The sequence below is a fragment of the Macrotis lagotis genome, chromosome 3 (assembly GCF_037893015.1).
Source record: "Macrotis lagotis isolate mMagLag1 chromosome 3, bilby.v1.9.chrom.fasta, whole genome shotgun sequence".
Taxonomy (NCBI): domain Eukaryota; kingdom Metazoa; phylum Chordata; class Mammalia; order Peramelemorphia; family Peramelidae; genus Macrotis; species Macrotis lagotis.
This window is the reverse complement of record NC_133660.1, coordinates 47,024,091-47,096,179: the sequence shown is the minus strand read 5'-3', so window position 1 is coordinate 47,096,179 and position 72,089 is coordinate 47,024,091. Positions and strand designations below refer to the sequence as shown.

Here is a 72,089-nt window from a genome sequence, read left to right as displayed (position 1 = left end):
TACATCATTCCCATAGTATGCATTGATCTAAGTTGAATATGATGAGAAAGAACTCATATCCTTAGGGAAAAAAACATATAGTATGAGATATAGCAGAATTATATAATAAAATAACATTAAAAAAATTAAAGGTAATAGTCATTGATCTTTGTACAAATTCCACAATTCTTTCTTATGATACAGATGGCATTCTCCATCCCAGATATCCCCAAATTGTGCCTGATTGTTGCCCTGTTGGTATGAGCAAGTCCATTAAGGCTGATCATCACTCCGATATTGCTGTTAGGATGTACAATGTCCTTCTGACTCTGCTCATCTCACTCAGCATTAGTTCATGCAAATCCTTCCAGGCTTCCCTGAATTTCCATCCCTCCTGGTTTCTAATAGAACAATAGTATTCCATCACATACATATGGCAGTTTGTTTAGCCATTCCCCAAATGATGGACATTCCTCCAGTTTCCATTTCTTTGCCATGACAAACCATTTTGTACAGGTGATATTTTCACCCTTTTTAGAATGGTTGGGTCAAACTACAAATCTTAGAAATAATTAATACTTTCATCAAAAACAATAACAAAGCAATAATTGTAGGATGCTCCCAAAGTGGTTCTTCAGAAAGTTTTTTTTCTCTAAATGATTACATGATTAAAACAAAGAGAACAAAAATAAATTGGGTCTGTGAAAAAAATTAGAAAATAAGCAAATTAAAAATCACCAATTAAATACCATGTCAGATATCTTGAAAATCAGAATGACAAATCAAGTTGAAAGCAAGAAAACTATTGAACTAATGAATCTGAGTTCATTTGATGAAAAAACAATGAAGTAGATAAAATTTATTTAATTTGATTCTGAAAGGAGAATAAAGAAAATTACTAGTATTAAAAATGAAAAGAAAAAAATTTACCACCATTGAGAATGAAACAAAGGAACAATTCAGAGTTATTTTCCTGCATAGTTTGGAAATAAATCTGACAACCTAAATGAAATGTATGAATATGTAAAAAAATAGAAATTATCTTGATTAGTCAAAGAGGAAATAAAATACTTAAATAATCCTATTTTGGTTAAAAAAAAAATGAACAAACCTTTGATGTACTCCCAGAGAATAATTCCTTACAGCTAGGTAGATTCACAGTTGAATTCCATCAAACACTGAAAAACCAATTATAATTCTATATAAACTAATTGAAAAAAATAGTTGAAGTTCTGCCAAGTTCTTCTGTTGCTGTTAATAAACCAGACAGAAAATAGACCTATTTTCCTAATGAATATTTATGAAAAATTTTAAAGCAAATTATTAGCAAAGTGAGGACAGAAAGTTATCACTTGTATAATACACTCTGATCAGGAAGGATTTATACCAACTTTTCAATAGCTACCAGCATAATTGACCATATCAATAGCAATAATTCTATGATTATCTCAATAGAAACTGAAAAACAATTTAAAATGACACAATACTTTTTCCTATTAAAAACACAAGTGTACATAGGAATAAATGAAATTTTCCTCAAAATTATAAGCAGTTATCTATCTAAAACCATTTGCAAACTATATACTAGGGGAATAAGGTAGAAATTTCCCCAAAAAGATAATTGCTGAAGCAAAAAAGTCCATTATCAGTATTCCTATTAATTATTTTATTAGAAATGCTAGCTTTTAGCAGTGAAAGATAAAAGAAATTCAAGGATATAGAATAGGCAATGAGGAAACAAAACTCTTTTTGTAGATGTTCTAGTGGTAAATGTAGATAATCCTAGGCATAATCTAAAACTACTTGAAACAACAACTTTAGCCAAGTTGCAATATATAAAATAAACCCACTTAAATCATAAGTATTTCTAAAACGTATCATCAAAACCCAGCAAGTGATAGAAAGAGAAATTTCATTTAAAACATCTGCAGACATCATAAATTTTCCGAGATTGCCAAGACAGTCTCAGAAACTATATGAAAACAATTGCAAAACATTTTTCATGAAAATAAAAATACATCAAAATAACTGAGAAAATGTCAAATGTTTATGGTAGATGAATAACCTGAAAAACTATGGTGTATAAATAGGATGAAGTATTATTGTTCTGTGTGAAATCATGAGCAGCCAGACTTAAGAAAAACCTAGAAAAACATAACCTCTTGCTGAGTGAAATGAGCAGAAAAAAGAAGAATATTGTATGCATTAACAACAACATTGTGTGATGATCAGCTTTGCCCTCTGGAATATCACATTCTAAGCCCCTTTGGATCTTAGTGCTGATGCTGTCAAGTCTTGAAAAATCCAAACTGTGAATCTTTGCTATTTAAATTGTTTTCTCCTGAATTTGACTGTTTTCATTCCTTAGTGTTTTCATTTTTGGATCCCTTTTAGGAGGTGATCTGTTGATTCATTCAATGACAATTTTATCTTCTGGTTCCAAGATACTGAGACGGTTTTCTTTGATGCTAGCTTGAAAAATGTCAGGTTCTTTTTTTGGGGGGGATCATTGTTTTCAAGTAGTCCAGTAATTCTTAAAACATCTCTCCAAGATCCATTTACAAGGTCAGCTGTTTTCCAAGAAGACAATTTACATTTTTTCATTTTTTTTAATTTTTTTTAATTTTGTCTTAATGATTCTTGATGTTTCATATTATCATTAACTTCCATTTGCCCAAATCTGTTTTTCCAGGAATTATTTTTCTCAATTAGCCTTTACAACTTTTTCCATTTGAACAATTACATTTTATGAAGAGTTGTTTTCTTTGCCCATTTGCTCAACTGTATTTTAAAAGAATTTGTTTTGCTCAGTTAATTTTTGTGGTTCCTTTTACAAGATATTCATTTTTTCTTGTATTTCTTTTGTCAATCATTTGCTTGATTGTTTAAAATCCTTTTGGACTTCTTTTAAGAGTTCTTTTTAGACTGGAGACAATTAATAATTCTCCTCTTCGGTTTCACATATAGTTCTGTCATCCTTTTCTGAGATGCAATTGTGGTTTTTTTAATCTCCAAGGTAGATTTCTATAGTCAGGGCTTTTCTCTTGCTTTTCTTATTCATTATGAACGCTATTCCTAGGCCACAGTGGCACTGTTCCAAGTTGGAGGAGCGAACTACTGACAAACTTTCTGAGTTGGGAATATTGGTGGCTTACTCAATGAGATGGGGCCATCCAAGCCCATTGTGCCAGATGCACAGGAGGTCCGGGGCTTCCATTCTTTGAAAGGGTACCTGTCTTATAGTCCTCCCAACTGGCCTGTAGATCTCTACTGTGACTGAATCTTACCTATTCCACACATGCTCATGATGTTTTACTGTTCTAGGTTCTGCTCCCTCTGCCCACACTTCCCTCTCCAACCTCAGAAGACATATCTTACTGGAATTCTTCTCATATAACTTAAGCTTAAAACTACTCTACTTTGTTATTTTTTGGGTTCTGTTGCTCCAGAATCCATTTTCAGACTTGATTAACATTGGTCCTGAGGAAGATTTGGAGACCCCGCCCCCTAAAAAGCTTTTTAACATAATATTGAACAAAAACACTAAAGAATATAAAATAAATGGAATTTCCCTCTAAATAAGCAGGATCCATCTAAAAAATCAGTAAACATTTTATGTTATTTTCTTTAAGTTTTGTTATATTTTTTCCCCAAGGACATGCAAAGGTAGTTTTCCACATTCATTGATTTGCAAACTTGTAAGTTCCACATTTTTCTACTATCCTGTCTTCCCTCCATAACTCACCATGGCTTCACACAATATGGTATAAATTCCATGTGCACAATTATGTTTTACATATTTCTAATTTATATTCATGTTATAAAGAGGAATTAGATCCAATGGCAAAAAAAAAAAGATAAGAAAGATAAATATAAAAGAAGTATAAAAATTGAAGTTTGCTTTGCTCTGCATTCTGACACCGCAGGGTTTTTTGTTTGTTTGCTTTATTTTCTTGATCTGGATGTCATTTTCTATTATATATCTCTCAGGATGGTCCTTGATCACTGAACTGTAAGAGGATCTATGTCTAACATAGTTGATTCATTTCACAATTTTGACAGTAGTGTGCACAATGTTCTCCTAAGAGCCTCTTCTGGTTTCCCAGCTCTCCTACCTAAGATGGGCTTTACTCCTTTTTAACCCAAATGAGACAGACCTTTTCTCCATGCTATGTTGAGATGAGCTCTTGTTTCACTCCTTTTTTTATTGGGGGGGGGGTCCAAAATTTGTTATGGGAAAAGATCTGGGACCTTTCTAATTTGCTACCATTATCTTGACACTTTTCACATAACATGATGTATAGTCAGAGAGTCCTAGGAAATCATCTAAAAACTATTTGAATCAAATAACAACTTAAGCAAAATTCCAGGATATGAAATAAACCCCTATAAACCATCAGCATTTCTGTATATTATGAACTGTTTAGGAGCAAGACTTGGAAAGAGAAATTTCGTTTAAAGTAACTGTAAAAAACATAAAATACTTGGGCATCTACATGCCAGGACAAACATGGAAACTATATAAAAACAAAACCAAAGCACATCCTACAAATAAAGTCAGATGTAAATAACTGGACAAATATCAATTGTTTATGGGTAGACAGAGACAATATAATAAAAATGATAATTCTACCTAAATTAAATTATTTTTTTCAGTATCAAACCAGTCTACCAAAAAAAAATTATAATATAGAGCTAGAAAAAAATGTTAAAAGAATTCATCCAGAAGAACAACCGTACAAAAATATCAAGGGACTTAATGAAAACAAAAAAACAAAAAAAAAAGGTGATCTGGATGTTTCAGCTCTAAAATTATGTTATAAAGCTGCTGGCATCAAAACTGTCAGGGATAATCTAAAAAAATAAAATAATGAAACAGTGGAATAAATTAGGCACAAGTGAAACATTAGTAAATATATAGAGTAATTTACTGTTTGATAAATCCAAAGATTCAAATTTTAGGTTTAAAAACTCACTTATAATAATAGGTCAAAATGGATATAGGATTTAAATATAAAGGGTGCTAGCATGTAAAAGAGGAATTTATGATCAAACAAGAGCAACAGAATATTATAAAATGGAAAATGTATAATTTTTATTACATTAAATTAAAAAATTGCATAGCTAAAACCAAGATTAACTACACAGTAAGTTGAAAAATAATTTTTAAAGCTAGTGTTTCTGATAAAGCTTGAATTTCTCTTTGTAAAAACAGTTTTCCACAATAATTTTTCCTAAGTTTTGCATTCCACATTTTCCCCTCTCATCTTTCCCTCTCTTCTTCCCCGATAGAGTAATCTAATATAGATTATACATGTAAAAACGTTAAACATATATTCATATAAATTATTTTGTGAAATAAGAATCAGAACCAAAAGGGGGGGAAAATGAGAGTGTATGTAAAACAAATTTTAAGAATTGAAAATACCAAGCTTTGCTCTGTATTCCTTCTCTAGCTATTGATGGTATTTTCCATCACAAGTACTTTAGAATTATCTATTTTTATTTTACTGCTGAAAAGAGCAAGTCCATTATAGTTGATCACTATACATTGTTGCGGCTAATGTGTACAATGTTCTTCTGTTTCTTTTCACTTCACTCCGTCTCAGTTCATGCATGTCTTTCCGTTATTCTGAAGCCTAACCATTCATAATTTCTTACAAAAAACTAGTACTCTTACACATTTATATACTATATTTTGTTCAACTGGAGTTTAATATTCTTGGTCTTACTACAAAGAAGTTGTTGTTTGGCAACCAACTAGCATTTGACCTTTGTGCTTACAGTGACAGCATGGAAATGATACCTTCTGTAATCTCTCAAAAACTTCGATGTTTAAGGGAATAGACATATTTTTCACCTTTAGAAAACAACTACTGAATACAGAATAAAGAATAAATAAATAAAAATGAAAATAAATAAGAAAATACAGTACAAGCACTAAAGTATAATTATTGTTCTTGTGAATGAATAGTACACTCAGGATATTTTCTTTACAAATTTTTAAATTACTTCACTGGTGGTTCTGTCTCTTTGTCTTTTAGGCAGAGATCTGTATCTCCTTCCTTCTGTCTTCCTCTCTCTTTTTTTCCACATTCCAATAGTATATTTTTTCTGGATTTCATTTTTATCAGAATTATTTATATTTGTGCATTTTGAATCCTTAATATATTAAAAGTTTTATGGAAAGAAATGGGCATGTGCCACAATTGATGCTTAGATATTAGTGCTGTGGGATAAAAAAGAATCAACTCAGTTTTTGTTTATTAGGCATATGACTATATGGGGTTTGAAGAACATGGAAAATGAGTTAGCTGCTATGTGCAAAGCACTAAGAAAATAATGAAGCTAGCTGACAATTAAAGAGTATTGTATGACTTGCAAAATGTTAAGTATATTAATACATTTGATCTTTATAAAAGCTCATCTATGATAAATAAGAAAACATGTTCAGAATACTATGTACTTATTTTCTCACACAGTTGATAAATTTCAGAGGCAGAATTAGAATTCAGGTCTTATTCCAAATTCATCGTTCTTTCTCCAATCTCTATCAAGGAAAGAGTAAAAACAATAAAATGTTACTTTCATGGATATATACCTTCATCTCACTAACTGGAAGTAAAGGTTCAATTTTGGCTAATTAAAACAAACTTAAAGTTGAGTCAGGATAACAGTGAAATCTCAGAAGCAAGACTCAAAAGACCAGAAGAGGGTATAGAAAAAAATTGCATTAGATTTGCGAAATGCCATGATAGGAATGTATGAAATTAGAAACAATTCTGGATCCCAAATGTTTTGGTGAAGGCATAATTGAAATGAACTGTCTATAGGATTCAAGGATACATTAGGGAAAAAATCTTGTTTCTGGTCTGCCAGAAACTATTTTTAAAATCTATATAGCCACAAAATATTTTTAAAACCATATGTACACAAACTATACTTTTAAATTTAATTTTTAATATTTTATATAATGTTTTCTTAAATGTAAAAAATCTAATGCAAATTTCTATTCTTTTATCTTTTTTCAAATTCATGGATTAAATAGTTTGTTTTAATAGTTCAGTTTAAAGTTTACCCAAAGGCAATGTTTCAATTTTTTTTATCTTTTCTACAAATTTTCTAATTTTTTTCTAAAATAGCCATAGTTGTAATATAAATTTATAAATTTGCTCTCATAATGTCAATGAGTAAATTTCCTTTGAAGTCATCTCAAGGTTACAGTGATGTATCAGAAGAAGATTTTATGGGGACATCACTTAATAAGTACTGCATCACATACACAACACAAAAAACAACATACACAACACATACCTACACAGAGAAAAGAACAAAAATTAAATTTTTTTTGATTTTTTTGTTTTATAAGACAATAGAATAGGTTACATGTCTTTTTACAAACATTTCAATTGCCTCTAAATTGTTTTGTTTCTTGTGAGAATTTACATTATTTCTTCCTTTAAACATTTAATCACTTTTATCTGAAGAGAGATTGTAATGAATTTATTATATGGGAACCCAGCATAGTATTAATTTTTAATCTTCCTAGTACTTATTTTGCCATTTTTAATGGAAGGTCTATGGTTGGAGGGACCATGAATATAAAGAATTAGTAGAATGATTATTAATACTGATGTAGATTTACTGAAATTTTTCCTTGTGCTGCTTTCTTCCACTGACAAATTTGTTTTTCGCTTAAGGTTTGATTAGGCCTTTAATTAACTTGAACTAGATGTGCAATGACCTCCAATTAAATTTAATTATGTTTCTCCAGGCAGCAAAATAATGACCTTATTCAAATGAGTTTCACAGCTATACAAATTCAAACCTGAGTAGGAGTCAATAATGAAAGCTATCAAATAAAGTGTTACAAACTCTAGTAAAGAGAATCATTGTTTTTTGGGTTATCTGTCTAGATGTATGTTCACTGTAAGTAGAAAATCTCTAAGGTCTGGCCATAATAGATTGCTACAGAATTTTTAAACAAACAAAAGCAATGCACAAGAAACAAAAATAAAAGTGAATTTTATAGTCTTCAAAGGAGTTAAATTGGAAGACATATTCCAAAATTCCTGTCAATGCTCAAATGACCCTTTCTTGAATTACTGTTAAATAAAATTCATGAATGTCATGAAAATCAATCTCATTGTTGTAGTGCTTTAAAATTTTTGCCAAAGCATGTTTTCAATCTTTGCTGTCTCTCTAGTGAGGAATTTCTTCTGAAATGTTTCTTGATCTTTGTAGTAATTACTCCTATATTCCATGAATGATGATTAGTACATGTGACTCAATCCCTTAGATTTGATTCTGAAAAATAGGAATAAAAATTTGGGAAGGTACTTTGCAAAAACCTAAATTTATCTGCTAAGAGAATGGACTGGATATTTGTGTGAAACTGACCTTGAATTGGTTTTACTGAAAATCCGAATCAGAAAGTTCTGAATTTAGAAATGGTTCACATCTCAGGAGTCTTTCTAAATCTCTTTGTCTTATATCACTTCCTAAGATTCCTTCCATCTTGTAGATATAGAATATTGACTGAATTCTAAGTTTTTACACAAAAGAGAAAAGACTAATACTTTCCATTCACATATAGTAAAAAGAACTCATTATGATGTATTTTTTAAAAAGTGTGACTGTATGTGTATAGGTGTGGACTTGTATCTGAGCTTACATATAGTCATCTTAATTCTTCGTTTTCTTGAGGACCTCAAATTGCAAAGAAATATATATACATAATGTATATCTATACTCATTACATAAGCAATTTGAAAATTTTTCTTTGATAGGTACTCTGATATTAAAAGCCATAGAGTTTATTCTACTGACTTCAATATAGAAAAAAATAAAACAGAAAAGAGAAACTGAAGGTATCTAATTGCCATAGAAACGTGTAAGCCAACATTTTCAATGTATTCTTAGATTAATAGGATAAAAGAGGTGCCAGAGGAGTACATCTTCCATACTATGCTAATAGTTCCACAAGATGGACCATTATTCTCCAAAACAGGTTGAATTAGTGAAGTTATTCTCTGGGTGCTTGCTAAAAATTGTAGCTAGGCAAAACTTCCATTGATGCCTACTAAAGAACAGCAATGAAATATATGATAGAGAGGAATGACATTGCAGATGGTAAGACCAAGTGTGCTGAAAATATTAATCACTTCCCTAATGATGTATTCCAAGAGGTTAGTTGAAGTATTTTATAGAGCACTAAGTAAATTTAGGATGATATGAGTTAAAATTCAGCCTCAGACACATACTATGTCAGTTTTGGCAAGTTTTTCAACAGGTATTACCTCAATTTGCAGAACTGTAAAATGGAGATAACAATAGCATTGACCTCACAGAATTGTCATACGAATCAAAGGAGAAAGTATCGTTAAAAGATTTAGTACAGGACTGACACATAGTAAACCCTAAATACTTATTTGTTCCTTCTTTCTCCCTCCTCCACCTATTTCTTATCTTGTTTATATATATATGCATGTACTGTAGACATATATACCCAGGTAAATATGTAATGAATCAATTTCTTTATTTCTCTTGGATTTGTTCTTTCCATTGGTGGAATAATCAGGGAAAATTTTAGGGTATCTGTGACTGAGAATATCATCTATATCCAGAGAGAGGTGGCCCAGTTTTGCTGGATAGTGAATTCTTGCCTTCATTCCAAGTTACCTTGCTCTTTGAAATATCATATTCCAGACACTTTGATAACTTAATGTTGAGGCAGCCAGATCCTATGTAATCCTTACTATGGTTTCTTGGTATTTGCATTGTTTCTTTCTAACTACTTGCAATATCTTCTCTTTATTTTCATTTATCTTCCACAACTCCTTTTCCAATTCATCAATTCTATTTTTGAAGGATTTTTAGAAGTTATTTTTTTTAGGTTTCTCTAGATATACCACCAAATCATCTACAAAATGTAAAGTTTTGTTTCTTCATTAGTGGTTTTAATTCCTTCAATTTCTGTTTCTTCTCTTATTACAAGAGCTTTATTAATTTCCAATTTAAATTCCATCAATTTATTTTTCTTCTCTTATTGCTAACATTTCTAATACAACATTTAATTATAGTGGTGATAATGGGCATTCTTGTATAACTCCTGATATTACTGGGAATGCTTCTAGTTTTTCCCCCATTGCATATAATGCTTATCAATGGTCTCAGATAGTTACAGTTCATCATTTAAAGAAGTAATCCACTTTTTCTTATGCACACTAGTAGGAAAGGGTGCTGAATTTTGTCAAAAGCTTTTTCAGTATCTATTGAGATAATCGAATGATTGCTTTTTAGGTTTGTTATTGATATAGTCAATTATTCTGACAGTTTTCCTAGCATTATAACAATCTGCATGCCTGGGCATAGTGTATTATCCCAAAGATAACATTAGCTTTGCTAATATTTTATTTAAATTTTTTGCAACCATATTCATTAAGGACATTAGTCTAGAATTTTCATTCTGTTTTGACTCCTGCTGGTTAAAGTATCACCACCTTATTGTTCATTGAATGTTTTATTACAATTCTCTTGTCAATCTATCTGACCTTGAGAGTTTTTCTTAGGGAGTTCATTGATGATTTCTTGATTTTCTTTTTCTGAAATAGTCTTTTAACTATTTAATGTCTTCTTCTTTTAACCTGGGTAATTCATAGTATTTTAAATATTCATCCATTTCATTTAGATTATCAAATTTATTGCCATACAATTGGGGAAAATGGTTCCAAATTATTACTTTAATTTCCTCCTCATTGTTGGTGAATTCACCTTTCCATTTCTGAAATTAGTAATTTGATTTTCTTTCTTTTTTTAATTGAATGAACCAATGGATTATCTATTTTATTTTTTTTTCCATAAAATCATCGCTTGGTTTCATTTATATTGCTTTCAATTTCAATTTTTATTAATTTTATCTTTAATTTCAGAATTTCTAATTTGCATTTAGTTGGTGATTTTTAATATTTTCTTTCTCTTTTTTAATTCATACTTAGTTCATTGATCTCTTTCTCTATATTCTTCATGTACGCATTTAGACATATGATGTATTTTCTAATAAACTGTTCTGGCTCTATTTCATAAGTTTTGGTATGTTGTCTCAATGTCTTTGTCTGGATAAATTCATCAGTTCTTTCTATGATTTGTTGTTTCATCCATTCATTCTTAAAATTAGTTTATTTTGCTTCAGAAATCACTTATGTCTATTTTTTCCATGGCTTTTTATTGCATGTAATTGTTTTTGCATCATGGTCTAAAATGATGAATTCAATATTTCTGCCTTTCTGCATTTGATTATGAGGTTTCTTGACCTATTAAATCATCAATTTTTGTGTAGGTATCATGTGCTGCAGAAAAAAAAATATATATATATATATTATTTTCAATCCCCATTCAATTTTCTCTAGAGGTCTATCATATCTAAACTTTGTAACATTCTACACACCTCCTTAACTTCCTTCATGTTTATTTTATGATTAGATTTATCTAATTATGAAAGAGGAAAGTTCAGGTTCCCCATCAGTAGAATTTTGGCTGTCTATGTCTTCTTTGTATCTCATTCAACTTCTTCTCTAAAAAAGAGATGTTGTACTAATTGGTGGATACATATTTAGTGCTAAAATTACTTCATTGTTTATAGTATCCTTTAGGAGGATAGTTTTCTTCCTTATTTTTTTTAACAAGATCTATTTGTGCAACTACTTTGTCTGAGATAAGGTTTGCTATCCCTGACTTTTTTTTCACTTTAGCCAAAAGCATAATATATTCTGCTCTGTTCTTTGACCTTCATTCTATATGTATTTCTCTGTTTTAAATGTGTTTCTTGTAAGCAACATATTGTGAAATTTGGTTTTTAATCCACTTTGCTATCTGCTTCTGTTTTTTGGGAAAGTTCATCCCATTCACATTCAAAGTTTTAATTACTAACTCTTTATTGCCCTTCACTCCTGTCCATTTGTATTTTCCCCTTTTATCTTATCCCTTATTTTGCTTCTGAATACTTCCCCTTCAATATGTTTATGCCATTCTAAGTCCCTTCCTTTTATGTCCCCTTTCCCTTTTCCCTTTCTTGCTTCTCTGCCTTCCATCAGTATCTCCTTCCTTTGCTTTCACCTCTTAATACTTGAAAGATAAGACAAATTCCTAAACACTACTGAGTTGTGTTAATTTTGCTTTGAGCCAAATTGAATTAGCATATGATTCAGGTGGTTCTCTTCTTCCTTCTTCCTCTCTACTACAATAGATCCTTTGCATATCTTCATATGATGTAATCTTTTCCATTCAATTTCTACCTTGTACCATCTCTTTACTGTCCCCCCTATTTAAAGAAATCTAAATTTTTAAAATCATTCCAATAAAGTCATGGACATATCATAAATGTACACCCCTTTTGTCTAGGAACATTCAATCTAGTAAAGTTACAGTTATTGAGATTTATGAGAATCTTCCACCCAGGTGGGGATGTAATCAGTTTAATTTTATTCCTTAACTGTTTTTTTTTTCTTTTTCCCTGCATATATTTTCTTTTTGACATCTTGGCCAAGACTCCCGATTAGCTTGTTTTTTCCAAAAGTGTCTACCAAATAATGAATCCCTATCTCAGAGTCTTAATTCCTTACACTTGTCAAAATTCTATACCTTTCCTTGAGTCTTTGGTTGGAAGACAAAATTTTCTGTTTATCTACCCTTTTTTTTATCAGAAATTTTGAAAGTTTCTCATTTCATTAAACATAAATCTATTCCCCTAAAGGAGAGGCTTAGTTTTCCTGGATAATGAATCTCAGTTGTATATCAACCTCCCTTGCTCTCTTCAATATCATATTATATGTGCTTTGATCCCTTAATGTTAATGCAGTGAGATCCTGTGTAATCCTGATTGTGGCTCCTTGGTATTTGAATTGTTTCTTTCTGAGCCCTTGCAGGATCAGAAAGTTCTTCAGAAAGTTGTCCTTGATCTGAAAGTTCTGGGGTTTGGCCACAGTATTCCTGGTGTTTTCATTTTGGGATCCCTTTCAGGAGGGTATCAATGTATTCTTTCAATGATTATTTTACCCTCTGATTAAAAGTTATCAGGGCAGTCCTCCTTAACTATATCCTGATGCATGGAATCCAGTTTTTTTTTTCCTTCAGGGTTCTCAGTTAGTACTAGGATTCTCTCCTGGATCTCTTTTCAAGGCCAGTTGTTTTTCCAATAAATTATTTCACATCATTTTCTAGTGTTTAGTTGCTTTTTTTTCAAATTTTATTAAACAGATTCTTGCCAGGTCATGAAATCATTAGTTTCAATAGATTTCATTTTTAGAGAACAATTTTCTTCATTTATCTTTTAAATATCCTATTCAAATTGGTCAATTCCATAAGTGTCCTTTTCAAGAGACAACACATTGATAATGAGGTTGACAATCACATTGCCAGAGCTAGCTCAGTATTTGGGAGGCTGTGAAAGAAAGTATGGGAAATAAGATGTATGACACTAACTACCAAACTGAAAAGTCTACAAGAGTCATTGTGCTGACCTCATTGCTATATGCCTGTGAAACCTGGACCAGTGTCATATCAGGAAACTGAACTGCTTCCATTTAAATTGTCTTAGCATGACTCTGAATATCACCTGGCAGGAAAAGATAACAGGCACCTGAAGTCCTTTTTCAAGCTAAACTATCTAACAGGGGCAGCTAGGTTGCACAGTGGATAGAGCACCAACCCTAGAGTCAGGAGTACCTGAGTTCAAATCCGGCCTCAGACACCTAACAGTTACCTAGCTGTGTGGCCCTGGGCAAGCCAACCCCATTTGCCTTGCAAAAACCTAAAAAAACTGTCTAACAATCCAACATTACCACAGACAGTGCAACTATAGTAGGCTGGGCATGTTGTTATAATGCCAGATCTATTTTATAGAGAACTCATACAGGGCAAGGGCTCCCAAGGAGGTGAGTAAAAGCAATACCACTGTACCCTAAAGGTCTCATTGAAGAAGCTTAGAATTGATTGTACAGTATGTAAGACAGTGGCACAGGACCACCCAGGATAGCATGCTCTCATCAGTGAGCATGCTGCACTCTATGAGGAAGGCAGAATTGAAGCAGCTCAGATGAAACCTGTCATCTGTAAGTCTACATTACCCACCCAGGTGCTCACATGGACTATTTGTGCCCAACCTTTGGTAGAACATGCTGAACTCATATTGATTTGATCAGTCACAGTTGGACACACTGTAATTTGTCTTAAAAAAAGTGAGGTAATTTTGGTCTTCTTCAATAACAAAGGACGAGAACTATTAGCTAGACCTAATCATAAGCAACTGACATTTTCTCCAATTATTTAGATGTGACTTTATTTTTATCAAAAGTGCTCCATAATTGTGGTTCATAGTTTCTGGGTTTATCTTGGGAGGTAGATGCTCAAGCATTTAATATTTTCTGCTGTTATTTTAAATGGAATTTGTCTTTCTATCTCTTGCTCTTGGACTTTGCCATTAATATATAGAAATGCTGATGATTTATATGGATTTATTTTATATCCTGATGCTTTGCTGAATTTTCTAATTGTTTCAAAAAGATTTTAAGGTGAGTTTTTCAGGTTATCTAAGTATACTATCATCTGCAAAGAGTGAAAGTTTTGTTTTCTCTTTGCCAATTATATTTCCTCAAATTTCCTTTTCTTCTCCTATTGCTAAAGCTAAGTTATTTCACATTAAAGAGCCATGGAAAATTTTTTACAATGATGTAGAAGGGGGAAGTGAGGGGGAATGAGTGAGCCTTCATTCTCATTGGGAGGGACTCAGACAAGAAATAGCATGCACACTCAATACAGTATAAAAACCTGTCTTACCCTAAAAGGGGACAGACAGTGGAAAGGGAGGAGAGGTGAGGTGATAGAAGAGAGAGATCGTCAGAGAGGGTAGTCAAATACAATGTGCTTTTGAGAAGAGAGAGGGTGAAAGGGGAAAGAGTAAATGGGGGTGGGGAAAATAGAATAGAGGAAAATACAGCTAGCAACAGCAGCCTTAGAAAAATGTTGAAACAATTGTCCTGATGGATGTATGATAAGAAAAAATAATTTATGGTGTCTGAAAATAGATTGAAGCACATTTTGTAATCTGTTTTTCTTTTTTTTCCTTGAAAATGAAAAGAAATCATTGATTGTTGTAGATAGTGTTTAAGATGACTGACTGATCATTCTACATAAAAGAGTATAAATAACATTTTATATATATATATATATATATATATATATATATATATATATATATCTTTCCTTGTTCTGTTCACTTTCCTATGCATTAACCCATAAAGATTTATTTTAATTTGTTTCTTTTGCCATTTTTTAACATTTTAACATTTTAATTGTTTTCTAATTATATAGAATTTCTCATTATATAGAATTATATAGAATGTAGCCATCATTTTTTGCAAGATTCTGCATTCTACAATTTTCCCCCCCACCCTCCTTTCCTCCTCCCTCCCCAACAGAAGGCTTTCTGATAGTCTCTTCACTGATTCCATGCCATACATTGATGTAAATTGAATGTTATAAGGATTTTATAAACCCCCTCCCCCACCCAAGAAGATAAATCCTCAAGAAAAGAGAGGGAGAAAAAATGTACTCCAGTCTGTGTTCAGATTTCAATATTTCTGTCTCTGGGGTGATTGGCTTTCTTTATCACAAGTCCACCAGTTGCTTCAATATTTTTCCCACAGTTGTTATTGTTAGCTGTACCTCCACTCTATTTCTCCCCACTCTCATTTATTCAGTTCTCTCTCTCTCTTCTTTTGTCCTGGCCCCATCCAAAAGTGTGCTGGATCTGAGTACTCTCCCCATTGATCTTCCCTCTCTTCTATTGCGTGTTCCCCTCCCCCCCCATTCCCTCTTATCCCATCTCTTTCTTCTTATTTTTCTCTGGGGTAAGATTGATTTCCTCACCCTATTAAGTGTGTATGTTATTTCCTCACTGAGCCATTTCTGATGAAAATGAAGGTTCACTCATTCCCCCTTGCTTTCCCCCTTTCCACTCCATTGAAGAAGCTTTTTCTTGACTCTTATGTAAAATTTCTTAGCTTCTCCTTCATCTCTTTTTCCTTCCTCCCAATACTTTCCTTCATCACCCATTGACTCCATATTTTACTATATTATATGATTATATTTCACTCCTTCCTATGTCCTGTCTGTATATTCTACTTCTAACAACTCTTATGAATGATAAAGTTCATATGAGTTATCAATATCTTCTTCCTATGCAGGAATACAAACAGTTCAATGTCATTAGTTTTCTCAGTTAGTCCTTCTCTTCCATTCCATGATGCACCAGAGTCCTGGGCTTGGAGATCAAACTTTCTCTTCAGCTCTGGTCATCTCAATAGGAATGTTTGAAAGTCTCTTGTTTCATTGAAAGTCCATCTTTTCCCCTGAAAAAGGATGTTCAATTTAGCTGGGCAATTGATTCTCAGCCTTCCAGAATGTTATATTCTAATCCCTATGAGCCCTTAATGCAGATGCTGCCATATCTTGTGTAATCCTGAATAAGGAGCCTCAGGAGATGAATTGTTTGTTTCTGGAAGCTTTTAGAATTTTCTCTTTGATTTGGGAGTTTGGGAATTTGACTATAATATTCCTGGAAGTTTTTTCTTTTGGGATCTCTTTCAGGGGGTAACCAGTGAGTTCTCTCCATTTCTATTTTACCCTCTGCTTCTAGGATCTCAGGGAAATTTTGCTGTATAATTTCTTGAAAAATGAAGTCTAGGCTCTTCTCCTGGCCATGGCTTTCAGATAGTCCAATAATTTTAAATTATTTCTTTTGGATCTGTTTTTTCAAGGTCGGTTGTTTTTCCAATGAGATATTTCACATTTTCTTCTAAATTTTGGGTTTTTTTGGAAGTTTTATTTCTTCTTGATTTCTTGCAAAGTCATCAGCTTCCTTTAGGTCCATTCTGCTTTAGAAGGAGTTATTTTCTTCAGAGAGCTTTTTTATCTCCTTTTCCAGCTAGCCAATTCTGCCTTTTTTATGGCATTCTTCTCTTCATTTGCCTTTTGTTTTGATTTTTCCATCAGGCCTAAATTTTAACATATTATTTTCATCAGTATTTTTTTATATCTTTCACTAAGCTTTTGATTTGGTTTTCATGATTTTTCTGCATCGTACTCATTTCTCCTCCCAATTTTTCCTCCATCTCCCTTAATTGCTTTTAAAGTCTTTTTTGAGCTCATCTATAGTCTGAACCCATTTTCTATTTCTCTTGGATGTTTTGGAAGCTTCTATTTTGTCATCATCTGAGTGTGTGTTTTGATCTTCCATAGGACTAGAGTAATTCTCTATGATCAGACCCAAGACAGCACTTTCAAGGCTTCAGGGTTTTGGGGGGGGACATCCCACTGGGACCTTTATTTCTCCAAGCTCTTATGTTCTCTTGCCTGTGCTTTGATATGTAGATCCCCCCCATACTCCCCTCTGCCCTGGGACTATAAGGAGGGATCCAGTTAACTTAGTATGGAAGCCCAAACTGCAACCTGGAGCTGAGCATAGGAAAAAAGCAGTAGGTAAACCCCAGGTAGAGCAGAGATATCTTTGCAGACTTCCCTTACTGTCTCTGGGGGTGCTGGCTGCTTTCTCCAGATTCTTGCTGCAGGTTCTTTGGACAGTGCTCCTCACTCCATACTCATTCTGATGTAGCGGAGTTTTCTTCCTGCCCCTTCAAGCTGCTGCCAGTGATCTCTGGACTGGGCTGGACTGCACTGCACTGCAGCTACAGCTTTTTTCCACAACGCCCCCCCCCCCCCCATCCTGATGAAACATACCTTTCTTGTGGAACTTTTAAGTTATATTGGACTGGGAAAATGTATCACCCAGTCTTTCTTTGGGTTCTGCCCCTCTAAATTTTGGCTACAGTCATCGTTTTGGGGTTTGTTTTTTTTTTTTTGGAGTTTGGAGGGAAGGAGTTCCCGGGAAATGCTGCCTTCAGGCTGCCATAATGGCTTCACCCCCTCTCTATTTTTTTTTTGTGAGGAGGTTATGTCTACTTTTAATTCATGATTATTGGAGTAATATGCTTCTTAGATACACATTTTAACTTGCTTTCTCAATGGGGGAGTGGAGTGGGAGGTCAGAGAGAATTTGAAACAAGGTTTTGCAAACAAAAGTTGAAACTCGCTTTTGCATATAACTGCATAATATTATATTAATTATATTAATAAAAATTCATAATATTAATAATAATATACAATAATAATAAAAATAAAGTAATTGTATTGGACATAAACTACTTGGGACTCTGTCTCCCAAGACAAACCCAGAAACTGTATAAACACAATTACAAAAAACTTTTCACAGAAATAAAGTCAGATCTAAACAATTCAAAAAAACATTAATTGTTCATGATTAGGAAGAGATAATATAATAAGCATGAAAATTCTACCTAAATTAAAGTACTTACTCAGTTCCATACCAAAACAGTAACAAAATTCTTCTGGAGCAACTAAAGATCAAGAATATCAAGGGAGCGATGAAACAAAAATTGAAGGAAAGTGGTCTAGCTGAAGCAGGTCTAAAACTATACTATTAAGCCCTAGTCATCAGACTGCCTGGTACTTATTAAGTAATAAATACTGAGGGGCGGCTAGGTGGTGCAGAGAATAGAGCACTGGTCCTGGAGTCAGTAGTATCTAAGTTCAAATCTGACCTCAGATACTTAATAATTGCCTACCTGTATGAACTTCAGCAAACCACTTAACTCTATTGACTTGCAAAAAAAAAAAACTAAAAAAAAGAGGAAAAAAATAGAGTATTGAATCAGTGGATTAAAAAGAACATTTACAATAGAAACAGCAGTAAACAACTATCATAATCTACTGCTTGGTAAATACCAAAACATTAAGAACTCACAAAAACTTGGGGCAGCTAGGTGGCATAGTAGATAGAGCACTGGCCTTGGAGTCAGGAGTACTTGAGTTCAAATCCAGCCTCAGACACTTAATAATTACCTAGCCATGTGGCCTTGGGCAAGCCACTTAACCCCATTGCCTTGAAAAATCAAAAAAAAAATTCACAAAACTGGGAAAATTTCAAAACAGTATAGAAAACATTGGGCATACCCTATATTAAAATAAGATCAAACTGCATACAGGATTTTGACATAAAGCGTGATACTTCAATCAATTAACATATTTAAAATGCTCTTATCCCTCAGATCTATGGAAGGGGAGAAATTTATGATCAATATGAAATAGAGTACATTATAAATTGCAAAATGATTGATTTTGACTATACTAAATAACTGTAATACATAGGTTTTGCACTAATTAACCCAATGTAGGCAAGATTCAAAGGAAAATAGAAAACTTAAAAATAATTTCCATAAGTAGGGGTTCTGATGAAGGTTTCCTTTCTAAAATATATGGAGAACTGAATTAAATTTATAAGGTTTCAAATCATTCCCTAATTGATAACTGGTCAAAGGTTATTAACAGACCATTTTCAAATGAAGAAATTAAACCTATATATAATCATATGAAAAAATATTCCAAATCTTTATTGATTAGAGAAATGCACATTAAAACAATGATGACTATCAGCTTGACTAAGACATAAAGGGAAAATGATCAATGTTGGAGATGATATGGGAAGATTGGAATATTGATCCACTTTTGATGGCATTGTGAACTAACCCAACCATTCTGAATACCCAAAGAGTAATACCAATACCATTATTAGGCCTATATTCAAAAGAAATTATAAAATTATAGAAATTATAAAAATAGGAAAAGGTCCACATGTTCAAAAATATTTATATTAGTTCTTTTTATTTTGGCAAAGAATTGGAAATTGAAGGAATGCCCATCATTTGGGGAATACCTGAATAAATTCTTGTAAATTGATGAGATGGAGTATTATTGTTCTAAAACAAACAATGAATGAGTCAGACTTTAGAGAAAATGAAAAGAATTACATGAACTGCTGCTCAGCTAAGGTACAAGAAACAAGAAAACATTGTTCACAGAAGCATTATGAATTGAACACCTTTGATGGATGCAACTCCTCTATGCAGTAGAGATATCTAGGACAACCTGGGATACCTGTAATGTACAAAGCTATCCAAATCCAGATGGGAGAATAAAAAAAATCAACAGCAAAAAGCCACAGAATCTGAAGGGATATTGTGTTCTCTTTTTTAAAAGATTCTTATTTTTTTTTCCTTTCTATTTCAATGGTTTTCTCTCTTTTCCCCTCATTCTTATTCCTCATAAAGAAAATGACTAAAATGTGGGCTTGTTGTTCATAAGTGAGCATGTATAACTTTCTGCAGGTTGTTACTCACTGAGGAGGAATGGGGGTGTGAGGATGGTGAAAAATGTGTAACTTATGAATATTCATGTAGATGAATGTTGAAAAGCCTTCATGATATATAGTTAGAAAAATAAAAATAAAATACCAAAAGTGAAATTTTCCAAATATGTACCCTTCAGTTGAAACAATATATTTAAAAAAGTTTCAAAAGAAACTGTAGTAAATGACTCTAGCAATATTCTGTTTGACAAACCCAAAGACATCAGCTTCTGGGATAAGAATTCACTATTTGATAAAGTTGTTAAGAAAACTAGAAAATATTATAGGAAAAACTAGGCTTAGACCCACATCCCACACCTTATACCAAAATACGATCAAAATGGGTACAGGATTTAGACATAAAGGGCAACACCATTGCTAAATTAATAGACGAGAAAAATTGTGTCAAGCCTGGGGGGGGGGGGAGCCCAGATGGCGGCAGGAGAAGACTCTCTTAGGTATTATCTCCAAAATATTTTTTTAAAAGCCTTAAAATTTTCACTCTAACTAAATTTTTGAGACAGAACCCACAGAGAGATCCAGTGAGGCAATTTTCCAGTCCAAGGTAATCTGAAAAATTCTGTTCCACAGGGTTGGAGGGGCAGCCAGAGGGAAGGAACTTCAGCCCCTGGAAACAGCCCCAGTGCACCTAGGAACAGTGACTCCCACAGCAGAAGCAGTTTCCTGACCTGCACTCCAGGGAGCACCAAGCACAAATTGGAAGATTAGCAGGGAAATCTCTGGCAGAGTAAGCAAGAAGCCCACACCCTCAGCAGGACTGTGGCACCTCAGTCGCAACACTCAGTTGGCCATGGCAGCTCAGATCCAGGAAATGGAAGCAAGCCTTTGTGGTCACCCAGCAGGAGCTTCCAAGCAGCTGAGCCCTGAGTACTCAGCCTACAAAGGTTAGGGAGTGGAGGGCGACTGCTGAGGTCTGTCCTCTGCCCCGGAACAGGACCCTGGGGCTCTGACCACATTGTGGACCTCTACCCCTGGGACAGGAAGATTAGGACTCTAGGCTCCCCATAGAGCAACCCCCTCCACAGCACTGAGGCAGAGGGGTGAGCTTGTGGTCATTCACTGACCAGGAGAGAAGTAAGAGGTTCTTGTGGGGGTGTCCCAATAATATTCAAAGAGCCAAAACCAGACACAGACTGGGGGAATGAGTAAACAGGAAAAAAGGAATATGATTGTAGACAACTGGCCTATGGAGAACCAAAATACTCCATCTGAAGATGAGAAAGTCCAAGCTTCTGCATCTAAAGACTCCAAGAAATACAGAAGTTGGGCTCAGGCTATAACAGAACTCAAAAAAGATTTTGAAAATCAAGTATGGGAGAATGAAGAAAAATTGGGAAAAGAAATGAGAGAGATGAAGGAAAAGCATGAACATGAAGTTAGCAGTTCAGTCAAGGAGTTCCAAAACAATGCTGAAGAAAATATCATATTTAAAACCAGTTTAGGGCAAATGGATAAACAGTTCAAAAAGTTAATAAGGAGAAGAATGATTTTAAAAAGCAAACTTTGACATATAGAAAAGGAGATAAGAAAGCTCTCTGAGGAAAACAAATCCTTCAGATGTAAAATGGAGCTAAAGGAAGTTGATGACTTTGTGAGAAATCAAGACACAATAGTTCAACACCAAAAGAAGAAAAAAATAGAAGAAAATATCTTATTGGAAAATCAGGCAAATGATCTGGAAAACAGATTCAGGAAAGATAAATTTAAAAGTTTTGGGGATACCTGAAAGTCATAATCAGGAAAAGACCCTCGACCTCATTTTAAAGAATTCCTCCAGGAAAATTTCCCTGACATCTTAGAAACAGAGGGTAAAATAGAAGTTGAGAGAATCTACTGATCTCCCCCAGAAAGAAATCCAAAAATAACAACCCCCAGGATTATTATAGCCAAGTTCCAGAATTCGCAAGTCAAAAAGAAAATATCACAAGCAGCCAGAAGGACACAACTCAAATATCATGGAGCTGCAGTCAGGATCACACAGGACTTAGTAGCAACTGCATTAAGGGCTCATAGGGCTTGGAATATAGTATTCCAGAAGGCAAAGAGCTTGGAATGCAACTGAGAATCAACTACCCAGAAAAACTGAACATCCTTTTCCAGGGGAAAAGATGGACTTTCAATGAAATGGGAATTCCAAATGTACCTGTTGAAGCAACCCAAGCTGAACAGAAAGTTTTATTTTCAAGTACAGGTCTCAGGTGAAGCATAGAAAGTGGAGGAGAAGGGTAAATTATGAGGGACTTAATGATGATGATCTGCATGCATTCCTGCATGGATAGATGATACTTATAATACTAATATGAACCTTCTCATTTAATAGAATTGGTAGTAAGAGTTTTTTGTAGATGAAACACAGGACAGAGCTGAATTTGAAGATATAATATATTGTAAAAATGGAGTCAATGGCTAAAAGGGAAATATACTGGGAGTTAGAGGAAAGGAGAGGTAGAATAGACTAAGATATTTCAAATAAAAGATATTCATGGAGATTTTGCAATGTTATGGAAGGGGGGAAGTGAGGGGGTATGAGGGAACCTTCACTTCCATCAGAGAGGAAACAGCATACACATGCAATAGGGTATAGACATCTAGAGGAAAAAGGAAGAAATGGGACAGGGGGAAGGGGGGGATGTGGGTGTTAGAGGAGAGGGTAGATCATAGGAGATGGTAGTCAGATATTACACATTTTCTTTTTTACTTTTTGCAAAATGCTAGGATTGAGTAGTCTGTCCACCAAGACCATGGGGCCAGGGGTTACTGAGTCTCTGGAGTGGATTGTGATTTGCAGCCACTTGGCCCCAGGACCAGTGCTCTGTCTGCTGTGCCACTCAGCTGCACCACAGCACATTTTTTGAAGAGGAACAGAGTGAAAAGAGAGAGAAAATATATGGTAGTGGGGAGGAATGAATGGTGGGAATTGCTATCAGCAACAGAAACTGTGGTAAAATATGGAAGTAGCTACTATGAATGACTTATGATGAAGAATGTTTTACATCCAAGACAGAGCTGATGCTATCAGAACACAAAAATGAAACACTTTTTTCTTTTACTTTATTTCTTATGAGGTTTCATATTTTTGTGGGGGGAGGGGTTTTTATATTTACTTTTAAAGTAATACAAAATAAATACATGACACTAGACTCAAAGTTGAAAAATAAAATAAATACCCCATTTAGGAAAGGGGACAAATTTATGACCAATCAAGAATTGGAGCATGTTACAAACTGCAAAATGAATGATTTTGACTATATTAAATTAAAAATGTTTTGCACTAATGTAATCAATGCTGCCAAAATTTGAGGGAGAGCAGAAAGTTAGGGGACAAGCTTCACAACTAGGAGTACTGATAAACATCTCATTTCTAAAATATATAGAGAATTGCACCAAATTTATAAGGTCCCAAGTCATTTCCCAATTGATAAATGGTCAAAGGATATGAACAGACAGTTTTCAAATGAAGAAATTAAAGCTAAATATATAATCAAATGGGGAAAAATGCTCCAAATCATTACTGTATACTATGGAATATTATTGTTCCATAAGAAACCATTAATGGTTGGTCTCTAGAAAATAAAGGAAGATTACAGGATCTGATGCTGAGTAAAGGGAGGACGAGAGAACAATGTACACAGTAACAACATTGTGCGATTATCAACCTTGACGGAAGCAGCTCCTCTCAGCAGTTCAGAGAGCTAGGACTATCATATTGGACCAGTTATGGGCAATGCTGTCCCCATCCAGAGGAAGAAAAACAAAACAAAACAAAAAAACCTTCAGAATCTGCTTAATACTTTATAGAAATTATCTCTTATGTATCTCTTTCCCTTAATCCTAATTCCTCATGTCAAAAATGACAATTCTATAAAACATGTATATTAAAAATATGTATTTACAAAGTTAACCTTACTATCCACTGCTGAGGGGAGTGGGGTGGGAAGGCAGGATGGAAGGAAAATTTTTAACTTATAAATATATACATATTATATATATATATATATATATATATATATATGTATGTATGTATATATATGTATGTATACATATGGATGAATATTGAAAAACCTTTCATACCATGTATTTGGGAAAATATCAATAAAAAAGAGAAAGGGGGTAAAAATTTGATGCTTTCTCAAAAAAAGATGCAATTAAAAGCTACTGACGTTTGGAGTCTGGGATTAAAAGGCTACAGCAATTGTAATACATTTCATCTGCTTTTGTCTTTAAATTCATTGAAAAGTCTATGTATACCTTTACTTTCATTCTCTTATTGATTCTCCACAGTGTGAATTCCAATCTCATAATTCAGCTATATCTGATGTTCTATACAGTGTTTCTAACAGTCTCTTAATTATCAGATCTAATAACCTTTTCTCAATTCACATCTTTCTTGACCTCCCTCTAATCTTTGAAAGTGTCAATCATTATTTTTGTTTATGATCTCTTTTCTTTGTTTTTCTTGATTCCATTCTCTATTATTTCTCTGCTTGTCTATCTTACTGCTTATCTTCATCCATGCCATATCAGTTAACCACTGCTAGCTCATGTCCTCTTTTTTCTTCCTCTCTTGACTTTTCCCTTAGTGCTTTTTCATCTTTTCATCAGTTCCCAAAGATTCAACTTTCATCTCTATGATTATGATTCACAATCTTTATATATAAAACTAACTGCTGATCTCCTTGTACAAGAATCTCTTTATTTTGAATGTTCATCTATTTTTGGTCATATATGACACTTCAAGAAAATGTTTAGGATTTTCTTAACAATGATACTGGAGTGATTTCCCATTTCCTTCTCCAACTCAATTTTTAGTAACCTAAAATAATCAATATTTAACTCTTTACCTTTCCTCCCAAATCCTTCTCTTTTCTAGTTTCTTGTTCTCCTTCTTTTTGAGGATACTACCATCTTCTCATTTACCTAAGATCTCAGTCTAGATGCCATCCTTTACTCCTCTTTTTCTCTTGCCCCTCCTGCATGTCCTATCTGTTTCTGAATACTTTCATATTTGCTTTTCTGTTATCACTCATGTATGCTTCCTTCTCTCCTCTAATACCGTCACCATTTTAGTGAGGTTCGTCATCAAATCACTCCCAGAATATTGCAATAGCTTCCTAGTTGGTTTCACTGTTAAAGGTCTTTCAAGATTTCAATTCAGCCATTTTCTACTCAGCTTCCAAAATAATATTTTTAAATTCAATCTGTATTGCTACCCTCATTAAACTATGATACCTCTTTAACACCAACCACACATCTCCTTGAAATTCAATATTATGTATAACTCCTTTCCCTTCCCCACACACATTTTTAAAGTTTTCCTTTACATTTCCCCATCCCATTTCTACTCTTCCCTGATATATTCTTCATTCAAATAATTGGTATCCTTGCTATTACTCAAAAAACTAATTTCATTTTTTTACTCTATGCATTTTTGTTGAAGGTTCCATGTGACTAAAATGTTCTTTCTCCACATCTGCACCAATTACTTTCCTTTTTTCCTTTATATCCCAGCTAATTTTTTAAGGAAAGTCTTCCCCTATCAACTTCAGTAACAATTCCTTCTCTCAGTTGATTGCAAATAGTTTATTATTTATTTAGCTTGGTTGTATATCATTGTTTGCATGTTGTCTCTCTTTTTCTGTGAGCACCTTGAGATAAAGGATTGGTTTTTGCCTGTCTTTGTATCCTCAGTGTGTATTTCAGCACTCAATACATAGTGAGTGCCTTATAAATGACAGACATGAACAGATATGACAACGTGGAACTTCCCTCCCATCATTGTTGTGGTAAAGTTCTTAGTGTAGAGATGAATTGTGGCATCATATAATATAGAGTTTAATTTTCTGTTAGAAAATTAGGGATAGAGTTCCAGCCAAGATGGCAGAGAGAAGACAGGCACAGTTCTAAAGTGTCCTGATCTCTTCCCCATTTATCACATGAAACAAACCTCTTAAAAGAAATCTGACCCACAAAACTCAGAAAGAAAAGCAAGGAGAAAGAACATCTACATCAGGATTTGTCTCCCACAGCAGCTTTGACCGAATTCGGACAGGTGAGTCTGGGCTCAGAGGGAGGATCAGCCCCGGATCAGCCAGTTTAACAGCTGAATTAGAACCAGGAGTTTGAGGGCCAGAGAGCCGGACCTACTGGATCAGCGGTGGGGCTGGACCACGGGCTTGGGTCCGCAGGGAAGCAGAGTCACTGGTGTTGGTGCTGTTCCCCTGGAGCCTGGGGACCAGGCTGGAAGGAGAGTTCTGGTGCAGGAGAGCTGTGGGACACCATCCCTGGGCTCCTTGGATCTGAGAAACTCTGATTCCATGCCTCCATTGCACAGAGGCCTCTTCCCAAACCAATACAAACTACTTCTCCCTCAGGCCAAGGTATGTGAGCAGAACAAGCCCAGCTGAGGAATGACCTCAGGCAAGGGTAAAGCCCACCATTGATTGAAGGCAAAAGAATTCAATAGTTCCAACTCTTCCCCCTTCAAGCAAAGGGAGAAGGCCTCTCAACCAAGGTCACAGACACTCCAGAGAAAGCAACCAGCACCTGCCAGAGAAACTGCACTCAGTCAACCCTTTAGCGGTCCCAAGCCCAGGTGAACCAGGCCCCCCCCCAACTCAAGGTCTTAGCATAATGAAGAAGAGTCAGTGGAAAGGTGGATCCATAGAAAAATTCCTGGAAGAGAAAGACCCCAACTCAGAGAGACCTGGAACCTCTGAGGAGAATACAATATGGTCTCCAGCACAGAAAGACTTCCTTGAAGAAATAAGGAAGGAGCTTAAAAATTTGGGAGAGACAATTAATACCTTGCAACAAGAAAACAAAACCTTAGAAAGTACAATTGGACAAATTCCAAAGGAGAATAAATCTCTCAGATCATCAATTGGACAATTACAAAATGAGAATAAATCTCTCAGATCATCAATTGAAACAATACAAAATGAGAATAATTCTCTGAGACCCTCAAATGAGCAAATGAAAAAAGAAATTAATTCTCTCAAAACCTCAATTGGTCAAATGGAAAGATCTTTCAAAAGTAGAATTAACCAATTGGAAAAGGAGTTGGAAAAGGTTAATGAAGAAAACTCCTCCCCCAAAAAAAGAATGGAGTCTACAGAAACTAATGACTCCATGAGACAGCAAAAGTCAATTAAACAAAATCAAAAAATAGAAAAAAATAGAATCAAATGCAAAATAGCTCATCAGCAAAACCACTGACCTTGAGAATAGATTGAGAATGGGCAACCTGAAAATTATAGGACTTCCTGAAAAGATTGAAGAGAAAAAAAGCCTGGACTTAATATTACAGGAACTAATGATGGAAAACTGCCCTGATATCATGGAATCAGAGGACAAAGCAGTTATTGAAAGAGTACATCGATCCCCACCAGAAAAAGATCCTAAAATGAAAACACCAAGGAATGTTGTGGCCGAACTCCAGAACTATCAGATGAAAGAGAAAATCCTGCAAGCAGCCAGAAAGAAACAATTTAAATATCAAGGAGCCACAGTAAGGATCATGCAGGACCTGGCTGCATCAACTTTAAGGGATCAAAGGGCCTGGAATGAGATATTTCGAAGAGCATGGGAGCTTGAAATGCAGCCAAGAATCTACTTTCCTGCAAAGCTGAGCCTTTTCTTCCAGGAAAAAAAGATGAACATTTAACAAAATGGAAAAATACCAAAAATTTCTGATGAAAAGACCAGAGCTAAACAGAAAATTTGGACATCAAGCAGGAGGTTCAAGAGACGCATGAAAAGGTAAAAAAAAAGAATAAGGAGGGGGTGGTAAAAGGAAAAAAGATGCGATCCAGTAAGTTGAAACAGGCTATATCCCAGCATGGGGGGAAAAAAGATTCGCATAAATCTTGAGAAATGTAACTCTAACAGAGAGAATACACCTAGCCAGAAATGATGGACATTCATGACCTATACATGAGACTACTATCCAATGGGATGTAACTGGCTTTAACCCCACTTGGGAGAAAGACTCTAATAACTCTCAGGAATTTTGACTCTGTTTGATAGAATATACTTAACTAGAAGGGACAGACACTCAGATTTTTCTATGAGTTAAATAGAATGACCTAAAAATGACACCACCTCCCTAAAAAGGGGGACAGGAAAGAGACGGGAGGAGGGAGGGGATTGAATGGGGTAAATCTCATTACACTAAGAGGTACAAAAAACCTATGGTAATAGTGGGGAAGAAGGGAGCAGAGGAGAAACACCTGAATCTTCTTCTCATCAGACTTGGCTTAAAGTCAACCTACCCATACTCAGTTAACTTATAAAACATCTAACATTTCAAGTATTAAAAGGGGAAAAGGGGAGGGGAGAAAATAAGGGTAAATAACAAAAGGAAGGGAAGGGAAAAGGGAAAAAGAGAAAGGGGAAAGAAGGGGGTAGTATTCATAAACAAAAGACTGGGGAGTATGGATAAAAGGGGGGAATGGGGGAAAAAATACAAACAGAGGGAAGATAGCATGGAGGGCAATAAAGAATTAGTAATCATAACCTTGAATGTGAATGGGATGAACTCTCCCTTAAAATTTGAGCAAATAGCAGAGTGGATGAAGAACCGGAATCGTACAATATGCTGCTTACAAGAAACTCATTTGAAGCAGAGAGATACATATAGAGTAAAGGTAAAAGGTTGGAGCAAAATATATTTTGCTTCAGTTGAAGTAAAAAAAGCAGGGATAGCAATCCTTATCTCAGACAAAGCAGCAGCAAAAATAGATAGCATTAAAAGAGATAAGGAAAGAAACTTTATCCTCCTAAAAGGTACCATAGACAATAAAGTCATTTCAATATTGGATATATATGCACCCAGTGGAACAGCACCCAAATTCTTAGAGGAGAAGCTGAAAGAACTACAGGAAGACATAGACAGCAAAACCCTACTAGTGGGAGACTTCAACCTCCTGCTATCAGATCTAGATTAGTCGAATCATAAAACAAATAAGAGGGGCAGCTAGGTGGTGCAGTGGATAAAGCACTGGCCTTGGAGTCAGGAGTACCTGGGTTCAAATCCGGTCTCAGACACTTAGTAATTACCTAGTTGTGTGGCCTTGGGCAAGCCACTTAACCCCATTTGCCTTGCAAAAAAAACTAAAAATAAATAAGAAAAACAAGAAAGAAATTAGGGAGGTAAATAGACTGTTAGAAAAATTAGATATGGTAGACTTACGGAGTAAACTGAATGGGAATAGAAAGGAATAAAACTTTTTCTCTGCAGTACATGGAACTTATACAAAAATTGACTATGTACTAGGACATAAAAATCTAATCATCAACTGCAGAAAAGCAGAAATAATGAATACATCTTTCTCAGATCACAATGCAATAAAAGTCATATGCAATACTGGGCCAAGGAGATATAGACCCAGAATAAATTGGAAACTGAATAACCTCATTTTAAAAAATGAGTGGACCAAAAAACAAATTATAGAAAGAATTAACCCTTTTATCCTAGATAATGATAATGATGAAACAACATACCAGAACCTATGGGATTCATTCAAAGCAACTCTCAGGGGATATATTATAGCTCTAAATGCTTATATGAATTAATTGGAGAAAGAGGAAATCAATGAACTAAAAATACAACTAAAAAAATTAGAGAAAGAACAAATCAAAAATCCCCAATTAAATACCAAATTAGAAATTCTAAAAATTAAAGGAGAAATTAATAAAAGTGAAAGCAAAAAAAGCTACTGAATTAATAAATAAAACCAAAATTTGGTATTATGAAAAAAACAATAAAATTGATAAACCTCTGGTCAATTTGATTTAAAAAAAAAGAAGAAAACCAAATTGCTAGTATCATAAATGAAAAAGGTGAACTCACCACCAATGAGGAGGAAATTAAAGTAATAATTTGAAATTATTTTGCCCAACTCTATGCCAGTAAATTTGATAATGTAAGTGAAATGGGCAAAAATTTACAAAAATATAAGTTGCCCAGGTTAAATGAAGAAGAGATTAAATACCTAAACAAGCCTATCTCAGAAAAAGAAATTCAATAAGCCATTATTGAACTCCCTAAAAAAAATCTCCAGGGCCTGATGGATTCACAAGTGAATTCTACCAAACATTTAAGGAACAATTGGTTCCAATCCTGTATAAACTCTTTGGGAAAACAGGGAAAGATGGAACTCTGCCTAACTCTTTCTATGGAAACCAATATGGTACTGTTACATAAACCAGGAAGAGTTAAAACAGAGAAATAAAATTATAGACCTATTTCCCTGATGAATATAGATGCAAAAGTACTAAATAAAATCTTAGCAAAATGATTACAAGTCATCACCAGGATAATACATTTTGATCAAGTAGGATTTATTCCAGGAATTCACTGTTGGTTCAATATTAGGAAAACTGTTAGTATACTCAATTATATCAACAACAAACCTATCAGAAATCATATGATCATATCAATAGATGCTGAATAAGCTTTTGACAAAATACAGCATACATTCCTATGAAAAACACCAGAGAGTGTAGGAATAAATGGACTGTTCCTTAAAATAATTAGCAGTATCTATCTGAAATCATCAACAAGCATTATATTCAATGGGGAGAGGCTAGAGGCATTCCCAATAAGATCAGGGGTGAAACATGGATGCCCATTATCACCACTACTATTCAATATTGCATTAGAAATGTTAGCATCAGCAATTAGAGAAGAAATAGAAATTGAAGGAATTAGAATTGGGAAGGAAGAGACAAAACTCTCACTCTTTGCAGATAACATGGTGGTCTACCTAGAGAATCCCAAGAAATCATCTAAAAAACTACTGGAAACAATTAGCAATTTTAGCAAAGTTGCAGGTTATAAAAAAAAACCCTCAACTTTTCTATATATGTCTAGCAAGAAACAGCAGGAAGAACTAGAAAGAGAAATCCCATTCAAAGTAACCTCAGAAAATATAAAATATTTGGGAGTCTATTTGCCAAGACAGACTCAGAATCTTTTTTTGAAAACAATTATAAAACACTTCTCACATAAATTAAATCAGCTTTAAATAACTGGGCAAATATCAATTGCTCGTGGATAGGTAGAGCTAATATAATAAAAATGACAATTCTACCAAAACTAAACTATCTGTTTAGTGCCCTACCAATCAAAATTCCAAAACATTACTTTAAAGAGTAAGAAAAAATTGTAAGTAAATTCATAGGGAGAAATAAAAAGTCCAGAATTGCCAGGAGCTTAATGAAAAAAAGTGCAAAAGAATGTGGCTTAGCCCTACCTGATCTAAAATTTTATCATAAAACAACAGTCATTAAAACTGTTTGGTATTGGCTAAGAAATAGAGTGGTGGACCAGTGGAATAGACTAGGTGTAAAAGCAGGAGATGATTATAGTAATCTGCTGTTTGATAAACCCAAAGAGTCTGGCCATTGGGATAAAAACTCCCTCTTTAATAAAAATTGCTGGGACAATTGGAAGTTAGTATGGAAAAAAACTTAGATTAGACCAACACCTCACACCCTTTACCAAGATAAGGTCCAAATGGTTACAGGACATAGACATAAAAAACAATGCTATAAGCAAATTAGAAGATCAAGGACTAGTCTACCTGTTAGATCAATGTAAAGGGGAGCAGTTTGTGACTAAGGAAGAGTTGTAGAACATCACCAAAAAACAACTAGATGATTTCAATTACATTAAATTAAAAAGCTTTTGCACAGATAAAACCAATGTAACCAAGATCAAAAGAAAGGTAGTAAATTGGGAAACAATCTTTACAACTAATGATTTTGACAAAGGACTCATTTCTAAAATAGACAGAGAACTGAGTCATATCTTTAAAACAAAAAGCCATTCCCCAATTGACAAATGTTCAAGGGATATGCAAAGGCAATTTACAGATGAGGAGATCAAAGTAATCCATAGCGATATGAAAAAATGCTCTAAATCATTATTAGAGAAATGCAAATTAAAGTTTCTCTGAGGTACGACTTCACACCTCTCAGATTGGCCAGTATGACCAGGAAGGATAATGATCATTGTTGGAAGGGATGTGGGAAATCTGGGATACTATTTCACTGTTGGTGGAGCTGTGAACTCATCCAACCCTTCTGGAGAGCTATTTGGAACTATGCCCAAAGGGCAACAAAAATGTGCATACCCTTTGACCCAGCAATACCACTACTGGGTCTATACCCTGGAGAGATAAGGGAAAAAGGGTAAAATATTACTTGTACAAAAATATTTGTAGCAGCCCTGTTTGTGGTGGCAAAGAATTGGAAATCAAGTAAATGTCCTTCAATTGGGGAATGGCTTAGCAAACTGTGGTATATGTATGTCATGGAACACTATTGTTCTATTAGAAACCGGAAGGAACAGGATTTCAGGGAAACCTGGAGGGATTTGCATGAACTGATGCTGACTGAGATGAGCAGAACCAGGAAAACACTGTACACGCTAACAGCAACATGGGAGGGATGTTCAACCTTGAAGGACTTGCTCATTCCATCAGTGCAACAATCGGGAACAATTTTGGGCTGTCTGCAAAAGACAGTACCATCTGTATCCAGATAAGTAGCTGTGGAGTTTGAAGTGCAAGGACTATTCCCTTTAATTTAGAAAAAAACAGATATCTTATTGTCTGATCTTGTTGCCTGTTAGACTTCTCTTCTCTTTAAGGATATGATTTCTCTCTCATCACACCCAATTTGGATCAAGGTACAACATGGAAACAAAGTAAAGACTGACAGAGTGCTTTCTGTGGGGGGGTGGAGGGAGGGAAGCAAGATTGGGGGGGAAATTGTAAAACTCAAATAATATCTTTAATAAAAATAAACTAAAAAAAGAAAAGTTAGGACAAATAAAAATAAAAACAAAAAAGAAAATTAGGGATAAAAAGCAATTATCAAATGATTTCTATCTATATAAGTAAGGAATTTTTTGGATAGCTTTAGAAAGATGAAAAAATTGCTTTCTAGTTAGTAGTCAGTTTTTTGCCTATTCTGATTTCCACTTTATTCATGCAAATGTTAATAAATTCTGCATAAAATTTCACTCAAGTCCTATGAAGAGTGGTGTTTTATTTTAGCAAGAACTAAAATACATTATACAAATTTGGTTTGCTTATTGTGGCAAGCAAAGTTTAATCTCTTTTGCTATATACTATATATAGAGAGAGAGCTATATATATGTATCTATATGTATGTGTGTATTTGAATAGATATATTCATATATAACTGAAGATTTTTATTCAGCATAGGTAGTAATTCATTCTTCAAGGATAAAAGAAAAACTCATCACTATGTTTGTGTTATCCTTTGCATATAAAGATATAAAATAACCTACTTTTTAAAACTGCTTCTTCCCACCAATTAGTCATCCATTTTAAAGCATTCTTTGTTAATTAAAATTACAAGTTATCTTAATTTGTCTAAATTACTTATTTAATGCTTGTGTTTCCTTTGATTTCCCATTTTATTTGATCATACACTCATGTTTCAAAGTCATCAAGTGATTTTTCTGCTGAGGGAGACCATTATTGAAAGAACAATGCACTAAATTGCATCATTTGTTTTAAAACTGAGGTAGTCATATTGACAGTAGTCCTTATCATTGAACTGAAAATTTTAGCCTGTACCACCAAGAACCTTTCAATTCGGGTTACTAAAATCCAATGAGTATCAGTTTTCATTCAATCTCTACCCAACTCTGAATAATACCCCAGGTTATTGAAATACTTTCCAAATAAGACTGAAATTTGGGATAATATTTCATTGTCAATCACTTAAAAACTATCTTATGTCACTTTCTATGTACTAAATGACCTTTCCATTAATCTGTCTCTTGATAGTCTTATGCATTATTCATTCATTTCCTTGTATCCTTCTTCCTATTATTTCAAAACTTCTTAGGCCTTGTTTTCTCAATTAAAGTAATTATAAAATGATGAGTTAGAATGGTAAAAAGAACCTCTCCAAGACTGTTTCCTGATTTTAATTCTATGAATTTATGATTTGATTCATGTATATATTTGAATTTCTAGGTATTGATTTAAATTATTAAGTCATTGCTATCTAAAAATAGAAAACATCAACATCATGGTGGTTAGGGTTGGGGGAGAATGTTCTTTGGCAGAAAGAAATAGAAATATTTCCTGCATAAATCCCAACTCTTTTTACTAATTTTATTATTAATAAGAAACTGTGTAAGTTCTAGATATCAAACATGTATCTTATTTACAATTAAACTCTAAATCACAAATGACCTTATCATAAAATATTAGTGTTGATACCACCAAATAAATTATGTTCATCATTTTAGACCTAAAATATAAAACTGAAATCCAGTGTTTTCTTAGTAATGCCAATGCCATTAGTTATGACAGAGACTGATTCCCCTATTCTTGTAATAACTATTCTATTGAAATATATTTCAAAATACACTGTGAGAATATTCATCTATTTACTTGTCTAAATTTTTTTTGTTTATCTATTTGATTCAGGTAGTAATGAATGGAATTGAGAACGAAAAATACCAAACAACAGCAACCAATTATACATAAAAATTTTTATTATAGAAGCAATTGGTTTATTATGATCTTAGTCACAGAAAATAATGCTTCAATATACTTTGTTGATTCCTCTTAAAGTTTGCATTTCACATTTAATTTAATCCTGAAAGACTTATGCATTATACCAAATGTGTAATTATCGGAATGTAAGCTTTTTCATGCATGAGTTATTTAAAGTGCTATAGGTTGTCTTCACTACAAAGACATGGATAGATGAACCAATTTATTTTTACTGCTTATATTTTCATGTATCTTTATATGATTAAGCAATTCTATAGTTATTTATTTTTTCTTTAAATTTAGTATACATTGCTTACTAAATAAAAAAAGCCTGGGTGATTAATTTTCCAAGTTCCCATAAGCAGTTTTCAGTTTTTGACAGAAAAATAAACATTGAAATTCCTATTATAGTAAAAGTATTTATTTTATACATAAAATGTGCATAAAAATCAAACTGTTAAATTCATTGTCCCACTGAAGCTGTTAAGTTGTTCTGAGTAATTCCTTAAAGAATCATGAAATACAGGGTGGCTAGGTGGCACAGTGGATAGAGCACCAGCCCTGGAGTCAGGAGTACCTGAGTTCAAATCTAGCCTCAGACACTTAATAATTACATAGCTGTGTGGTCTTGGGCAAGCCACTTAACCCCATTGCCTAAAAAACAAAAACAGAAACATGAAATAAAACTTTTAAACACTTCACATGCACTTTTTAATCACCACTATTCATAAGAATCATATGGTTCCTTACATTTATGTTTATGATACCAAATTGACTCTTGGCAGTTAATGAAATGAATTTGCAAGATCCTAAAACACATTGAAATCAGGGGTAGGTGGGCAAAGAGATACTCTAGGGAGACACACATTCACATGGGATTTTAGGGAGAATCATAGCTTTTTTTAAAAAATAAAAAGCATAGAAATGTACAAAAGGATACATAGGAATTTTGGCCAGGAAATAAAAACTGCAGAATTTTGAAAGAGAACAGGAAAAATAAAAATGACAATTCTACACCCTGGATTTGATCATTTCATTAATTAAAGAAGAATAAATATATTCAAGAAAAGATACATAAAATGTTGAAAAGATTTTTTTAAAAAATCATTTTCACATAAAAGAAATGCTTTCTTTATTTGATCATTTATTTGATCATTTAATCATTATTACATTAAAATGTTCCTTGAAAAAATATGAGTCAAGTTTGGAGTGATAATTTTGCTTGTGCATATAACTGCATTCCTTATTGATTCATTACTCCTATAGAATCAAGACATTTCTTGTCAAAAGCCAGCACCAGCATGGTTTACTAACCAGTTAAAAATATGACATATAAATTATGTATGTTTGTCAGTTCTGATGCATACTCCTTCTAGTCATATTTGCAAGGGAATTATATTTACTGAAAACAGCTTGCAGGTAATTCAGAGAGACTTGAACACAAGATATAATAAGTATATCAATCTATATCAGAGTCCAAAGCCCACATTTTAGGCTGTTAATAATACTAATTTTTCTAGGTATTGAAACTATTTTATACATGTTATCTTATTTAATTCTGGACAAGAAAGATGTGATTATTTCCCCTATTTTACAGATCAGGAAATTGTCAAATGACATGTGAAGGGTGGTATCCAAATCTGGATGTGAAATACCTTAGCTACCTGGGCAAGACCTTTCTCTCTGTTTCCATAGCCACTAAAAAAATGAAGATAATAGCACCAACCTCCCACAATTGTACTTAATATCTACTAAGATAATATTTAAAAAGAATTTTTCATATAGTGCAAGGGTTGAGAACCTTGTCTCTCCCAAAGCCTATTTAGATATTCATAACATCATTCATGGCATATATTTGGTCAAATATTAAATTAATTCACCCCTAAAAAGTTGCAGTTACTTTGGCAACACCACAACAATGCATCGTGTAGGCCAGAGCTTCCTGCCCCCGATATAGTGCCTTTCATATTGATTATTAAATTTTTTTAGAACTTTCAGTCAAGATGGCTGAGAAAAACAAGGACTCCTGAATTTCCTCAGAATGGACATTAATCAAGGCTCCTAAACAGATTTAGGAGTGACAGAGCACATCAAAGATCAAAGTGAAACATCTTACAGAAGGTCTGGCATGGAGGAGCATGGACATGCCCATGGTAGAGAGCAGACAGCCAGGGCTACATTTCCAACAGTGCAGAGTGGTTGAATTTCCCAGCAAGATCCTTGTTGTTCATGTAGAAACAGCCCAAACAAACAGGTGTTCCCACCTCACCCAATGAGGGAATGAGCAGCTGACTTCATCACTCTGAGAGAGCTTCTGGCTTTTCTAGTCTGGGCAGCCTAGTCCAGTTGACTGTGGACAACCCAGAAATAGCTCCAGGTGTTTCCACTGTGAGGAATGGGTAGTTGACATCCCCAGCACAGATGAGAGAGAGGAATAGTGAGTTTTTCAAATGTTCATTCCCCTAATGCTTATTATGAAAATAATCTTCTTTTGGCACACATTTTTTTGAAAAATATGTTCTTTTACAGTGAGATATCGTATAGTAGAGATTACTCTCATGCCTTATCTGTTTTTATTGGCTATATCCTTAGTCCAGTAAGCAGCCTTCAGAGTTCCTAACTTCAACAGCCTAGGGCAATTAGGAAGACTCTAGAGCTTTCCACACCATAGATCAGCAAGCAAGCCAATCCACCATTAAAAGAAAATTTGGAGAGGTAATTCAAAATGAACAAAGACCAGAAAAAATCAGGATCCATTGAAAGTTTCCCAGGAGATAAAACTGGGAAAATCTGAAGTTCAGAAAATGAGAGCAGAAGGGATATTATATGTAAAACTATGGAGGAGAATATGAATTGGTCTCCAGCCCCAAAAGACTTTTTAAAAGAAGGAAGAAAACTATATACTCTTAAAAGGTGGCATAGGAAATCAAGTAATTTCTATACTAAAGATATATTCACTCAGTGGTATAGCATCCAAATTCGTGGAAGTTAAAAGAGCTACAGGAAGACATAGACTACAAAACTCTACTAATGGGAGACCTCAACCTACTCCTCTCAGATTTAGGTAAATATAAACATAAAATAAAGAAGAAGGAAATTAAGGAGGTAAACAGATTTTTAGAAAACCTAGATCTGACAGACTTATGAAGGAAATTAAATGAGGATAGAAAGGAATATACTTTATTTCTGTAGTACTTGGTACTCACACAAAAATTGACCATGTACTAGGGCATAAAACCTAATGCTCTACTGCAGAAATGCAGAAATAGTGAATACATCTTTCTTAGGTCATAATGCACCAAAAATAATATGCAATATTGGACCAGGGAGATATAGACCCCAAACTAATTGGAAACTAAATAGCCTCATTTTAAAAATGAAAGGATCAAGCAACAAATTAAAGAAAGAGTTAATTATTTCATCCTAGATAATGACAATAATGAAACAACATACCAAACCCTATGGGATTTGCTTAAGGCAGGTGTCAGAAGATATAATTTATCTATAAATGCTTACATGAATAAATTAGAGAAAGAGGAAATAAGTGAACTAAATATGCAAATTAAAAAATTGGAGAAAGGACAAATTGAAAACTGTCAAGTAAATGCCAAATTAGAAATTCTAAAAATTAAATGAAAAATTTTTAAAATAGAAAGTGAGAAAACTATTGAATTAATAAATAAAACCCAGAATTGATTTTATGCAAAAACAATAAAATTGATAAATCTCTGGTCAATTTGATTTAAAAAATGAAAGAAAAAAACCAAATTGCTAGTATCATAAATGAAAAATGTGAACTCAACACTAATGAGGAGGAAATTAAAGTAATAATTTGTAAACATTTCCCCCACTCTATGCCAATAAATTTGACAATCTAAGTGAAATGGAAGAATTTTTACAAAATTATAAGTTGCCCAGGTTGAGTGAAGAGGTAATTAAATGCCTAAACAACTCTAGCTCAGAAAAAGAAATACAAGCCATTATTGAACTCCCTAAGAAAAAATCTCCAGAGTCATATGGATTCACAAGTGAATTCTATCAAATATTTAAGGAACAATTGGTTCCAATTCTATTCCAATTCTTTTTGGCAAAATAGGTGAAGATGGAACTCTATCCAACTCTTTCTATAACACCAATATGGTGATGATACCTAAAGCAGGAAGAGTTAAAACAGAGAAAGAAAATTATAGACCTATCTCTCAGGTGAATATAGAAGCAAAAAGCTTAAATAAAATCTTAGCATAATGACTTCAACAGGTAGGAGTATATGACCAACTAGTATTTATCTCAGGGATGCAGGATTGGTTCAATATTAGGAAAACTGTTAGTATAATTAATTATATCAATAACAAACCTACCAGAAATCATATAATTATATCAATAGATGCAGAAAAAGCTTTTGATAAAATATAGCACCCATTCCTACTAAAAGTACTAGAGAGTGTAGGAACAAATATTTTGTTCCTTAGAATAATAAGCAGTATCTATCTGAAAATATCAATAAGCATTATATGCAATGGGGATAGTCTAGAGGCATTCCCAATAAGATCAGAGGTGAAACGAGGAAGTCCATTATCACCACTACTAATCAATATCATATTAGAAATATTAGCTTCAGCAATAACAGAAGTAAAAGAAACTGGATGAATTGGAATTGGAAGGAAGAGGCAAAACTCTCAGTTTTTACAGATGACATGATGGTATTCCTAGATAATCCCCAAAAGGCATCTTAAAAGCTCCTCTGTACCTAGAAGAAGACTCTGTGGCCCTGACCACATTCAGATCCTGATCACAGTCTAGGCCCCCCATAGAACAGCAGGGCCCATTCCACTTCAGTTTTGTGGAAGAGGGGTGCACTTGTGATCATTCACAGACCAGGAAGGAAGACAGAGTTTCACACATGGAGATCCTAGTTGGGGGGTGTCCCAATAATACTCTGAAGCTCATGAAGCACACCAAAACTAAGCATAGGCTAGGGAAATGAGTAAGCAGAGAAAAAAGAGGAACACCATTGAGAAATACTTTGTCTATGATCCCAAGAAGGATAAAAATACTCAATCTCTCTCAGATCAGCCAATATGATCAGAAAGGACAATGATCAATGTTGTAAGGGATGCAGGAAATCTGGGACACTGATACATTTTTGGTGGAGCTGTAAATTCATGCAACTTTTCTATAGAGCCATTTGGAATTATGTTCAAAGGGAACAAAAATGTGCATACGATTTGATCCAGCAATACCACTACTGGGTCTATAGCCTGAAAAGATTAAGAAAAAGGGTAAAAACATCACTTTAAAAAATATTCCTAGTGGCTCTGTTCATGGTGGTATAGAACTGGAAATTAAGTAAATGTCCTTCAATTTTGGAAAATGGCTTAACTGTGGTATATACATGTCATGGAGCACTATCGTTCTATCAGAAAACAAGAGGGATGGGAATTCAGGGAAGCCTGGAAGGATTTGTATGAACTGATGCTGAGTGGGATGAGCTAAACTAGAAAAACATTGTACACCCTAACAGCAACACAGGGGGTGATGAACAACCTTGATGGACTTGCTCATTCCATCAGGGCAACCATAAGGGACTATTTTGGGGTATCTGCGATAGAGAAAAACATTTGTATCCAGAGAAAGATTCATATAGTTTGAACAAAGACCAAAGATTATTACCTTAATTTAGGGGGGGAAAAAAGCTGTGATCTTATTATGTAATTCTTCTGTCTCTTATCCTTTATTTTTCTTCCTTAAGGATATAATTTCTCTCTCATAACATTCAACTTAGATCACTATCTAACCTGACTGATCACCGTTGGGGGAAGGGGGGTAGGAAGGGAAGGTGGAAGGAAATTTTGTAACTTAAAAATATACATATGTATTCAGATGAATGTTGAAAAACTTTCATAGTGTGTATTTTTAAATATAGAATATCAATAAAAAAATTAGCAGCATTATTGTGAGTTGATCAATTTTGGTGGATACAGCACTTCACAAATTCAGAGAGCTAGAACAACCCTGGAAAACCTGTTATGGACAATGTCATCCATATCTTCTCCTATCTGTCTCTGACCTTGATTTGTGGGCCTGGTCAGTTGGAAGGGAGCAACTGGGCCTGAATTATCCTTGAACAATGTGGGCTGGACCCTTGGGCTATTTAGTTAATTTTATTATTCATTCAGCACTAAGAGAGATCTGCTGCCCACATCTGAGTCTAGGGGTGGGGGAGGGGGAAGTTATTTCTGTGTTTGCTCTGGGAAGAGTCCCTTTTTTCTCACAGGGATGTGGGAGGGGGTTCAACCGGAAATACAGGAACTCCACAGAAAATATGGGTTCTGTGTCCTAGCCAGCGGAGCTGACCAGATTGATGTCTAGTTGCTGGACTGGAGCTCTCCCACCCACTGTGCTGATCTCCTGCCTGCTCACAAATCCAAAACTGCTGAGGCTTTTCTGAACTTAGTCCTGGGTCTTACCCCTATGCCCCTGGTCTAACTTTCTGCTCTCTGTCCCTGACTCACCCATGTTCCTCTGAGACAGACCTTGTTGGTAGATGTTCTTCTCTTTGCTCTTTCTGGATTTCATGAATTTGAATTCTTTTAAGAATCTAGATTCATATGAATTCTGAGGAAAAGGCAGGAGACCCTAGCTCAGTGTTTGGCTTCTCTCTGCCTTTTTGGCCAGAAGAATCTTTTGTCACTTTTTTAAAAAAATTGGTAAGTTCTGTTTTGTAAAAGAAGAATAAAAAAACAATTAAGTGCATGCCTTGAGCTCTTCCATGGCCCATTCATATTTTTCTTGGAGGCTTTGGTGTAGAAGCCCTGGCTTCACTGTCTTATCTTCATTATCTTTTGATTTTCCTTGCCTCCATAGTGACTTTCAGCCTATTATTTGAGGTTTAACTCTCTGGTTGAGGGCACATGTCTCAAGTTTTGAGGGTTTTGCAGGTGTTTTAAGAGATATTTTTAGAGATCTTTAAGGTTTCAGTTCTTCTAAAAGGGTATATTCTAAGAAAAGGTTTTTAGGTCTCTCTCTGTGTGCTTTATTTTGTGAGTGGCCATGAGCACTCTCTTTTGCCCTGGAATTGTAAGGATAGAGCCTACTCTACTATGGTCATAATTCTGGTTTGCTCCTCCTCAATCTGGAATTGTCACCCAGGACTGTGACCTAGATGTAAGCTAAGGACAAGGAAATAGTCATTCCTCAGTACTAGCAAAGAAACCCTTAAAATCTCCTAACCCCCTTACCATTTGTGGACTAATGGTTCTGGAAGCAGTTGCTGCCACTGCTAATATAATGGTGTCCAAGGCCTCTTCCTGGATTGCTGGGGCCTAATCTGTGCTGGAGATTTTTATACTGGACTGACCTTCTCTCTCCCCTCGATGCAATTGAAATTTTTTGCTGACCTTCTAAATTGTCTTGGGCTGGAAAATTATTTCACTCCATATTTTTATGAGTTCTCCTTCTCTGCCACTTATTTAGAGTCATGATTTAAAGGTATTTGGAAGGGTTTGGTGGAGAATTCTACACTCCACTACACCACCACTCACCTGCCTTTATCTACATTCCACCCTTTTATTTACATTTTAAAAATCATTTATGCTAATAACAACACAATCCAAAGTATATACAGAATTCAATGAAGCAGATAGATGAGAACTCATAGATATGTTGATTTGAAAGTCATTTGTATAGAAATGTGAGAATGAAAGAGGGGATATTGGAATATTTTAATATGCGTATTCATTGTAAATATTTTTTAGCTGCAATATAAATGTTATTATATCTAATGTAAAGGACATGAAATGTATGAGACATCTATGTGGCTCAATGAATGGATGAATGTCAATAGAAACAAGAAATTTTGATCTATATCTAAATATGAAATTACATGACATCAAAAAATTAAAATGTAAATATTATACTTTCCTACTCTTGTAACCTTATCCCCCCCTTTTCAGTAAATATTTATTTTTCCTGTAACTAAATGACCATTTTCTGTCTAGTGAGGTCAAGAAGTTTGACCGTTAAATAAATTTATCATATTAGTCCTAAGCATAGACATAGTTTTAGTTAAAAAGTCATTTTTCCTTTTTTTTGTTTATTTTATATTACAATAATCTTGTTTTAAGAGTAAACATAAACTCCCCTTCCTCCCAAGAAGATGAGAAACCTCAAGAAGAGTGAGAGAGAAAAAAATTATACTCGTCTGTGTTCAGATTCCAAGGGCTGTCTCTTGGGTGAGTTGCCTTCTTTATCATAAGTACACCAGAGAAGTTGCTTCAATATTTTTCCCACAGATGTTATTACTAGTTGCATTTCCCTCCACTCTATTCTTTCCCACTCCCATTTATTCTATTCTCCCTCCCCTTTCATCCTATCCCTGTCCAAAAGTGTGTTGTATCTGAGTACCCTCTCCCACAATCTTCCCTCTCTTCTATCACCTATCCCCCCCTTCCCTCCCCCCATTCCTCCTTATCCCATTCCTTCTCATTTTTTTCTAGGGTAAGATAGATTTCTAAACCCTATTAAGTATGTATTCCAATCTGAGCCATTTCTGATGAAAATGAAGGCTCAGTCATTCCCCCTCGCCTTCCCCCCTTTTCACTTCATTGAAAAAACTTTTTCTTGACTCTTATGTGAAATATCTTAGCCCCTTCTTCCTCTCCTTTATCTTGCTCCTAGTACATTCCTTTATCACGTATTGACTACATCTTTTTACATTATATTCCACTCCTTCCTGTGCCCAGTGTATATATGCTCCAACAGCTCTTATAAATGAGAAAGTTCGCTTCTGCCACTGCCGCCTCCGGGCTCGCCAGCGCCCGGCTCTCCAGCTGCCGGCCGTGGCCGCAGCGCAAACGGCCGGGGCTCCCGGGGCAGCTCATTGGCTGGGGATGCGCCTAGTTACAGCCGCTGCCAACTTCTCCCCGTACCCACGGACCTTAGGTTATGGGCAGATCAGAAAGCCAGATGGATATAACTGAAATGAGCCGCCCCAAGCCGAAGGGGAAGCAACGATGGAGCGCCTTGGAGCTGAGCCTTTCGATCCTTGTGCTTCTGCTGACCATAATAGCCATCACCATGATAGTTCTTTATGCATCCTATGATGGTGGTATTTGCAAGTCAGCAGACTGCATAAAATCATAAAATCATAAAATCGGCCGATTGAGAACATGGATGATACCGTCAACCCTTGTACAGACTTTTTCAAATATGCCTGCGGAGGCTGGTTAAAGCGGAACATCATTCCAGAGACCAGCTCACGTTACAGTAACTGACATTTTAAGAGATGAGTTAGAAGTCGTTCAAGATATAGTAGCAATTCAGAAAGCCAAAACATTGTACAGATCCTGCTTAAATGAAACTGCAATTGATAACAGAGGTGGTGAACCTTTGCTAAAACTCTTACCAGAGATCCATGACTGGCCCAGTAGCCATGGACAACTGGGAAACCGTATATGGTACCTCTTGGATGGCTGAAAAAGCCATTGCCAAGTTGAACTCAAAATTTCGGAAGAAAGTCTTGATTATTTTTTTTATTGGCACAGATGCTAAGCACTCCCTGAATCATACTGTTCACCTTGATCAGCCTCCACTGGCTTGCCATCGCGGGACTACTATGAATGCACTGGCATATATATAAAGAGGCTTGCACAGACTATGTGAACTTCGTGATCGCTACGGCTAAAATGATCTGCCAAATAGAGGACTGACCATCAATGAGACCCAGATTGCCCTGGAAATGAATCGAGTCGTGGAGTTGGAAAAAGAGATTGCCAGTGCTACAACTAAACCTGAAGACCGGAATGACCCGAACCTCCTCTATAATAAAATGACCTTATTTCAGGTTCAAAACAACTTTACCTTAGAGATCAATGGACGGCCATTCAACTGGGCAAATTACACAAATGAAATCATGTCAACTGTGAAAATTAGTGTTACAAATGAGGAAGATGTGATTGTGTATGCTCCCGAATATTTAATCAAACTTAAATTCATTCTTACCAAATATTCTCCCAGAGATCTTCAAAATTTAATGTCCTGGCAGTTCATTATGGATCTCTTAAGCAGCCTCAGCCAAACCTAGAAATGCTTTCCGGAAGGCTCTTCATGGTACAACAGCTGAAACAGCCACTTGGCGATGTTGTGTTAATTATGTCAATGGGAATATGGAAAATGCCATCAGACAGCTTTATGTGCAAGAAACTTTTGCTGGCAACAGTAAACACATGGTGGATGATCTGATTGCCCAGATTCGGCAAGTTTTCATTAAGATTTTAGATGAACTCAGTTGGATGGATGCTGAGACTAAAAAAAAAAAGCAGAAGAAAAGACCTGGCAATTAAGAAAAGGATTGGCTACCCTGATGACATCATTGTAAATGAAGATAAACTGAATAAAGAGTACAGTGAGCTGGGTTATAAAGAGGAAGAATACTTTGAGAATATCCAAAAAAACCTGATGTTTGGCCAAAATAAACAGCTGAAGAAGCTTTGAGAAAAGGTGGACAAGGAAGAGTGGATAAGTGGGGCAGCAGTGGTCAATGCTTTTTATTCCTCAGGCAGAAACCAAATTGTTTCCCCAGCTGGCATCCTGCAGCCTCCATTCTTCAGTGCAAAGCAGCCCACTTCCTTGAATTTTGGTGGCATCAGCATGGTTATAGGACATGAAATTACCCATGGCTTTGATGACAATGGTAGAAATTCCAACAAGGATGGAGATCTTGTTGATTGGTGGACTCAAGAATCTGCCAAAAATTTCAAAGAACAGTCTCAGTGTATGGTGTACCAGTATGGAAACTTCTCATGGGACTTACCAGATGGCCAACATCTCAATGGACTCAACACTTTGGGTGAAAACGTTGCTGACAATGGAGGTATTGGGTAAGCATACAGGTCATATCAGAATTTTGTGAAAAAGAATGGGAAAGAGAAGCTGCTTCCAGGCCTTGACCTTGATCACAATCAGCTGTTCTTCTTGAACTTTGCTCAGGTATGGTGTCGTACATACAGGCCAGAATGCACAGTCAACCCCATCAAAAGCGATGTTCACAGTCCAGGCAATTTCAGGATCATAGGAACTTTGCAGAACTCTCCAGAGTTTTCAGAAGCCTTCAGATGGCGCAAGAATGATTTTATGAATCCATCAAAGAAGTATCGGGTCTGGTGATTCTAGAAAGAATTAATGAAGGCTGAAGACAGACTTCCCAATACAACTGAAATCTGGAACTTTCTATGGGAGGGAAAAAAAAACCTGGGCACCAAACTCACTGAAATTACAAGAGGGCAATAAACTGGGGGGGGGGGGATGCTTCAAGATTTTAATTTCAAGTTAAGGAAGATGACCGTGCAGCCAAAACTGTGTGGGAGCTGCTCATCAAAGAATGAAGGCAGAGGACTCAGGTTACTAGCCACTAAACCAATCCCAACTGTGTACATAATGGTTTTCTCTGGAACAGTGCTTTCCAGTTAATGTCTATTTTCCATTTGGTCAACAGAATGTATATTCCCACTTGGGAGCAGGCTTAATCACCTATGAATGTAGATGGGTATTTTTAATCAAAGGGAGCAATAAAATGTCAAAGAATATGGAAGGATAACAGCTTCTCATGTGGACACAATAGTTGGAATACTTGGAATGAATATAAAGTATTGAATTTTTCCTGGTTCATCAATGCCCTCTCCCTTTCAAAGAATTCTTAGGAGAATGGGAATATGGAAATTGAAGTATTTTTGAAAAGGGGTCATTATTCTGTAACTGTTATTTTTTTATTCCAAAGCAACTAATTTGCCATAATCATATTCAATTAAGAAAGGAAACTATAGAAAAGGTCTCTTTTTTTGATTCCCCCACTGAGAGATACTGAGAATCCCCAAGCTCTCCTGTAATTTTTTAAACAATTTCTTGTTCTCTCTAGACTTGCTCTTTTTAAAAGATTTGTAATAATGTATAAATCATAATTTTTATATTTAATTATTAACTATGTGTATGGAAAAAGTTACTGCTATATCTATATATACCTATATAGAGGGAGATAGATGTGATGATCTCTGATCCACAATTGGGGATTGGCATTTCAGGTTGATATGAAACATTCTTTACATTAAGGAACCACTTGCAAACCAACATCTGTAAAGTATTGTACAGATTTAAATTTGAGAATTTTTTAAATGATAATTCATATTTACAAAAAAGCTTTAAGCCAGAACTTTTGTGTAAGATTCTCTTTCTGACAAGTTTCCCCAAGTCCTGACTGATGTATGTATTGTAGAGGCAATCAGATTTTCAACAATCAATAGAAGATTCCTCTGATCAGTACTGCAATGGGTAAACCTGCCTCTCTGTGATTCCATTTGGGGATGAAATTCACCTGGGTCATTAGGGAGGTAAATCTAGACCTCCATTGGATCCCACTAAGCAGTGGCAAAGTAATAGACACATGCTGTTCTTAAGGATTGCCCATTATCCATTTCCTAGCATCAGTAGGCTCTGGTATTGATGAGGGTATCAATGGCAGGAAAAGGGAAGAGGACAGTTCCCAAGACCTTAATTGAATGATCATCCTGCATTAGAATCTCAGCTTGAAGGCTGATTGAATTCAAATCTTTCATGTTCCAAAAGAGAAAACTGAAGACCCAGAAAAGTGAAATCCAGGCTTCGATCTTAGGACTTCTGAGTCCCATGCCAGCAGGCCAGTCAAATGATGTGAAAACTAATTAAAACCATTGCAAGCTGACTAACCCAATGGTGATAATTAGCAGAGGCAGCCAATGACATTAACAGAAAGTTCTTAAGGGAACAGTCTCCCCTCCTACATTTTTCCACGGGCTGGAAAACTATTTCTGGGATTTCTTGATTAAGAAATAACCTCCTGCATATGGCCCTGATTTCCATGTTATGTTTATTTTATCTTTCAATGTCACCTGATGAAAATGTTGTTTTTATAATAAACAGAATTTGTGAGGCTGATTCTCACCAAAAAAAAAAAAGAAAATAAATGAGAAAGTTCATATGAGTGATCAGTATCTTCTTCCCTTGTAGGAATACAAACAATTCAATTAGATTGTTCCTCATAGTTAGTCCCCTTGTCCACCAGAGTCCTCTTCTTGGAGATCAAACTTTCTGTTCAGCTCTAGTTGTTTCAGTAGAAAAGTTTGAAAGTCCCCTGTTTCATTGAAAGTCCATTTTTCCCCTGAAAGAGGATGTTCAGTTTTGCTCTGCAGTTGATTCTATGTTGTAAACCAAAATCTTTTGCCTCCCAGAATATCATAATCCAACCCCAACTCTGTAGAGTTCTGTTCCAGGAGAGCGGAGTGATTTCTACAATCTTTCCCAACCCCCTTATTGTCTGTGGGTTGTGTTCCAGAGGTGCAGGCTGGCTCCTGCAATTCCCAGGGCAGGTTCTCCCAGCAGGACTGCTCTGAAGCCAGGGCTCCTCACTCCACACTCACTTTGGTGCAGCAGAGTTATCTCACTGCCCCTACAAGCTGTTCCAGGTGATGCCTAGGCTGTGCACTGGGAAATTTTATCACTCAGTCTTTCTGTGAGTTATGCCCTTCTAAATTTTGACTAGAGTCATAATTTAATGGCTTTTGGAGTTTTTTAGGGAAGGAGTTTCAGGGAAATGCTGCCTTCAACCTGCCATCTTGGCTGGCAGTCTGCCAGTTAAAAAGTCACTTGCATTTTCCATTAAAAGAAATTGCACTTTGAAAATAACAATATATCAGCTCTCTTTCAGTTCCTATCTGCCTTCCTTATCATCTATCTGTGGTATCAACTATTATATCTCTATATTTATATTTTATATCTACATATATGCATGTATGTACATGTTTGCGAAAGCACACATATACATACATTCAAAATGTGTGTACTTATTTTGATGTACAATCTTGAAAATGTAAACAAGCTTACATCACAAATAAATATGCAGTATAATAGGTTATTGTATTTTAATTGAGATAATGTTTACAACCTTAGATAATTGTAATAGGTATTACATCCTAATACTCAATTAAACAGCTGTCTATGTTACCCAGTCTTTCCTACTTGTCCTAATTATAAGCAAAATACAATGAATTAAAGTACTTAAACTGGACACATAATACCTTTTATCAATCTATTCCCAGGGAAAGTGAAAATTAACCATTTCTAGAATTTATGCCATGTGTTAACATATTTTAAAAAGTATATATATATATATATATAGAGAGAGAGAGAGAGAGAGATTCATATATATTCATTATGTATAAATTTGTAATTCATAATATTGTATATATATTTATTCACAAATATATCTTGTATCTTGTAAAATCTGCAGCACTGATGATTTTTTTACATATCATATAGTATTATTTATCATATAGTTTTAAGTACAAAAACAATTGCTTAAAAGACATCCAACCATTCTTTTCTTAAGTATTGCATTGATGTTTTCTGATTGCAACATGAATTTATAATTTTTGTGAGCTAATATTTATTTTGCATTTTGGACATTAATTAAAATTTTCTTATTTGGTAATAGAGTTCGAATGAAATTCAGAGACTCAAAGTATTTTTTGTTCATTCTATAAATAATCTTAAATACCCCACCAAAAATAATCTTTGAATAGCATATGAAGAGTTAGGGATGGGATAGAAAATATTAAAGAGGGTTTTGAGATCTGAATTGAAGTAGCAGTTGATAGGATAAAAGCAAATTTGAGGGAAGACCAAATATTTTACAAGAAATTGAAGTTTAAAGATGAACTAAAATTCAGTGGTTATTTTTTATCTTTTAAGGTTTCCATGGACTGAAGGGGGAGGAAAGCATTGATTGGCAACCAGCGAGAAAGGAAGTCTGCCATGATAATTTTCCATTCAAAATGACTAATTTTAAAATAACACTTTTTGTTTACAAAGATTGCTTAGGACAATTCTATGAGGTAGATAAAATTATTATTCTCATTCATTAAACTGAAGGACAGATAAGGTCTATTATTTGCCCAAGATTATACTGCCCCAAAATATCAAAACAAATATTTAAATTTCAATCTCTGATATTCAGCAGAATAATATTCATACAGACAATATTCATTGCACTTTCATTATGACACATAAAGGATTTTTTTGCTAATTATGTGACCAGCTGGGTATGGATGCATTCATAATCACTGGTAAGTGTTAAAGATACAAACACAAACTACAAGTAATTTAATTGCAAAGATTCCATGGACTACCTTAAAATTGAGGGTCCATCATGATTTATTATAGTTAAAAATTTATGAGAAATCTGTAATCTAAATTAAGATAAGGGCATTTCTTTAAAACTTATTCCAGGGGCAGCTAGGTAGCCTAGTGGATAAAGCACCGGCCCTGGAGTCAGGAGTACCTGAGTTCAAATCCGGTCTCAGACATTTAATAATTACCTAGCTGTGTGGCCTTGGGCAAGCCATTTAACCTTTTTTTTAGGGTTTTTTTTTTTTTGCAAGGCAAATGGGGTTAAGTGGCTTGCCCAAGGCCACACAGCTAGGTAATTATTAAGTGTCTGAGACCGGATTTGAACTCAGGTACTCCTGACTCCAAGGCCGGTGCTTTATCCACTATGCCACCTAGCCACCCCTAAGCCATTTAACCTTACAAAAACCTAAAAAAAAAACTTTATTCCATATAACATTTTTTCTTAAATTGAATAGGAAAATTAGTAATTTGATGTTTTCTTAATCATTCAAACCATAGTTTGAATAAATGATTGTTTTTACTGTCTCAGGGATGAAAACATTTAAATGACAACAGTAATCCATATTTAGAGAAGAATCTCATCATATGGGTTGAGCTCAATAACCTGAGACAATAAAATGCACTATATGCCACTTATCTAAATTTTAGCAAACAATATCTAGAAGGAGCTAAAATTTAGTCTGTCCTAGATGGAAAGGTTAGTATCTCACAAATTTGGCATTTGGATGGTAATCAAAGATATTGAATAATCATGATATGAATATCATATATTATCTTAAAATATGTAAATACATTTGAATTGGTTGAAATAAAGATCTAGAGGAAATGTGAAACAAAAAAATAATACCTGAAAAACAAGTATAATTTTAAAAGTTGAACATTACTGCCTGGTGTCTGAAGCTATTTTGAGAAACAAAGTCATATGACCATTTCAAAAGACTATCCAAATTCAGAAAGGGAACAATGGAGTTTAAAAGCAGATGAAAGTTTACTATGTACAATTTTTATAAGTTGTTTTATGTTAAGCTTAGATCAATGCATTTTAACTTGGATGCTATGGGAATGATGTAAAGACTAACAAACGGCCTTTTTTGGGGGGGTGGAGGGAGGGAAGCAAGATTGGGGGGAAAATTTTTAAAAAGTAAAAATAAATAAAACTTTTCTAAAATTAAAAAAGTAATTGAAAAAAAATTCTTATTTATTATGTCATTTTTACCTTTTTTTCCTTCCCATTTGGATTTAATTCTTCTTTCACAACAAAATTAATAAGAATCTATGTTTGTTCAGCATAGTTATACATGTAAAGTTTATATCAGATTACTTTACAAGGGAAGGGAGGAAGGGAAAAAATTTAAAACTCAAACCTTTGCCAAAAAATAATTGTTGAAAAGCTGCCATTGCATGTTGTTGGAAAAGCGAATAACTAAAAAATAAATAAGATAAGCTACTTCAGGAAGACAATTAGGTTTTATTTGCTTGATTTGGTTTTTATTGCCTTTTCTTTGCATTCCTAGCATTTGACAATGTTTAAAAGGTAGTAAATGATTAAGAATTGCTTGCTTGATATTATAATCACATATAATAATATTTTTATAATTATATAATGTGACCTATGTTACATATGACTTGCAGATTAATACATTCATTTCTCTCTATCTTCAGTACTAACACAATATTAATTGCAACATGAAGAATATGTGGGTGAAATGAAAATTATTTTTTCCTTAAACCTGCCACTTGTCTTTTTCTCCCTACTTATTGACATAATGTAAGCATATTGAAAAAAATTAAAATTTACAAGGAATAATAAATAGAATTATCAATAGTAAAATTCTAGTAATAACTGTGACTTAAATTTTATATTGTGGAAAATAAAATGCAATAAATTTTGACAGACATAGAGATTTTAAAGAGTAGAAGAATCAGAGTGTCTTGATAAACTATGCTTTCTAAAATCAATGTTGAACCATAGATTTATATTTAGTTTTTTTCTAGGTTTTTTTGCAAGGCAATGTAGTTAAGTGGCTTGCCCAAGGTCACACAGCTAGATAATTATTAAGTGTCTGAAGTCAGATTTGAACTCAGGTATTCCTGATTCCAGGGCTGGTGCTCTATCCACTGTGCTACCTAGCTGCCCCCTATATTTTTTTTAAAAATTCATTTTTAAATAATCATGGAGTTTGCATGCTTAGATAGGTTGTTTGTAGTTTTGTTGTTGATATATTGTTATTGTTTTTTCAAATAGATCCAACAGTAGTAGGGAGGAGGATTGTGTCCTATATTACTAATATGAGTAAACAGACTGATGAAAGGCAAAAAAAAAATGAATATGAGCTTCAGTAACATTAAGACAAATATAGTTTCCAAAAATAGACTAGGCATCTGGTCTAGTACAAACCAAACCGAAGAAATAATAAATACACTGGAACACTGTGAAAGAACTTTAGACATTTTTAAAGCATATACCATGATTGTAGGCACTATGAAAGAAATTTTTCATCACAGACAGCTTTGCTATATAAGGAATTGAAATGGCACTGAAGTAAACACAATTGGATTGAATGCTGAGATGTAATGAACACAAAGTCTTTAATATAAATAACATCATTTTGAATGTGTGAGAGAGAGGTTTATAGCATTTTCTTCTGGTTATTCAATCACGTTCAAACCTTTAAGCCACCATGTGGCATTTTCTTGGCAAAGCTAATGGAATGGTCTGCCATTTCTTTTCTCCAGCTCATTTTATAGTAGAAGAAATTGAGGCAAACATATTTAAGAAAACTGCCATGATTTTCATAGCTAATTACTACCTAGACTGAATTTGACCTCCCAAAATTTAGTGATTAGTCTTCCTGAATACGGGCCCAGCACTTTAATCACTATTTCCTTTCTGAACAGTGTTTAAAGATGGTGTTAGCACATTGAGAGGAAAAAGATAAGTATGCTATCTTGCTTCTAGTTTTTTTCTTACAAGAAAGATTTTTTAAGGATCTCATAAAGAACTGTAACCCAATATAAATATGAATATAACTAAGGAAGCATTTTTTTGTTATTTTTTGTCTTTCTTGTTCTTTGTGAGTTCAAGTAGCTAGTTTGAGACAAAACACATACCAGGTCATTGATTGCTTACGATTAATGAGTAACAAATCATGCATGACAAATCACACAAATGCTACATGACTACAGGAAAATATATGCCAAAATTATAAGTAAAATAAAAATCTAAAAATCAGCAAACTATAAATCAGTGAACTTGACTTGGATTGCTGAAAATATTCTAAAATTTATTATTAAACAATTATTAGCTTTTCATGGTTTATCCCGGAGTCAGTCATACCAAGCTCATTTACTAAAGTATTAGAATTATAATGTAAATATAATTAAGATGCATTTGGCAAAAAACAAAAACTAACAGCTTTTAGTCATCTGCTCTCCTCAATGAGGTATTGTTGTAGGAAGTATGAATGTGATCTGATTGTCTGCAATTGGAGATTAGCTACAATAAAATATAATATTAAGACAAATATAATGGATGACTAAAGAAAGATTTGAAACCATAAACATAGCTATTGCTCTTGTTAACTTATTGGAAAAATAAAAGGAGAATAATCTTACAGGTGCCCTAAAACTTCTGGAAGAAATTCAAAATATAAAATGAATTTGATGTTTATTGATTATTGTTATGGTCATGTTATTTATTTATCTGCCAAGATTTGAAATAGAAAGCATTTATTGGTGTCTATGAAAAAAATGACATTATTTGAGGAAAATATATTCACCTGGGAAGTATATTATATAATATAACGTAAAATAATGTATATTATATTATATTATATATGATATATATTATTTATATATATTTTGTCAACTACTTATATTTTAGCTTTAGTAATTATTTATCAAACATGTATCAGATTAGTCTTTGAAAAATAATTGAGTATTGACAGAAGATTTTTCAGAGCTATCACTGAACTTTTCCCCTAAAAAACCACCTCAGTCCATGGTAAAAAAGTAATGAGACAAATTAAAATATAGTAAAACTTGTTTCATTGTGGTTCATGTATATAACAGTTAATTGCCTGAAGATGATCACAAGCAGGTTTGGTTTACATGTCTTCCATGCATAACTGTGGTTCTGGAGGTCTATGGGTTTTTTTGGTACTCTAGACCTTAAAGAACTGATTTCAAAATAAGAAATTAAACCATGAAAAATTCATTTGCTTCAGTAAAAAAAGTGTTTTTTATTGAACACTGCATTCAACTATAGAATCAAGATGAGTTTCAAAATCAGAGTTATAGATTAGATTTTATCAAGTAAGTCCAATTTTTCATCACTGATAATGATGGACTTCAGATTTCAAGATGTTATTCTAATATATTCCAGAAATCTAAAAAGTTTGTTGGAGCTCATTCTCTTTTTTCTGGCATAACTCAAAAATTAATTATTCAGTTTAGGTGTAGAGAAAGGACAATAACATTTCAGCAATATATGGAAGACTATCTCTATACATACCCAGTCTCCTCTCTTTGAACCACTTCCAATAAGAGGGATGTTCAAACACTGTCACTCCATATTTTCACCTTCACTTGTAAAACTTTTTCCTTAGCAGCCTCATTTATAAATGTAATTTTCCCCCAATTTACCTCTCCCTTTCCCCTATCTGATGCATCCCTTTTTTACTTCATTTTTAAGCTCATCTCAACATATTCTTCTTATATTTATGTCATCTTACTATATAAGGATTTCTATTCAGAATCCATCTCTCTTAATAATGATAATTTTCTTACAAATGACATGTATCATCTTTCCTATCATGAACAGGACTGTAAAGCATTTAACTTCATTGAATCTTGTATTATTAGTCTTTTATTATTTCTCTGGAGTCTTGTGGTTGTATATTAAATTTTCTATTAAGTTTTCAAGGATGCTTGAAAGTCCTCAATTTTATTAAATTTCCATTTTCACTGAAAAATTATACTCAGTATTTCTGGTTATGGGATTCTTGATAGTAATCCTAGGTCCTTTGCCTACCAGAATAACATATTCCATGTCCTATACTCCTTTTAAAAAGAAGCTGTTACATTTTACAGTATCTTGTCTGAGCCTCCACAGTATAGGAATTATTTCTTTCTGACTGCTTGCAATATTTTCTCCTTGGTCTGGGAGCTCTGGAATACATCTATAATATTCATGGTAGTTTGTAACTCTTCCAATAAGTGATCAGTGGAATTGTTCAGTTTAGATATTATCCTGTGGTTGTAAGATGTCAGGTTTGTTTTCATTTATCATTTCTTAAAATATGACTTCTACATTATTTTTGATCATAGATTTCAAGTAGTTCAATAATTTCTAAATAGTGTCTCCTGCTTCTATTTTCTAGGGCAGATTTATTTTTCTCCAATGATATATTTTGCATTCTCTTCTTTTCCCCCTATTTTTGATGTTATTTTTGTTTCTTGATTTCACATGAAGTCATAAGATTAACAGTTATCCATGTCTAACTATTAAGGAATTATTTTTTAATTATTGTTTGCTAATTTTTCCAGTCTATTTCTTGATTTTAATTATATTAAAGTTGGTTTCTGCGTATCTGGGGTAGGGGAAGTATTGTTCTAAACCTTATGCTTTCTCATACTATTATTTTTAGAGATAGTTCTGAGGGTCTGTGTTTTTGATAAGGCAATGTGATTGATGGAGAAGTATACTATCTCTTTTCTTGATATGACTTATTGTCTTTGCCCAAGAAGGACAAAAGGAGCCATATTCCTTTGAAACTGTAAGCAATAACATGAAAGCAATAACTGAAAATGGAACCTAGAACTGCTTGTGGGTAAGATCAGATTGCTGTTCATCAACATCAGATATTGATCATCAGCAAAAAGTTCTCCTGTTCTCCATTTCTGACAGGTAGACACCTACCTTACCACTTCTGGACTGAGAGTTTCCAAGTCTGCTGCTTTCACAGTCATCTCTAAAGGCCACTTCTGATGCTTTGAGTAATTTGGGTTGGTCTCTACCACAGAATCACTTATTTCTCCTAAGTTGTCTCAAACAGGAATAATTTCTCATTCTGAACTTTTTGCTGACACCCTAAACAATTTTAATTAGTCTCTAAATAGAACCTAAAACTATAGAACCTACAAAAAACAGAGACAAGTTCTCAACTGAAGATATCCTGGAGGAACTTCAGTAAATGTCTGTCTTACATTAGAAAAAAGAATATAAGGGGCAGCTACATGGCACAGTTTATAGAGAACCAGCCCTGGAGTCAGGAGGACCTGCATTCAAATGCGGCCTCAGATATTTAATAATTACCTAGCTGTGTGACCTTGGGCAAGCCATTTAACCCTATTTCCTTCCCAAAAAAGGAAATAAAGTTCAGCATATGTTGTAGAGCTGAAAAGCTATTTAAAAGGAAACTATTAATCACAGTGCAACTCAGGTCCAGGATTAGTAAGCCAGCAGTGCAGCAGGCTAGCAGTATCAATGACAGTAAGGAAAACAAAGTTGAAGTCTTCTGGAATGCCATAGTCTTGTGCCTGGACAGGTTTGGCCTAACCTAACACTAACAACTGTTAACACCAGAAATGCCATAAGCAACACCAGAATTAAGTGATAAGACTTAACCAGGCCTAGGTTCCCAGCAAAAAGTATACCCCCAGTGACCCAGAAGCATAGCTAAATAATCAATATGAACAAAATAATACAAAAAAGCAATAACCATATTATTCTGACAGAATGATAAAAAACATTAACTCAGAAGAGAAAATCAGTGACAATCTGTCTACAATTGAACCCTCAAAAGTTTCAAAATGACCTCTTGGAAGAGCTCAAAAGAGTTTTCAAAACTGAAGAAGAGAGGAAGGAGAAAAATTGAGAAAAGAGAATTAAAAAGGGAATTATGAAAAACTGACTGAAGAAAGTCAAATGGAAAAAGAAATTAATTCCTGTAAAAATAAAAATTGCCAACAGGAAAAGGAATGAAACATATAAAAATAAAATTGACCAACTATAAAAGGAATGAAACTCATCATAGTAAAATTTACTAAATGGAAAAGGAAACATAAAAGCTAACTGAAGAAAAAATAGCCTAATGTTGGTGTACCTGAGAGCCACAATCAGAAAAAAGTTCCTAGAAAGTATATTTTTGGAAAATGTCATGAAAATATGACTTAATTCCCTAGAATACAAAAACAAAGAGGCTGTGGGGCAGAGCCAAGATGGCTGCAGAAGAACAGCCTCTCTTAGGAGCTTTAAAATACTTCAAAAACTAAATTTTGGGGAGACAGAATCCACAGAAAGATCCAATGAGGCAATTCTCTAGACCTTGTTAACCTGGAAAATAGTGGGAAGGCTTCCTCCATAGGGTTGGAGGGGGCAGCAGCATTTGTTAACAAAGGAGCTTCAGACTTCTTGGAACAGCCCCATTGGGCTTGAGTCCCTGGGAGCCCTGACTCCTGACCACTGAAGCACAATTTCCTAAACTGCCAACCCAGGGAGCATCAAGTAGAAATTGGAAGATCAGCAGGGAGGCCTCAGCCAGAGTGAGCATGAAGCCCAGGCCATCATTGGCCTCCTCACTGTGACCATGGCCCTCAGCACTGTCCAGCTCCCAGGAAACAGAAGCAGGCTTGTGGAACTGTCCAGTCCAGCAGGGAGTCTATCAGCAGCTGCTTCCAGAGTGCTCAGCCCATGGAATGTAAGGGAGTGGAGGGAGACTGTCAAGGTCTGTCCTCTGTCCCTGGGATGGCATTCTGGGGCTTTGACCATATTCAGACCCTAGTCACACTCTAGGGCCCCCATTGAGCAGGGAACTTCCTCAAAACCCTGGGACAGCGGAGTGATCTTGTGGTCATTCACAGACCAGGAGATCAATCATAGCCTCCCATAAGACCTTGAAGAAACTGAGGCCCTTGCAGTGTCTCAATAATACTCAGTAGCTCAGAAAACACCCCCAAATCAGGCATAGGCTAGGGAAATGAGTAAACAGAAAAAAACAATAAACAATTACTTCGGTCCAATGGAGGACCAAAACACACACTCTGATAATGAGAAAGTCCAAGATTTCACATCTAAAGACACCAAGAAATAAAGAAGTTGGGCTCAGACTATGAGAGAGCTCAAAAATAACTTTAAAAAAGTAAGGGAGACAGAAGAAAAACTGGGAAGAGAAATGATAGAAATTCAGGAAAAAAAGACAAGGAAGTCAGCTGCTTAGTCAAGGAGATCCAAAAAAAAATGCTGAAGAAAATAACATATTTAAAACCAGTTCAGGGCAAATAGATAAAATAGTGCAAAAAGTTAATAAGGAGATGAATGATTTAAAAAGCAGAAGTGGACAGATGGAAAAGGAGATAAGAAATTTCTCTGGGGAAAAGAATGCTTCAAATGTGCAATGGAGCTAAAGGAAGGTGACGACTTTGGGAGAAATCAAGAAACAATAATTTAACACCAAAAGAAGGAAAAACTAGAAGAAAATGTGAAATATCTCATTGAAAAAAGTACTGATCTGGAAAATGAATCCAGGAGAGAAAATTTAAATATTATTGGGCTAGGGCAGCTAGGTGGCACAATGAAAAGAGCCCTGGCCCTGGAGTCAGGAGTACCTGAGTTCAAATCTGGCCCCAGGCACTTAATAATTACCTAGATGTGTAGCCTTGGGTAAGACACTTAACCCCATTGCCTTTCAAAAACTAAAAAAAAAAAAAAAAATTATTGGGCTATTTGAAAATCATGATCAGGAAAAGAGCCTTAGGACTTCTGTCCAAGATGGGGGAGAGAAGACAAGCACAGTTCTAAAGTCTATTGATCTTTCCCAATCTATCATATGAAACAGACCTCTTAACAGAAACCTAACCCACAAAACCCAGAAAGAAAAGCCAGGAGAAAGAACATCTACCTTGGGATTTGTCTCCTGCAGCAGCCTTGGGTGAATCCAGGCAGGGCGAGTCTGGGCTCAGAGGGCAGATCAGCCCAGGATCAGCCAGATAACCAGATGAATTGAAGCCTTGGACTCTGAGGGCCCAAGAGACAGATGTGCTGGATCAGCGGTGGGGCTAGACAACCGGGGGCTTGAGTCAACTAGGGAGCAGAGGCACTCGTGTTGGCACTCACACTCTGGAGCTTGCCAATAGGGCTGGGGGGGGAAGTCCCAGTGCAGGAGAGCTGTGGACACCATTCCTGGGCTCCTTGTGTCTGAATCTGAATCCACACCTCCATTGCAGCTGAGGCCTCTTCCCAGAACAAACAATAGCAGACTACTTCTGCCTCAGGGACAGGTGTGTGAGGAGAAGAAGCAGCCTAGCAGACAACAGGGAGAGGAATGACCTCACCCCAGGGTAAAACCAAACACTGATTGAAAGCAAAAGGATTCAATAGTTTCAACCCCTCCCTTCACGCTAAGGGAGAAGGCCCCAATCAAGGTCACAGACACTCCAGAGAAAGCAACCAGCACCTCCTACTGGCCAGCCAGAGAAACTGCACTCAGTGAGTAAAGCCTCTAGCAATCCCAAACCACTGTGAAGAAGGCCCTCCCCAATGCAAGGTCTTAGCAAAATGAAGAAGGATCAGCAGAAAGGCAGATCCATAGAAAAATTCTTGAAAGGAAAAGACCCTAACTCAGACCTGGAACCTCTGAGGAAATTATGATCTAATCTTCAGCACAGAAAGACTTCCTTAAAGAAATAAGGAAGGAGGCACGTGACCAGGCAGAGGAGCGATTGCTCCTGCCCGGCTGCCCCTGGGGCACTGCCAGCGGCAAGTTCGAGGGGCCTCTGGCCAGCCTCCTCCCGCAGGCTGGGTAGGACTGGGGCCGCCGCCGCCATGTCCGAGGCCTACTTCCCAGTGGAGTCGGGGGCCCTGGGGCCCGAGGAGAACTTCCTGTCCCTCCACGACATCCTGATGTCCCACGAGAAGCTGCCGGCGGGCACCGAGAGGCTCTTGCCCCGGCTGGGGGCATTGTTTTTGGGCAGCGGCGGAGAAAGAGAAGGCGAATTCAGCATCCCTGAGGGCTCCAAATTGGAACTCCCTCTGTGGCTGGCAAAAGGACTCTATGACAACAAAAGACGGATACTTTCTGTGGAACTCCGCAAGATTTATAAAGAGGGGTGGAGGATAGTGTTTAGTGCTGATGCAAATGTGGTTGACCTCCATAGAATGGGCCCCCATTATTATGCTTTAGGCTCTCAACTCCTCCACTTCGACAATCTAGAGAATACTGATGTATCTAACACTCTCTTACAGACATTTATTGGACGTTTCTGCCGAATCATGGACTCTTCTCAGAATGCCTACAACGAAGACACCTCCAGCCTGGTTGCCTGCCTGGATGAGCTGGAGAGGGGGTTGTTTCAAACAGGCCAGAAAGGGCTAAATGACTTCCAGTGCTGGGAGAAGGGTCAAGCTTCTCACATCAAAGCCTCTTGCCTGGTTCAGAATTACAAGAAGAGAAAACTCACTGACCTGGAAGGCTGAAAGCATGAAGGACACCATTACTACCAGGGACATTTTTGGCTGTGACTTGTGTCTCCAAGATGAATCTTAACTGACCCTGTACAGGGAAACAATATTTTCCCATTTTATCAATTGTTTCTTGAAATGCATTTCAGGAGTGGGATTGTTCTGTTAGGAAAAGAGGGGTTGTAGAAGAGGATAGACCTCAGTGTGGTCCAGTGATGGACCTCTTTCAGCTGTTTCTCAGCATAAATTTACATGTCCCAAGAATGTACAATTGCTTTTTTGGATCCCTTAACCAAAAAAAACCTTCTCTGGTAAGGATCCCTAATCTTTCAAACTACTTACCTAACAATCCAATTAGAATTCTAAGCACTGTGCCTAAGGGTTTCAAACAATTTCAAGTGGCCAGGTCCAGAAGCTTCTGACAAATCACATTCATATTCACAAAAAGTCACCACAGTTGCCTGAAGATAATTTTCTTCCACTCCTCATTGTATTTTAAAAAAAGAGGCAGTATCACCAATATGCTTGACTTTTCTAGCTTGAAAAGATCTCTTGTAGTTTGGCTATGATTTCCATGATCATTAGTATGAAAACTGAAAAGACTAAAGGGAAAAGCTGAAAAATGAAATTTTTTTCAAGTAACAATCATATTTTGTGTGCTGTAAGGAGTGATTATTAAATTTGAATTCAGTTAAATGTAGGCATCCTAAACAGGAGATGCCTGTAACCACATCCCAAGAAGGTTTTAGAGCACTCTCCAATTTATTCCATTCTCTTTCTAGAAAGATGTCACAGAGTTGTTTGAAATTAGAAAAATGGTTGTTAAAGGGCATTTACTAGTCTTTATTACATCTGGAAGCAAGACATGGAAACTAGAACAAAGAGCCTTATTGAAGAAGATTAACACAACAAATGTTAAGTGAGGAGAGACCTTGTGTTTTTCTCCTTTCTCGAATTCCCCTCAATAAACAGCTTACTGTGAAAAAAAAGAAATAAGGAAGGAGTTTAAAAACCAACAGGAAAATATGGAAAAAGACAGCCAAGAGAAGATTAACACCTTGCAACAAGAAACCAAATCCTTAGAAAATATAACTGGACAATTACAAAATAAGAATAAATCTCTCAGATCCTCAATTGGACAAATACAAAATGAGAATAAATCTCTCAGATCATCAATTGGACAAATACAAAATGAGAATAAATTTCTCACATCATCAATTGGACAAATACAAAATGAGAATAATTCTCTCATATCCTCAACTGGGCAAATGCAAAAAGAAAATAATTCTCTCAAAACCTCAACTGGTCAAATGATAAGCTCTTTCAATTAAGAATTGGCCAATTGGAAAAGGAGTTGCAAAAGATTAATGAAGAAAACTCTTCCCTAAAAAAAAGAATGGAGTCTGCAGAAACTAATGACTTCATGAGACAGCAAGAGCCAGTTAAACAAAATCAAAAAAGGAAAAAAAAGAAAAGAAAATTTAAAATACCTCATCAGCAAAACCACTGGCCTCAAGAATAGGTCAAGGAGGGGCAACCTGAGAATTATTGGACTTCCTGAAAACATTGAAGAGAAAAAAAAGCCTGGACATAATATTTCAGGACCTAGTGATGGAAAATTGCCCTTATATCATGGAAGCAGAGGGCAAAGTAGTTATTGAAAGAATACATTGAACCCTTCCAGAAAAAGATGCCAAAATGAAAACACCAAGGAATGTTGTGGTCAAATTACAGAACTATCAGATTAAAGAGAAAATCCTGCAAGCAGCCAAAAAAGAAACAATTTAAAATATCAAGGAGCCACAGCAAGGATTACACAGGACCAGGCTGCATCAACATTTAGTGATAAAAGGGCCTGAAACAAGATATTTCAAAGTGCAAGGGAGCTTGGAATGCAGCCAAGAATCCACTATCCTGCAAAGCTGAGCCTTCTCTTCCCAGGGAAAATGATGGACATTTAACAAAATGGAAGAATTCCAAAAATTCCTAAAGAAAAGACCAGAGCTAAATAGAAAATTTGGATATCAAACAGAAGGTTCAAGAGACACATGAAAAGGTAAAAAAAAAAGGGGGGGTGGCAGTAAAAAAAAAAAAAAAAACACTGATATCCAATAAGTTGAAACTGGCTATATTCCAGCATGAGGAAAAAGATTCTCATAAATCTTGAGAATTTTAATTCTAACAGAGAGAATAAATGTAACCATAAGTGATGGACATTCATGACCTATCCATGAGACTGCCATCCAATGGGAACAAAATGGCTATAACCCCACTTGGGCGAAAGACTAATAGCTCTCAAGAATTTTAACTCTATTAGATGGAGTGTACTTAGCTAGAAGTGACAGATACTAGAATTTTATATGCAGATAGAATGATTTTAAAAACACTAACTCCTTAAAAAGGGGGACGGGAAGGAGATGGGAGGAGGGAGGGGATTGAATGGGGTAAATCTCATTACACTAAGAGGTACAAAATACCTATGGTAATAAAGGGGAAGAAGGGAAGAGATGAGAAACACCGGAATCTTCTTCTCATCATACTTGACTTAAAGTCAACTTATACATTCTTAGTTAACTTAAAAAAAATCTATATTTTCAAGTATTAAAAGAGAAAAGGGAGAGGGGACAGAGAAAGGGAGGGGGAATGAGGAAAAAGGGAACTAACAAAAGGAATGGAAGGGAAAAGACAAAAGGGAAAGAAACTGAGGGGTGATGTAGGAGGGCAAACACACTGAAGGGGGTGATATTCAGAAACAAAATACTGGGGAATACAGATAAGGGGGGGAAGGGAGAAAATACAAACAGAGGGAAGATAGCAAGGAGGGCAATAAAGAATTAGTAATCATAACTCTAAACATGAATGAAATGAACTCTCCCTTAAAATGTAAGTGAATAGCAGAGTGGATTAAAAACCAGAATCCTACAATATGCTGCTAACAAGAAACTCATTTGAAGCAGAGAGATACACATAGAATAAAGGTAAAATGTTGGAGCAAAATATATTTGGCTTCAGCTGTAGCGAAAAAAGCAGGGGTAGCAGTTCTTACCTCAGAAAAAGCAGCTGTAAAAACAGATAGCATTAAAAGAGATAAGGAAGGAAACTTTATCCTCCAAAAACAGACCATAGACAATAAAGTTTTTTCAATACTGAATATATATGCACCCAATCTGATAGCATCCAAATTCTTAGAGGAGAAGCTGAAAGAAATACAGGAAGCCATAGAGAGCAAAAGTCTACTAGTGGGAGACCTAAACCTCCCATTCTCAGATTTCGATAAATTGAATCATAAAACAAACAAGAAAGAAGTTAAGGAGGTAAATAGTTTGTTAGAAAAACTAGATATGGTAGACTTATGGAGGATATTGAATGGGGATAGAAAGGAATATACCTTTTTCTCTGCACTACATGGAATTTATACAAAAATTGACCATGTACTAGGATATAAAAACCTAATGATCAACTGCAGAAAGGCAGAAATAGTGAATACATCTTTCTCCCATCACAATGCAAAAAAAAGTCATATGCAATAGTGGGCCAAGGAGATATAGACCCAGAACAAATTGGAAACTGAATAACCTCATTTTAAAAAATGAGTGGACCAAAAAACAAATTATAAAAAGAATTAACCATTTTATCCTAGATAATGATAATAATGAAACAACATACCAAAACCTATGGGATTCACTCAAAGCTGCTCTCAGGGGATATATTATATCTTTAAATGCTTACATGAATAAATTAGAGAAAGTGGAAATCAATAAACTAAACATTCAAATAAAAAAAAATTAGAGAAAGAACAAATTACAAATCCCCAATTAAATACCAAATTAGAAATTCTAAAAATTAAAGAGAAATTAATAAAATTGAAAGCAAAAAAAATTATTGAATTAATAAATAAAACCAAAAGTTGGTTTTATGAAAAAAACAATAAAATTGATAAACCTCTGGTCAATTTGATTAAAAAAAGAAAGAAAACCAAATTGCTTGTGTCATAAATGAAAAAGGTGAAATCACCACCAATGAGGAAATTAAAGTAATAATTAAAAATTATTTTGCCCAACTCTATGCCAATAAATTTGATAATATAAATGAAAGGGATGTATATTTACAAAAATATATAGGTTGTCAGGTTAAATGAAGAGTAGATTAAATACCTAAACAACCCTATCAGAGAAAAAGAAATTCAACAAGCCATCATTGAACTACCAAAGAAAAAATCTCCAGGGCCTGATGGATTCACAAGTGAATTCTACCAAACATTTAAGGAACAGTTGGTTCCAACTCTTTATAATCTCTTTGGAAAAATAGGGAAAGATGCAACTCTGCCTAACCCTTTAAACCCTGAAGACCCTATCAGCAACATCATTGTGATGTTCAAACTTGATGGACTTGCTTGTTCCATCAGTGAAACAACCAGGGACAACTTTGGGCTGTCTGCAGGGGAGAATACCATCTGTATCCAGATAAAGAGCCATGGAGTTTGAGCAAATTTCAAGAACTATTCCCTTTAATTTAGGAAAAAAACAGATATCTTTTTCTCTTATCTTGTTATCTCTTTTACTTTTTGTTTCTTCCTTAAGAATGTGATTTCTCTTTCATAACACTCAATTTGGATCAATGTACAAAATGGAAACAAAGTAAAGACTGACATATTGCTTTCCATGGTGGGGGTGGCAAGGGAAGTAAGATTGGGAGAAAAATTATAAAACTCAAACCTCAAATAAAATCTTTAAAAAAAACAGAGCCTTAACCTCATTTTAAAAGAATTCCTACAGGAAAATTGTCCTGATATCCTAGAAGCAGAAGGCAAAATAGAAATTGAGAGAATCCACTGATCCCATCCAGAAAGAGATCCCCAAAAAACCCCAGGAATATTATCACCAAGTTCCAGAACTTATTTTAAAGAGAAAATATTACACACAGCCAGAAGGACACAAGTCTAATATCATGATGTTACAGTCAGGATTACCCAAGACTTAGTAGCAACTACATTATGGGCTCGTAGGACTTGGAATATAATAATATTCCAGAAAGCAAAAGAGCTTGGAATGCAACTGAGAATCAACTACCCTGCAAAACTGAACATTCTCGTCTTAGGTAAAAGTCGGACTTTCAATAAAACAGGGGAATTTCAAATGTTACTTTTGAAACAAGAGATAAACAGAAAGTTTGAACTTCACTGGCAGGATTCAGGTGAAGCATAGAGAGGTGGATGAGAAGGGTAAATTATGAGGGACTTAATGATGATAAACTGTGTGTATTCCTGCTTAGAAAAGTGATATTGATAATATTCATATGAACATTCTCATTTGGTAGAGCAGGTAGAAGGAGCTTTTATAGATGAGGCACGGGAGAGAGAGCTGAATTTGAAGATTTAATAGATTGCAAAAATGGAGTCAGTCGGTGAAAGGGAAATGTACTGGGAATAAGCGAATGGAGAAGTAGAATAGGCTAAGATATTTCAAGTAAGAGCCAAGAAATAGCTTTTGCAATGGTATGGAACCGGAAAGGCCAGGGGAAATGAAGGAGCTTTCATTCTCATTGGAAACGGCACAGAGAGGAAACAGCACAGAGAGGAAACAGCATACACAATAGGGTATAGAAATCTAGAAGAAAAAGAAGAGAAGGGGGATGGGGGAGGGAAGGGGCATGTGGGTCATAGAGTAGAGGGTAGAGCATAGGAGAAGATAGTCAGATATAGCGCATCTTTTTTTTTTACTTTTTTTCTAGGTGGTGGAAATTGGATGGCCTGTCCAGGATGGTTGGGATGTAGCCTCTTGACACCAAGGCTGGTGTTCTGTCAGCTGTACTGCTCAGCTGCCCCACAGCACATTTTTGAAGAGGGAAAGAGTGAAAGGAGAGATAAAATGTAATAGATGGTAGTGAGGAGGAATGGATGAATGGAATTACAATCAGCAACAGCAACTATGGAAAAATATGGACTTAACTTCTATGATGGTCTTATGATAAAGGATGTGACCCACCAAAGACCAAGCTGATGATATCAGAACACAGACAGAAACACATTTTTGTCTTTCTTTCATTTTATTAGTCATGAGGGTTTATATTTTTGTGGGTAGAAGGGGCATACACAAGTTTAAACATAAGTTTAATCTTACAACAATACAAGTATATTTTAGTAATGTGTAAATAAATTATAGAATTTTTTTTAAAAAAATAAAAAAAGAAATCTAGGCCATAACCCCCAAGATATCTGTGAGGTTTCAGCAATTATAATTTATATTCCTTTGGGCAGAGTACCCACAGGTAAGTGTATGATTCCCCATGTAGATAGAGAGAGAGAGAAGGAAGAAAGGGAGTAAGAAAGGAAGGATGGAAGGAGGTACATTGTCCACTTGGACTTAGCCATTGGGGTCCCCAGTGGGGCAGCTACTACAAATCTGAGATTGCTCTGGAAATATCTGGAAGGTTGATGCCATAACTTTCAAGTGAATTGGATTTAAGTGAGGCAAATTCTCCTCCCTCATTCTCTCCTCCAGAGTGACTGGGTCCAGTGACCAAGGCACAGAAGATAAAGAAATAAAGAGAATTAGCATCAATGCAAATAATAAATCTGAAGAAAAATACACAGTAAAAAAAGAAAACAAAATACTCCTTGATAGAAGCCATCAGTCACTTCCAGAAAGAGATCCCAGAATAAAATTTCAGAATTGTCAGTCACAGGCAGCCAAGAAAAAAACAATTTAAATACTAGGGAGCCACAGTCAGGAATCCTCAGGATTTATCAGTTTCAACATTAAAGGATTGGAGGACCTAGAAAATGATATTCTGGAGGGAAAAGGGACTTGAATCACAACCAAGAGTCATCTACCCTGCAAGAAAATGTGGGAAAATTGGGACAATAATGTATTGTTGAAATTGTGAACTGATCCAACCATTTTGGAGATTAATTTGGAACTATGCTCAAAGGGTAATAAGGCTTCAATCCAGTTCTATCCCTACTAGTGCTGTATTCCAAAGAGATCATAAAAAAGAGAAAAGAGTCACAGGTACAAAATACTTAAAGCAGCTTTTTTTTGCAGTAGCAAAGAATTGGACATTGAGGGCATCCCCATCAGTTGTAGAATGACTGAATAAATACTGTTCTTTTGTAAGAGATCAGGAGAAGGTAGATTTCAGAAAAACCTGGAAAGACTTGCATGAACTGCTGCTGAGTGAAGTGAGCAGAACCAGGAGAGGATTTTATATCTTAAAAGCAAGAATATGAGATGGATCTACTATGATGGAAAGTTCTCAATAGTTCAGTGATCAAAGAACCTGTTATGGAAAAATAACATCCACATATTAGAGAAAAACAAGAGAAACAAAAAATTTTAAAAACCATCATGGACTTTGAAGAATGCAGGGCAAAAAATAGTATATGTTCATTTTTTAAATTTATTTTGCAGCTTTTCTTTTTTCCATGTTTAAAATTATAGTTCCAATTCATCCTTCCAATATGACTAATATGGAAATACGTTAAGTACAATTTTGCAAATACAACTTTCATAAGATTTTTCACTCCCACTGTTGGAGAGTGGAAGTTGGTGGGGGGCAGAGTGGAAAGGAGGGTGATAGAAAAACATGGAACTCTTACACTTGCAAATGGATGAAGTTTGAAAACCAGTTGTGCATGCAATGGAAAAAAGAAAAGAAAAAAAAAGTTAGCAAAATTTGGCTTGGTCACTATCTCTATTATCTTAACTGTTTTTTATTGATCAAATAAATAGTTATTCTGATATCACAAAAAAGGATCTAGCCCAATTTATATATTTTTGTCAATGAAATTTATTGAGACATTCTACCATATCTAACTGCTGTCAAAAACTCTGGAAGATAGACATCATTTATAGGAAAGAAACTTTTCTTAAATGACATTTAAAAAAACCCTTTGTAAGTGAAGACCTGTACTTATTTCTAGTCACTTTGGGAGTCTTCTTGTCTAAAATTTAAACACACACACACACACACACACACACACACACACACACACACACAGCAAAAAATGACTTTTTCTTGTGGTAGCTCAATTTTATTTATTTTTGATGATTAGTTCCCAATCATTCTGAGAGGACTTCAGATATGTTCATCTTTATGTCTGAAATCTGAGTTTCTGATTTCTGAAGTGGGCTAAATCTATATGTATAAACATATGTCTAAGTTAAATATATAAATAAAAATATAAAATACTGAGTTCAATATATTAGTTATTAAAAATAAATTAAATTGAAATTAGCTATTAAAATTAAAATTCTGAGTTCAATATATTTGCTATTAAAATAGAAATGAACTTCTAAAATAAGCATCATCTTATGAAAGTATATTTAGGTTTGTATTGAAAATAATACATTGGTATAAATTAGAATTCTTTAAAATATGCTCAACCTCTTCTATCATGGACATTTTGGAAGTCTGAGGAAATTTATGTACTCATTTTCAGAATTTATTGTTACTTTTTTGTCTATATTTTTAATAGAAGTAAGTGTTAAATGGCAAATAGATGTGTTAAAAACACATGCACATGTATAAATGCATATATATATATATATATATATGTTTGCATGCATATGTACATGAATGTGTATATAAAATATTCCAAGTGTATATGCCCTGCATTTATTCATGGATCCTTTAGGTTTTTACAAATTCTTGATTAAAGATAATCAAATAAGAAAGCACAAACAAAAAAATAGCTTCGTAATCTCTAGAGCATGTATGTGTGTGTGCGTGTGTGTGTGTTTGTGTGTGTGTGTGCTTGAGAGAAAAATGACTAACCCACTGGCTGTGAAATCATTTGATCTGACCTTGCCACAGCTACTGTAGACAGGACTCAAAGTTCAAAAGAATCTAGGTTCTTTTTAAGGGTGAATTAAGTAAATATTTGACTAAATAAAGCAAACATAATTTTTTCTGGCCTGCAAATGATGTTATAAACATCCAAATAACACCATTGCCCTTTTAATAACACTGAAGTTTCGAATGAATAGGCACCTAAGGTGATAACAGCTTTTATTATTTTCTATTTATATTTTCAAATGATCTTTCACTTCTGGAGAGAAATACTTGGGTAGATCCAATCCTTTTTCTAGATCATAATGTTGTGCCATATGTATTCCAGGCTAAGAGCTACGAAGGGTTAACACAGAAATAGTTATGTGCTTTAACAAGCAAGATGTGCTTCAGAGCTTAGACAAGGGAGTAGCTGCATGTGTGAGCTAGGAGGTACGTTCCCAGGCCCAGATAGATAGCGCATTCTGAGATAATTACTTTCTGCACTTTGTTTATCAAATCACTGTTTGGTTCTCAAAACAATCTTCTCTCTGTTTAGCAGAACACTGTTTGGTTCTCAAAACAATCACCTAAGACATACACAAGGTATGCATGTGAAAAAATGCTTGCTAAAACACTTATGTAATTGGTTACGTAAATGTAGAGTATAAAAGTATGTATCCTGTGATCAATAAACGAACCAGCTTATGCATCATATTGATGTCGGCCTGGGTTCCCTCCTCTGGACCCGACATCATAACATTTTAAACTCTTTGGTTTGTGTCTTAATTGTATCTGGGAATTATTTTATATGCTTGTTTTATTTATTCAGATCAAGGCATGTGCTTGTAGTGTGGAAAGGTACTGATTGGCTTTACCATATTTCCCCATGTATAAGATAATCCCATGTAAACAAGATGTGCCTTAATTTGGGGGGTCAAAATTTGAAAAAATATTATATATGAAGTTATTGAACTCAAGTTTTATTCATCTTGAAATTCAAGGACCTTCTGCTCAAACTTTTTAGTCATCTTTTGGGCAAGTCTGGTAGGTAGATGCATGCTTAGTCCGTTCATAAACCTGAAAAACCAATTGTGTCCTCCTTTGAAATCAGTAACTTCTTTTTCATTAACAATTCTTCTTGCCTCATGCTGAACCATCTTTGTGGACCCAGTAATTCCAAATGCCATTTGCGCTTTGATTCATATCTTCAATTCCCTCTCAAAATCAGACCATTTGGCTGACTTGCTTCTCATAGCCTTCTTCTGCCCAGACATTTTCATTAGGAATTCTTTATCCCATAGCCAGATTGTTTTTTCTTTATCCCAGTCTCAGATTGTTTTTTCAATTGGAGGAGAAGCAAATTTACATGTTCAACAGCACATATTCCATTCACTTTTCCAAACTGGATCACTTTTAATTTCAGAAATAAAGATTAATATATCTGAAGTCCTCTCAGCACTGTATGAAAATCTTTTCTGAGCCATTTCTGGGCAGAATGTGGCAAAACAGCAACCCAATATATTGTCAACAAATGGGAAACAATGTGTGCAAAGACAACAAGTGTGAAAAAAAACAAGAAATGCAAGTAAAATAATCTACAACCACTATATAAAATGCTCCCAGGTTTTAGATGTCAAATTTTTCAAAAAAGGGTGCATCTAATATATGGGGAAATATGTTGCACAAAAACAATTCTAGTCATTATTTGAGCATTCTAATGGTAATTCAATTCAGCATAATTCAAATTATGTCAAAGTAGTGTCAAACTGTTAATTATTCATACCTTCTGTTTGACAAGTATGACAATGATTACTCTTCAGTGATTTAGTAGCATTTTTTTGAGTTTCATTCAGTGAAATTCAGCATGCTGCTTCTGCACAGTAGACAATTTTTTTTGTATAGGGAACAAGGAGGATTATACACATTATGTTAATATCTGTCATCTACTGACAATCCTCTACTGGAAAAACCCAATATCCAGAGAAAAATATTCTTAATTAACAAGTTTGTGAAATTATGCAAACATCTACTCACAAAAAGAATGCAAGCACAGACTCAAATAAAATGTAACTGCTGAACTCAGAATTTTTAATGATTTTTTAATAGAGAAGCTTATCATCGTTTTAATGTAATAATCTTCTAGTTTAGAAATTATTTGTTACTTGGAATGGCACAAACACACACACACATAGACACACACACAAACAAACTTTACAAGGCTTACACACCAGATAGTTTCAAATTCTGATTTATAGAATAAGTAGAATGAATTCCCTTCAGTGGTGCTAGATTTCCCCTCCTTGTAGGTCTTCAAGTAAAGGCTAGATAACCACATTTTAGTAATGTAATAATAGGAAAGCTTTCATATATGGATTGATGTTTGCTGTGTTTCATTTCAAATTCAAATTCCTATTTGTGATTCTGATTCAATATTATTACATTATGGATAAAAATGATTAGATGTGCAAGGAGAAGACAAAAATATTTAATACCATCTAAAATAAAAGCTTCATTGTCTTAAAAGGTTTGTATTTCATTGACTAATGTCTTTCAACATATATAAGGTATTATTCCAGTTATGTTAGGTCCTTTGGGAACTCTTCAACAATAACTAAATGCTCACAAGAAAGGATTGCGATGCTGAATAATGTATATAATAATCATAGCCTGGGTACCTAAACAATCATTGTACCTGATACTTGTCTCAGGCAACATTCTAACCAACTAGCTTCCATATTTGCAGTAAAAATCCATGAAGTCTATATAAAGTTTAAAATATCAA

The 72,089-nt window shown here is 34.9% G+C and overlaps 1 protein-coding gene and 1 pseudogene across 2 annotated transcripts; both read left to right on the top strand.

Annotated features, from left to right (window-relative positions):
* Nucleotides 1-43,806: 43,806 nt before the first annotated feature.
* On the top strand, nt 43,807-46,026 carry LOC141516072 (neprilysin pseudogene; annotated as a pseudogene).
* Nucleotides 46,027-59,899: 13,873 nt separating this feature from the next.
* Nucleotides 59,900-60,750, top strand: LOC141516071 (DNA replication complex GINS protein PSF3-like). Of its 2 annotated transcripts, XM_074227391.1 has the most exons (2): nt 59,900-60,065; nt 60,288-60,750. In XM_074227391.1, the coding sequence occupies exons 1-2, from the start codon at nt 59,900-59,902 to the stop codon at nt 60,548-60,550; spliced, it is 429 nt and encodes a 142-aa protein (XP_074083492.1). In that variant the 3' UTR covers nt 60,551-60,750. The 2 variants fall into 2 exon arrangements, with proteins under 2 accessions (XP_074083492.1, XP_074083491.1); XM_074227390.1 differs by having other exon boundaries at nt 59,900-60,750.
* Nucleotides 60,751-72,089: the final 11,339 nt, after the last annotated feature.

Coding starts and splice junctions, on each gene's coding strand:
- LOC141516071 (XM_074227390.1), top strand. CDS start 59,900: ATGTCCGAGGCCTACTTCCCAGTGGAGTCGGGGGCCCTGGGGCCCGAG.